Consider the following 72089-nt stretch of genomic DNA (forward strand, 5'->3'; position numbering starts at 1 on the left):
TTAATCTTAATAATTATAAGACTACTTTAGTGTTAGTGTCATAATTTATATTAGTTAACATATTAATAACGATGGTTCACAAGTTCGTGTTCAAATATACCAACATTATCTAATATTCCTATAATGGCTAAAAAAAATAAATCTCCTAAATAAGGTAAGTAATAATGATAGAATCTTTAGTAACGATAATAATAAGGGCTAATACTAATAGTTATATTAACAGGTATTTTACTAACCCAAAAAGAAGGATGATAAATACTTCTCGACGCCCATAGCCATGACTACCAATAATAATAGATACTATGACCATAAATCAATTTAGAACATGGATTCCCTGGTTTTATGTACTTCTTGGATAAGTAGTTCTACATTTTGTCGTGTTTTAGGAAGTCCAATTTAAGTCAGCCCACTATCTGTTAGTTCAATTTATGGGGCTTAGAGGCTAAGTTTCATGGGTTCACTAAAAAGCTATGTGGGTGCTTTCTTCTGGTCTTCTGCTCAAACCTTTTCCAATTGGCATTCTCTTCACCTATGGCAAGCCGAATTATGGTTGGATTTAAGGTATATGGATCATGAAATTTGGCAGATTTGCATGAAATAGAAATAGTGAATTGGGGTGAGTTAAGAACAGAGCCTACTGGATTTTTTTTTGAGGGGTTCGACTTTGCAAGTTGAACTTATTGGGTTCCATCTTCATGGAGGTCAAATTCAGTTTGCTCCATCGTTCGTTTTACAACTTCAGTTTCCAAATAGGTGGAACTTAGTTCTTTTTAGATAGGAATTGACAGAGCTGTGTACAGGGGCTGGATTTACATTTTAAACTCTGGCCAACTGAGTTGCCTCAACCCGAGCCATCCTTCAACTAACAGATGGTGGGTTCGAGTCTGGATCGGCTCGAGTGACCAATGGCTGTAGGTGGAGCGGAGCTCAGCCATGGAACCCGGTCAGTGACACAAGGGTCCCAAACCAGTTTCCACATGGGCGAGTCAAGCCAGCCCTAACTCAGCAACTGTGGGCGAGTGAGGGCCTGACTCGGCAGACACAGGCTGGTGCGAAACCGGACGACCCCATCCCCTCAAATTCACGTTCGTACCTTGCTGGAGTTCCGAAGGACGTCGTTGGATCTTTAGGCGGACCTCAGCGCTTGCTGAGTCAACTCAGCGACCCGCACGGTTGCTGCAATGGGACCCGACAATGATGCTAGCCGTTGGAGCAGCAGCAGCTTGGCCTCTCTCTTTCTCTTTCTTTTTCCTTCTTCCTTCTTTTCTTTTCTTCTTCTCATTTTTCCTTCCTCCTTTTTCTTCTGGAACTGCATAGAGCTTGGACTCGGTCCAGCAGCACCATTTCATGGTCGAAAGATTGTCAGGGAAGAAGGTGCGGCTCTGATGGCGGATCAAAATCCGGCAGGTCTTTCTTCATTCTACCTGTTGTGGACTGATCTAATGGATCCCAGTAACCTTGGAGAATAGAAGAAATGAAGCTCAGATGAGCTTTTCTTGGTGGGTTCTGAGGTAGAAAGTTTTAGATAGCATGCGGCCGTAAGAGATGGAGAAAGAGTTGTTGCTCGATCCGACTCTCCTTCTAGAGAAACCTAGCTATCCTGAGCTGTAGGATTGGAATCAAACGGCCAGGATTTCTTTGGTTTGCAACCGCATAAAGCACAAGTGGTAAGGTGAGGAAACCGGCTGCTGGTTTTTGTTTTTCCACGGAAGGAAAACCTAAAACGCCTGCATCAGATGGATGGCTGTGATAGCACTAGGGTGGACGGTTAAGACGTAGGGAGAGAGGCTCATGCAGATCACCCTGTTAGCAGCAAGAACAGGTTCCATTTTTGGAATGTTTATGTTTGTAGGGACTATTTGCACCGTAAAATGTGTCCACACACATGCACTCCAACCCATGATATAGTTGGGTTTTGGTGGGGCCCAATCCCTGGACACGGTGGACGGTCTGGATCGTCCAGGTGGGTGATCGTGGTGGGCCACGGGGGTCCCAAACGGACGCCCGTCCGTCGGTGGCAAAAACAGGGAGAGAGAGAAAACCCTCCCGTTTTCGGTGAAGCATGGGTCTGCGCAGTCTGACCCGTCTAGAGCGCCTGGTGTATTTCAGGTGCACTGCACTTAGTATGGGGCCCAAAGTGATGTTTGTGACTAATCCACACTGTCCATTCATCTTGGGAGGCCCTACTAACGGCCCTTGCCCGAAGATTGGTCAGATCCAAAGCTTAGGTGGGTCATAAGGGCTGATTCCTAGCTCTAACAGTGGCTCCCTGTTGATCTAACAGCCGGGTCATCTCGAGACTGAACGGCAACTGTTAAAAGGCCCTCATGGGTCATTCCTCCATAGATTACCAACCCATCGACCAATATTAATATTAATTCTATTATTACCGTCTACTAATATCATTATTTTATAAAATTTCATTACTAAAAGTAATAATGTAATTTGTTATATATTATTATTATTATTATTATTATTATTATACATTGTTAACTATATGGATATTAGTGAAAAGAAACAAGGATTAACACACATATTTGTGTATTATTAATATGTTTTAGGTTTTAATTTTTATATAAAATCTTAAATTGCTTGGAATATGCTATCTACCATAGATTTTATTAATTTATGTAGTATCGATTTTTATGATTGAGATTCATATAAACAATGCCACAAGTGCACGATTTTAATGTGGATTGTCATTACATATCAACGTATTATGAAGTTTTAAATATTTATGAAGTGTACAAGTAATATTTCGTAGTGTATGTATTTAGATTGTATTATAGTATTTATTTAAGCAGTTAAAACCATGATGGATGTACTATATATATATATATATATATATATATATATATATATATATATATATATATATATATATATATATATATATATATATATATATGATAAGTATTAAATAGTAAGAAGTTGGATGACCAATTTGCTGATCGGATAAATTCCAGTATTAACCTTAAGCACACCCATTTGCTTCATATGGATGGGAACTGTTCTTCAATGGTTGAATTTTGACTGAAATGCAAGTGAATGTTTGCTTGAGCTAGGTTCGTACTTATACTAGGTAGGGTTATTCGGTAGCACCCGAGTACCGAAAGTGCGAGGCATTACAACCGTTCATCTTCAACTTCGTAAAGGTTCCATATCATGTAAACTGTCAGATCTTGAGGGCTCACACTTCCGCACTTCCTCTCACTTAAGCATAAGGTTTTGCAATCACCAAGTAAAGACAATCCCCACTATATATTAGTCTTTACAATACAAGGCTTTTCAAAAGATACTTATGACATGTATATCACTACAGCTGAAAAGATATAAAATGCACACATGAAGTAAGGTCACCCATGCTACTCTTGCCTTGAAAACATAGAGAAGGAGTTGTATGAGCTATAAGCCTAGTGAGCGACTCCTGTATGTGGGAAGTGTCCAAGCATGCAAGACTACTAAAATATCATAGTATGCAACGAAAGTATGATGAACAATGCAATGCAATATGAAGCCAAGAGGGTAAGATGTAATGCAAGAGATGTGATGGCAAGAAAATAGTGGGTATATGCAAGCATGCAAATCCTCTAATCTAAATCCATGTCTCGGCACAATTATCAACTAGAAATCATAGGGCTAATATCCGAGGGAGCTCGTAGTCTATTGGATAAGGGTCTCACATACCCGCCTCATTAGGGGGGGGGGGGGGGGGTGGTGGTGGGCGCACTTGTATCCGTGTCAATACCCACCTACCACGTCAATAACGGATCCATTTCATAGGCTTATCAAACCCAACCACATTCGTTTCAAATCATCAGCTAAGCATGGTTGAACCTCTTTTCACTCGACCACGCCGGTGAGAGTCGGGCCTAGACACTAGGCAACCCATGGTATCCGCCTGTTTCCGATGATGAGGCTACCACTCAAGGTTTAGAAAATTTCATCCAGGGTCTAGGGCCCAATATAAAAATCTAAAATTTAGATATCTACAATACTAATCGTTGTGGTGGTCACATCAATAAACTACAATCTTGCTATGGTATTCAATCTATCATACGAGGATGCAATGAGACATGTCATGATACTCGGCAAGCACACCATGCAACATAGTCACATATAAAGTAATGCTATACACACAAGCTATAAGCTATGTATGAATAAGAGGTTACCCTAATGCTAATCGGGATCCTCTCTCAATCGCATCCAACCTCGATCTGCAGTCATCATGGACTAAATATATGTACAACACCCTGCACAACGTGTATCATGCACCAACATCCACAGTCCCTCAGACCGGATCACATCTGTACATAGCACATAATGTGTATCACGCACCAATCATCCACGGTCTCTTGGACTGAATATTAAACACATCCTTATGTATTCCAACCATCATCCTCTATAACATGTATATGATCTCTGCATGATCATACTATGCAAACCATGCACTCCACATCCATGACATGCAAATACAACGTGCGTAACATCTTGGAGCCAGCAGAAAACCATCATGGCGCTAACTAAATGAAACAGTGGTTCAATGTGTACACTTTATACATGGTCACGGGGCTATTTGAGTGGTCACACCTTCCACGTCACAAGTGCGTACTAACCACACAATATAACAAATAGAATCAATCTATCACTTGTCACTAATTGCATGGATAGAATCACACATGGTGTCACCACAACAATAATCTATCACTTGTCACTAATCACAAGAATAGAATCACATAAGGTGTCGCCACAACAAGCCATATATCAATCATGTGCAAGGGGTACACACATATGCATAACATGTATGAAATCCCACATATAATAGACCTTAACTACTTGGAGGCTAGGTTGTATCACCAACATATTCATTCGCGGTTAAGGGTTAAGTGGTCCACCTCATTGGTCCCATAATAAATTTGTGTATAAGTGTCGCACCACCACATCATGCTAGGCATGCTTGCTATGATTCCAGGCGGCACATGTGGTGGTCCACTTAGTCCTTAAGTCCACTTAATCACAACCCAAAAATGTGAACATAAGTAGCATTTCTATACAATCTGATCATTTTATCCAACTACACACATGCATAATCATCACCACACTTATCTCATCATATAATCACCGCACATGTGCCGTTGCCACAATCTTAGTTTGATCAAAATCCTACACATTCATCATGTCCAATTATCGTTCCAAGCGAGCTAAGGCCCAGGTCATCGCCTAAGCTGATTACTGGGTCGCTACACCCCATCTCGCTTGTTGGGTAGCCCACTTAAGCACCACAATCAGTCCATTCAAAGGCTCAATCACAATCAATCCATAAGGCCTAATTAAATATGGCCCGACGCACACACATCACATGAAGGCTTGCACATTAGCTAAAGAGCCCAAACAACGGGCCAATACATCTACCTCAATGCAGTCATACATGGTGGGCTTGACGCCTTGTGGGCCCATCATTCCAACACCCTTGTGAACACATTAGTGTGTTCCACAAAATCAGCCCCATACTAGTAACAAGGTGGGCCTAGAAATTAGCCCAATACCTACTGAATTCGGGCTCAAACCAAGCCCAATACAATGGGCGATAAAGTGGGTGGCATGGATATACAAAACATTCATCGAGGTGGCCTGAAGTGGGCCTCACTAACAGGTCAACGTGGATATAAAACGAATACATCAAGGTGGGCCAGCTGATGGGCCTTTAGGATTGCAACTACACATTACAACGGGCCTAAGGAGATTTCAACGATGGTCATTTAGTAGTGCTTTTTGCGGTGTGGTCCATCTGAAATTTAGATATGCTCATTTTTGGGTTCATGCTCTGGCCAAAACGGGTGGCTTGGATTAAACACGTATACATCTAGGTGGGGCCCAACACCAAATCAAATGGCAGATAAGCATTACAGTGAGCTCATGAGATTTTCAACGATGGCATGGTCCAGCTCATAGACCATGCTGCTGGTGCCCAAAGATTCTGTCTGAAAACTGCCGTCTTAGTCAAGTCAGCCACGTGCCTATCTCCAATCACCGGGCATAGACGTATCAATGTTCTCTGACTTTGATTGGTTCGTTCGGACCAGTAGTTTTACTCAATCCAAACTGCGCAGTTGGGCCATACTTGAGGTTGACAGTTAGAATTAAAGGATAAACAACAGTCCATGCATGTTGGTTAACTGATGAGTAGGAGCGTCAGAAATTCATAACGATATCATAACAAACGTCCCAGATCCCTCACTTGGGGGAGCTATTATATACTCTGGCATGTACGATGCTTGATACGCAGGCACCCGGAATTTACATACATGACATACATTGACTTAAACTAAACCGATCAAATTATGGAGCCACTGTAGAAAAGTCATAGTCCCTCTTGTGGGTAAATGTGGTCTGACACCTGTAGGGCCAGCTCGGACTCACGAGCATATACTTCTGACCGAAAGGCTCTTGAACAGTCATCCCGAATCGTTCCGGAAAGAGGACAGACTTTGCAGTCCCGAACCCAGTCGTCGGTATCATCTATTTTCGAGCTTCGATCAAGTTTATTTGTCTGAGCTTTAGCCAGACTTATCGGTACATCCCCAAAAGCCATCCGGACATGTTCAAGCAAGAGATGACCAAAAGACTGATGGACTTGGCAAGATCAAAGGGACGACCTATCAAAAACGGTAAGTATTGCTGAATAAATGAGTCTGCCCCATATGGCCGGAACCTAGATAGATCCATGAACGTGAAGAGTTGACCAGTGACGAAGATTGTAGAAACTCATTTCGAACCGATCATGGATATTTACCTGACCAATTGATGGCTCGGCGCAGCTCAACTTCAACCTAAGTGATCGAGGTTTCAGCTTAGGTTGGTCTCGACCACCCGTTGCATGATTTTAGGGTCAACTACATCAACACTTATCACTTACATAAATCATGTGTAACGGTTGAGCAACATATGCAAAGATTGTGCCTAAGATCGTGAACCGCCTCGAGCCCACTTACATTATAAATAAGGGTTTCATATCTATGAAAAGGTACGCAAAATCTCTCGTCCAAAACCCCTTGACACTACTAAACCAGTTACCCGGTCTGACTTTAGCATTGGAGGGTCTCCTTTGTCTTTTTCTTGTGCAGGTGTTTGAAGATCCAATAACCCAGCAGGGGTAAACTAGATTTCCACATTAGCAATCCTAATATCTGGTTGGTCGAGCAGTCCCAGACCGCATCGGTATACCCTTATTTATTGAAATAGTCTTAGCCTCTTATTTGTGGACGTTTATTAATTGAGCAGTACTAGCCATTTATTGGTGGAAACTTATTTTTTCATGCTACCCGTTTGATAAATGTCCACTGATTCAATAGTCAGATCAACAAATAAGAGTAGGATACATATAAACTTAGATGTATGATTTGGACAGTTGAATTTGAATTGATCGAATATAAAGCAAGCAATTTTTTTACCTTATTTATAAGTACCCGCGTTTCATCCATCACGCTCGCCAGAGTACAAAGTTTTTACTCTTCCTATCGCACATTTTCTTCCACACGTGCGATTTTTTCGGAGATCGCGCACGGAGTCCATGGTCGGATCGCGTTTCATTTCAGCACTTCATTTTTAAATACAGGAAGGAGGAGAAGAAGGAAATCGCTATCTCCGAAAAGCTCGAAAAAGTGAAGAAAAAGATGGAGATTTTCTCCATCTCCTCTCTCCTTCTACTCTTCTTCTTGCCATTTTCCTCTCTTCCCAGCCCTGCAATCGCGAGAGGCGGAGAACGGATCTCCTCTAATCTCTTTTCAGGTCTCCTCTACAATTCCCTTTTTTCTGTGAATTTCGTTTGTATACTGACCGTTGATTTCAAGATGTATCATCTTTCATTGGATCGGATCGGATCGATTTTTCTTTTGAAATCTGTCGATATCTGTGATATTTCCAATCGTATTCCAGTGTGTTAGATGTATTTCTCATTAAATCTGATTTTATTTTATTTTTCCATCAGTCTGACCTTTTTCGCTCCATCAGATGATGTTCACGGTAGGTTCCACCTGATTAGTGGCCCAGATCCTTCAGACCTGTGCCATGTCAGACGTATACCGAATTTTCTGTTCAATTTCTCTGTCGTGGGAATTGCCCCTTGCGTTTCTCAATAACGGAGTGCGTTCGGAGAGGTTGAAGAACACTTCACGACACACACACACACACATGTGCTGAAGCGAGACCACCACTCATCATTTGGGGTGCACCATGAACATTCCCTGTTTTCTGGTTACAAATAGTTGATTAGATGATTATAATTTTCTTGTCGAATTGGTACAGTTTTTCTAAAATCTGATTTGGGTTGTCTACTTTTCTAGTTTCTGTAGGGGTTGTTTGGATGCCTGTAAATGATTTACAGGTGTAAGCCATTTACAGCCTATCCTCTTTGGCTGTAAGCTGTAAACGATTTACGGGTAAATGATTGTCTGTGTTTGGATAGCCTGTAAATTGTTTAAGTCCTATAAATGGAGAGCCAATCTTTGAAAAAATAGCCGTTAGGCTGTAAATGGAGAGTCTTTAAATGAAATCCCACCTTTTTGCCTGTAAATGCGATGGGTTTAAATGCTGTAAATCATTTACAAGCATGATTTACAGGCAAAAAAACGTCATCCAAACTGGCGCAGCCGGCTGATGGGAAGGATCCGCCCAAGCGTAGGCACCTTCAATCTATGCACGAGAACTCAAACAAATAGAGAGAACAATTGTAGAAGTTTGATTCAATTCAAAGGTCCTTCATACTATTCATCTTAGGCCCCTATAGAAGCTTTTGAAGCTTATAACCAATGACTCATTACAAATATGGAAAAGAGATAAGAATGCATTTAAAATGTTTGATAAATGGATAATTCTTAGCTGGCTGATTGATTTTGCTAGCTAATTACCTAAATAGGCTAGCTACCTAAATAAGAGGCTTGGTCTTCCTTATCAATGGGCCGACTGTTGGACTTGGGCTTGATGGGCCTGGCCTTGGTCCATGGGTCGTGGGCCTAGATCAGCCTGCATCACAAACGCAGAGTGTAAATCATTTCCCTATAAATCATTTACAACTCACCCCATTTACATGCATCCAAATGACCCTGTAATGTTTTCGTTGTATTTCCATGTATTGGTGTGTTTCTCACACCGAACCATTGTGATTTATGCCGTTATTATAGAATTTGATGTATTTCTCGTACAATCCGACTGATATGTTTTTGCAAATGGTAGTGTGTGATGCATGATCGACCAGAAAGAATGCCAAAACTGTACAAGTTGGGTCAACCTTTGGTAATCCAGATGTTTCTTCTAATGTCCACTGTTATACTTGGGCCATATAATGCAACTAGAATTGAAACTAAACTAATTGCAAGGCATCCAAAATTATGTACCATAATTTGGAACACATGAATATAAAAGACAAGGGCATTATGATGTGGAATCACTCCAAATGGGGCTTGCAACAGTATATCAACCACTCACACATCACAAACAGTTGTGTCCGGGCACACTGGAAGAAGCCCAATTGCCTATCAATTTGATAATAGATGGAAAGAGAAGGTGGACATGATACACACCTATATCGACATGCCATTGGACAAATGAAAATTTGGCGGATAAGAAAAGATAGCCATTCGAGCACAACATAGGGATGAGGTGATGGTGAAGCTCCTACCCTAACAATTCAGGACATTAAGGTACATAAGTGGTTGGTGCGGAAGTTCTAAGGACCATTTCCTATTACTAAGAGGGTAGACAAGGTATCGTATCAGGTGTAGCTACTCTCTCAACTCAAGTTCATCTGATCTTTCATGCGAGCAACTTCAAGCCTTATGATGGAGATGGGAAAGGCCCAATCTAAGGAATCACCAAATGGCATGTACTACAGTGGTCACTTATTTTGACAAGGAAGCAGATTACATTGTTACAGATTAGACGATACAATGACAAGATTAATGCAACTAGATCAAGGAAAAAAAACTAATTGCAATAAGATTTACCGTACCGGAGGTAGGTTTGAATCACATAAGAGAGAAAAGAATTCAAGATTGTGAGGAAGCTCAACAATCCTCTAGTCTTAAACTAGAGATCACTTCCCCCTCTTCAACAACTACCATAGATAAACAAGAGAATTACTCAGAGAATATCATTCAACCGTCTTATTTCATAGGCCTATAATGAGTGCTTACAATCTTCAATAAAATCTAAAAATAGAATTCTTAGCTAGCTAAGATCTGAAAAATAAGAAACTACCTAAATAAGAATCTCTAAAAATAAGAAAGCACTTAAAAGAAGAATCTCTAAAAATAAGAAAGTACTTTAATTAAGAAAGACTTAAATAAGAAAGTACTTAAATAACAAAAATCTAAGATTACTTCTTGCCTAATATAAAGATATGAAAGAAAAGGAAATTTCTTAATTTAGAGATTTGAAAGAAAAGGAAAGTAGATAAATTTCCTAATGTAGAGATTTTAAAGAAAAGGAAAGTAGAGAAATTTCCTAATGTAGAGATTTGAAAGAAAAGGAAAGAAAAGAGAGGCTAAAAAGGGAAAGAGGGCCTTTTCTTGTACACAGGTGTGGAGCGTGTACGTGTGGAATGTGGGACAATTGCATCAATTCCTCCCGCTTGGAAAAAATCGGCTCCGTCGAGTTAATGGTAATGTATGCATAGAGTTACGGGTTGCGCTAAAAATCATCTGTTAAAATCCACATGTTGTTGGATCTCAGTTTGATCTTCCACTTGACGAGAAACTTCTGATACCCTCATTGGTATGTGGAAACTATCTAATCATCTGACTTATCTTCGATGATTTCTTCGAGTTGACTTGGTACCTTAGGTATCTGGACAGCCTATTCTTTTGTACTCGTGTTTTCATGATTTCCAAGATAAACTATAAGGTCTTCCACATTAAAAATGGGGCTGATCTTCATTTTGGGTTGAGGCTCGATTAGGTTAACATTATCACCTAGCTTCTTTAAAATGCGACAAGGACTTTCCTTTTGGGAATGGGGCTTTGTATAAGAGCTTGCTAGAAACTTCTTAGACTTGAGCCGGACCATGACTCTTATCTCCTTCTTGAAATTGTGCAAAATGTCATCGAACAGCTACATGACCCTTGTAATTTTCATCACCTAAGGTGATCTTTTGCCTAACTTTCTCATGTATCTCCTTATTATGTTGCGCAAAGGTTTTAATGTCTTGGCTTGATTGAGTCACAATATAAAGTGGGATTAAATCGATAGGTTGTCGAGGTTGCATACCCATCACAATTTTGAAAGGAGAGTCTCGTAGTGCGGTTCACAGAACTGTTATAAGCAAATTTAGCTTGTTGGAATACGATGTCCCATGAGCTGGTATGATCGCCATCCAGACATCGAAGTAGATTTCCAAGATTGCAGTTGGTGAATTCAGTTTGCCCATCTGTTTGCGGATGATAAGTACTTGAGAGCTTTAATTTAGCTCCCATCTTAGAGCACAAGGTGCGCCAAAAGTAGCTCATAAGCTTAACATCATGATCAGATACAATTATTTTAGGAACACCATATGGATGAACCACCTCTTTGAAGAAAACATTATCGATGTGCATAGCGTTTGATGTCTTCTTACAAGAAATGAAATGGGCTATCTTCAAGAACTTGTTAACCACAACATAAATAGTCATAGCTATGTTGAGTCTTAGGTAATACTGGAACGAAATTCATGCTAATGTATTTCCAAGTCGGAGCTGGCACAAGTAGTGGGGTATAAAAAGACCAATATTTTGCTTGTTACCTTTACCCAGTTGGTACACCGTACACTCAACATTGTCGAACAATGATTCCGACATCTTTCTTCAAATCCGACTAATAAAAAGGGTCCTCAACCAAGTTGTTGTTTTGTCAAAACAAAAGTGACCATCAATGCCAACTGAATGAAGTTCTCGTATAACATGTCATCGCAAGGAACTTTTGGGAAGACACAACCTGATGTCATAGAATAAGTACCTATCATGCAGGCTGAATCGTGGGTACTTGGTGCCTCAGCCAACAATGAGTGTTGAAAATACCTTCCAAAATCATCATTTGCTGCATAGCCTCTTTTAGTTCCTCAAACCTAACAACAAAAATAGATAAGATAGATGAAAGATGTGATTTTCATTTGAGGGCGTCTGCTACCTTATTATTATTATTATTTATTGCGGCATGATGTTTTAGGTTGAATGTGAACTTATGAATGTAAGAACTCCACTTAGTGTTCCTTGCACTTAACTGCTTTTGAGAATTCAAATAATGTAATGCCTCGTGATTAGAATAGAACACAAACTCACGATGAACGAGGCAATGATGCTAATGTTTCAATGCTTGTACAATAACATAAAACTCCACCTCATATATAAAATACTTATTATGTTCCTCATTGAGTTTTTCATTGAAAAAGGTTGTTGGGTGTCTTTCCTGACCGAGGACACTTCTTATGCCTTTGTGAGATGCAATAGCAACTTCAAACACCTTTTGCAAAATCATAAAGTATAAGAATAAGAGCTTTTATCATTTTCCGCTTTATTTCTTAAATGCTTTTGTTGGTGCATTGGTCCACTCAAATGGGTTGGCCTTCACACATTCAGTAATGGGCACCGTGATGGAACTAAAGTTCTGAATAAACCATTGATAAAACGTCGCCAGTCCGTAAAAATTGCGAACCTCAAGAATGTTCATGGGAGTAAGCTAGTTGACAATGGCCCTCATCTTTTTAGAATTAGCCTTCATGCCTTTTGCTGAAACGACGAGCCCTAAAAAGACTATGCTGGAACTCATGAAGATACACTCAAAATTGCTATAGAATTTCTCATGGTTTAATACTCTCATCACTTAGCAAAGATGGGTCCAAATGATCTTCTTGTGAATGGCTATCGATGAGGATATCGTCGAAGTACATGACGACAAACTTGCCTATGAATGGCCATAGAATTTGTGTCATTATTGCATGAATGTCCTAGGTGCATTTGTTAGGCTGAAAGGCATGACTAGCATTTATACAATCCATCCTTTGTCTTGAAAGTGGTTTTCCATTCATCTCTAAGATGAAGTCTTATTTGGTGGTACCCACTATGCAAATCAATCTTCAAAAAGATAGCATTCGCCATCATGTCTAGCATGCCATCTAAGCATGAATAGGAAAATAGTTGTCAACACACATTTGCCAATTGCTAACTTTCCTTGGTGTCAATAACGTCGGCATGACATATGAGCTGAGGCTATTACGAATGAAACCCTTGGTTAGCAATTCCTCCACTTGTGGACGAAGTTTTGCATGCTCTGTCAGGTTTATTTTGTATGCTGGAAGATTTGGTAATGGTGCTCCAAGCCCCAACTCAATTGTATGCTGAATGTCGTGCATGGGTGGAAGCTCACTTGGTAGTTAATTAGGGACCAAATCTTGAAATTGGGAAAGACTGTCTTGGATCTTAGGTGGTTGAACAATAAAATCACCTGCTAGATTGGTCTTGCATCCTACTAGAGTATATATGATTCCCCGTTCGCTATTTTCCTCCATGAATCGGGCCATACTCAACACTGTGGAAACTGACTTTGCCTCTTCAGGTTCGTCATCCTTCATAGGATTAAGAATAATGAGCTTTCCTTTGTACATAAACTTGTACGTGTTCTTTGTGGCCTTTATGAGTTATCACTGTCATATACCCACATACGTCCTAGTAATATTTGTGTGACATACCTTCATTGAAATGATGTCACACAAAAGTGATTCTTCATAGTGACCTAGGGAGAAGTTCACTAAGAACCTCTTGGTCACGGGGATGAACTTGTCATTCACCCATGCAATTTCGTATGGCTTGGGATGCTTGTGAGGTTTCAGCTTCAACTTGTCACCATACTTTGTGAGGCCACGTTCATACTACTACCTTTGTTAATAATGACCTTTGTTAATAATGACCTTGACACGATACTTGTGTATGGAAGACATTGGTTCTCAACCAGTCTTCTTGGGCCTCCTCTTTTGGTCTCGTCAGAGTCTTTCTGACCACCAATGATAACTTATTTTTATTAAGGCCATCTAGGCCTTCCTCAGGTTCTTGCTCGTCATCTTCTGGATTTCTTTCATGTTCACCTTCCACTTGGTCTATAATGAAGGTTTTTTTTTTTTTTTGGTACCATTCACCCTTGTCCCTCACAAAAATGGAGATTGCAAGAGGGACACAAAATTACGTAATGTCCACGGCCACCACACTTGAAGCAAGTGTTGTTCAACCTCGTCTGAGTTACACATGGTCATATGGACAAGAGTGGGGGTCCGTATGGTTGTACGGTTTGGGTACGGTCTAGGTTTTTAGATGGTTTTGAGATGATGTGATGGGATTTAGGTGGAGACAAAAGGAAAATGAAGGAAGAGAGAGAGAGAGAGAGAGAGAGAGAGAGAGAGAGAGAGGTGAAGAGAATACCTTGAAGGAAGAGAATAAGAGAGAGATAAGTTGGAATCACTCAAATGCTTCACACCAACTCTAATCACAAGAGGTTTACTTTGCTCAAAGCAAAAAAAAAAAAAGAAGAGAATTTTATTTCAATGCATCATATCCCCTAGGGCTTCAAAGGCCCACCCTTAGTAGTCTTTTGTTTTGTTTTTTGTTTTTTTTTTGTTTTTTTTTTGTTTTTTTAATTACAAAAAAACCCTTATTTCAATTAAAACATAAAATGGCCCAAAAGAAATAAAATAAACTAGAAAGAAAAGCTATAAAGTAGAAAGAAAATCTGTCCACTAATGTCCAACATCCAAAACTGTCCACATGTCCACGATGTATTCATCATCCAACGGTCCAAAATGATCCAACGGTCTTCGTGTAAGATCCAACGGTCTGATAAGTGTATCGATTGAATCGAATGGTCTAGATGTGTCCAATAAGCTCTTATATATAGCCCACATGTCCAAAACAATCCACAATGTATCCATCATCCAATATCCAAAATAGTCCACATGTCCACGTTGCATCCATCATGCAACAGTCCAAAGTGATCCAATGGTCTACGTACAAGATCCAATGGTCTGATAAGTGTATCTAATGAATCAAACGGTCTAGATGTGTCCAGTAAGCTCTTATATGTAGTCCACATGCATCTTCCCAGTGTGGGGCTTTCAAAGATGCATAAACATGCATGTGGGGTCCTCCAACATGGCTTCGTACTCGATTTAGACCCCATATAATGATCATTCAACCATAGAGATGTTGGAACTGTGGCCAAAGCTCTCCTCCTTCTCTGGTATACTTTGAATGGTGCTCGGATCTTCTCATCAATTTAAGCCGTGACAACATGCTTTCTTAGGCATCACACCATAGAAGTTTCAATCGCATGGAATTCAAGAAAGAAGACAATCTTTATTTCAATTTCACAAGATCTGTTTTCTACAGAGGGCATATCATCCTTTTTATATTCTAAAGAATAGAGGGAACCATATTGCTGTTGAACTCTTCTAATTGATGCTACGCTTCATCTCTAATTATTTTAATCATACTTGAACTGTATCTAAGCCTGTGCCTTGCTGGAAAATAGGAAAAGCAACTATTAGAGACTTCGAACAGCATTAGAAGTCCGAAAATACCATGCGAAGATTAATGTAGCATTAGCCTAGCATACTAATGCAATGTTACTGTAGCATGCTGTGAAAGAGACGTGCTGGCCTATCTCTGCTGGAGCTTATTGCATCACCATGCTAAAAAATATCGTTCATTGCATTATCATCATTGTCTAAATGGTGGCTACAAATGGATGGCTTAGGCAATAATCTACAGTCAAACAGCAATCTCCATCGTTTGCATTAATAGGATCTTATAGTAAGAGGAATTTTTTGTGCATGCCACATTCTGGATGTGTCCCACCATCGCAGTGTTTGGGTTCATGCAGCGGTAGGCGCACACGTTTGGTTGCTAGTCAAATTAAGAACTGCATCTAATTTGGTCTAGCATTGTCTATCACCACTTTTCACAATTTCACCTGGTTTGACTTTGGCAAGAACCTAATATCTACTGAAAAATTGAAAAAATTAGCATGTAATTAAATCATTAGGCTTGTTGCAGAAATGAATTTCACTTTCATAAGATGCTAGGAATTCATTGAAAAACTTAGCATGTAATTAAAACATTAGGCTTGTTGTGGAAATGAATTTCACTTTCATAAGATGCTAATTCCGACTAACAATTTTTATATGCAGACGAAATGAAATGCATCTCATACCAGAAGTGGAATAGATAGATCATATTCTGGATCAGAGGACATTACTAATTCTGCTACATCTTATGGACTGTGTTCATGCACAACATAATTTCGTTCCTATTCAGTGATTGATTTTTGTTTAAAATGAGCAATCTCACTAAGGTTCAGAAATTGCAGCTCAGTTCTACTCATGGATTTGAATATTCGTATCAGATTGGCCAATATGTTTGCATTTGATCCATATCAGCTGGTTCCCAGACACATACGAGTTTTGAAATGGCCTGGCCCAAATTTTGATATGGCACACTGTATTGTTGCGAGATGATACATCTATAAATACCCCTTCTTTGAGCTTTTTATTATTTAAATTTACCTTATTTTGCCTTCTCTCTTTTGTTTTTTACTTTAGTGCAACCTTTGAGGAAGCTTAGAAACTCATTTTCAACTAGTCCGGCCATATTCTGGAGATCAAAACACAAGATTTGGGTTGGGTGTGATGAATCGAAATGGAGCGGATTGGGGAAAATTAGTCAAAAGGGCAAACCATTACTTTTTATTTCCATTTTTCTTCTTCTTTTGTTGTATTGCGATTTAGTCTCTCTAACCCATCAAATCATACTTGATTTGTGTTTTTTAGGGCCTATTCAGTTGATTTTCCAAAATTTTCACATTTTAACTGTTTTTGCCGATTTTTGAAAAATTACATTTACGCATATTGAACAGATAAATTGCATTTTTTAATAAAGTAAAATTGCATCTATGATATGCTTTTGGGGATGACCCTGTTTGTTGTGGTCTTGGATCAAGTTGGGTTACATGCATATGGTCGTCATCTAAGCCTCATCTCAAGTAAGTGGGTTACATGCATATCATTACTATAATAGTATATTTTTCATTACATTTTATTTACGATATTTGTGATTGTAATCTAATAATGCATATTTTAATTCTGGATAGTCTTTGGTGGTTGCCAACTTTCCATTATGTTCGATTAAAAACTTAAAATATGTAACAAAACCTAGTACAGGGAGAATTGACGATAAACCAATGAATTTCTATTTCTCAAATGCTTTAATACCATGTTACCTAAAAAAAAATGCTTTAACAGCAATTTAGAAGTCAAAGGCTCAAAAAGACAAAAACTCAACTTTCAATAAGTCAGGTCGACAGAAATCCCTCTTAGTCTCTTACCAATGAATGGTGCAATACGCCATCAAATGCATGGCCAAGACTCAGACTTTCTTATCATATATATATATATATATATATATATATATATTTTGGGTGCAATTTTTAGGTTAAAAAAGTAAGACACGGCCCCTGTCCTATCAATTTTGGGTCAGGGTGATGTCTCCCATAACCGATAATCAGAACCTTGGTTCTAATACTTGTCATTTGGATGCCTTTCATATTCAGCAGGTTCTGTGAATTCTAATAATTGGCTTTTCAAGCGTCATTTGTTTGAGGCGAACCATTCTCCAGTTCGGTACGTCTCGGGAGATTTGGTTTGTATTATGCATTTTGACTCTTTCATTTTCTGTCTTGCAAATCGTGGCCAAATAATAATGGATTATGAACATGGTACTTGCTTGTGTTACAGAGGTGATTTTGCTCATGGGTACATGACAAATTCCGAGCTTGAGAAAGCCGTGAAGGAATTTGGTCGAAGATGTAGTAAAATTTCAAGGATCTACAGGTGATTTTTAAGAAGAGTTTGGTGCCTATGTTGTATGTCGTTTGCATGTGCTTTCTAATGTGGATGGAAGAATTGGAGGCTATTTTGGAGATGGCATCATAGTACTACAGCCCTAGTTGCGACATTTATGAATGGGAAATGATCTGGTGCAATTTATTTGAACCCTCGGTCCTTACTCATGCCTTGGTGGTAGACTCACAAGAGTTTCAACACGAGGTCATGGGTTTGAGTACCCATTGTGGTGAAATCCCACTATGCTGTGTGTGCGTGCATGCGTGTGTGGGGTGTGAATGCGTGTGTAAAAGAAAAGAACTTATTTGAACCCTATTATGGTGTAACTCTTATTATTTGAAGACATGGAACCTTGACGATCTTGGCTTTCCATGTAGTGAATCCCACTTTGGATATCCCATGGATAAAAAAAGAGCTCTTAACGGATTCTAATAACCTGATTGGTGGCATGGAAATGGATGATTATACGGAAATCCTATTCTATTTTAACCATCCATTTGCAGGCTTCTGTTCAGAATCTTCAGATGATTAAGATTGTCTTGTTGGCACATTTTTGCAGTAGGCCCTCAACATCCAGATGTGCGGGATGGTCCAGACCAATTGTTGGACCGTCCAGGTGTCAATACATCTTATAGCACTCATGGTGCAAAAAGTATAATTTCCCTTAGGGCCTGTTTGTTTTTCAATTCACAGGGTAAATAAGGACTAAATGGGTAATTATTATTTACCCTTGTATTTACGTTCGGCAGCAACCCCTTGACATTGACTTGATGTTGATAGTGTGCTAAAACCGAGGAAAGGAGGATTTTTCCGCTAAACTCTGTAGGGCCCACTGTTATGTATGTGCTTGATCCGTGCTGTCCATTTGTTTTTCCCTCTCATTTTAGGGCATGAACCCAAAAATGAGGCAGATCCAAAGATCAGGTGGTCCACACCACATGAAACAGGGGGAATTGAATGCTTACTGTTCATTTCTTCTTTGGGGCCACATAAGTTTTGGATCAAGCTTATTTCATCCATGTCTGTGTGACGTTATGAACAGGTTGGATGGTAGGTACACATCCCTGTGGGCCCTAGGCTCATTTTAACCTTCAACGGTAGGCATTCAATTCCTCCTGTTTCACGTGGTGTGGTCACTCCACTTGAGCCTTGTATCTGCCTCTTTTTTTGGCCCATGCCCTAAAATGAGCACGTAGAACATATGGATGGTGTGTATCAGATACATGCATAAAGATGGGCCCCACAATTTACCACCATAATTTCCATCTAATATCAACATCTTTGCACCATAGTTTTTGAGGCCAAATTACGGCCTCAATTCCTCTTCTCCAACCTGCTGTAAAAAGTAATAATTGCTTATTTACAGTTCATTTATGGTGTATTTTGAAAAACAAACAGGCCCTTGTGAAATTATTATTTGCTTCAACATAATGGGAAATTTTCTGTTGATGAATGAATGAGAATTTTATCAGATAGATCAACTTATCTGGAAGATGTTGACTTACCAAATTATAATGGACAAAAGTATCTAACATGATTATTTCACAAGTTGTTTGGGCTTCTTTTTCTTTGCATTTTGGCTGGTTGTGGTAACCACACTGGCTTGTATTTCATTTCTTTCTTCGAGGTATCATTGAAATCAATAACCAGTATATCTGGAGGATGTTGACTTGCCAAATAATAATGGGCAAAAGTATCTAACATGATTATTTTACAAGTTGTTTGGGCTTCTTTTTCTTTGCATTTTGGCTGGTTGCGGTAACCACACTGACTTGTATTTCATTTCTCTCTTTGAGGGATCATTGAAATCAATAACCAGTATTGGAGAGAGCGTGAAAAGAATTCCACTGGTAATTGAAATTATCTACTTCACTACAATTAATAGTTAAAAATGGGATGCACGATCCTAAATGCTTGGCATGTCTCATTTTGATAAAAGATTCCTGGTTTATTGCCTGTAGTGGGTGATTGAAATTTCTGACAAGCCAGGACAGGAAGAAGCTGAACCTTCATTCAAGGTGAATGCTCTGCTGACAAGTCTATTATCTTTATTTCACGATTAGTGTTGTTTTTTCATTACATCTGCTCTTTAAGTGTTAGGTTCATTAACTTTATATTAGTGGGTGTGAAAGAAGGGGAATATGTAATAGCATCTACCTTGGAAAATATCCAAGGATAAACTTGAACAAGGCATTAAATGGTTTGACTTTAAGCTTAAGAATTAAGATTTCACTGTGGAAGTTTTGGGATTTCCTTTCTCCCTCTATAGCGTACTTTACTTTCGAATAAATTTGCAATTGGACAATGCTGTGGGGATCTTTCTGAATGGAGTTTACCTGAACTTCTTTCCTTGTGGATATCATGCATGGTAAGATGTACGGGTGGGTTGAATAAGAAAGATGATTTGCTGGACGTTGATGCAGTTCATTGGAAATATGCATGGAGACGAACCTGTTGGCCGCGAGCTACTCATTCTTCTTGCAAACTGGTTATGCGATAATTATATGAAGGATCCCTTGGTAATATGTTTTTTCTTTTCCTTTTATTTTATTTTACTTTTCATTGGACTTGGCTTCTAATTGCTTTTTTGCTACACTAAATTGTATATAAAGGAACTTTTGTATTATTTGTTTGCTAATCTTCATATAGCACAAACATCTAGGATGTGTGTTCACTGACACATACTTTCAGCTATTTGTTTGTTTGTTTTTTTTTGTTTTTTTCCTTTTCTTTTTTGATAAACGACTTCATTCTAACCAAAAGCAACTCAAGCCCAGATAGGGTGACCAGATACAAAAGAGGACTTGTCAGTGCATATAATGTCATGCAAAAACACTGGGCAAAAACAAAAGGGAGGGAAGATGAAAGGTAAGAGCTGTGAGGAGATGCCATGTGGACAAGTTCCTTATTATCTAATAGCAATGAGATTGAGAGTGCATGGTAGATGTGGCAGAGGAAAATTTGTTTTCTCTCCATTTCATTTTGAAGAGTGTAAAGATATTTGTACAACTATTATCTTTCAAAAAAGTATTTGTACAATTATAATCCCCGTAGAAAGCTCTTTTAATGTTAACACAAGCAGCGCCCCCAAAAAAGAAAAAAAGAAAAAAGAAAAAAAAAAGAAGTCTGCATTTACACCCATCTTGTAAGAGATCACCCTTGCCCTTGCCCTTTAGAGCACAATATATGTCAATTTAGATCAATTGTTGAAAAACATGTTTTAATTTTCTTTTCCAAAATCAACAAGAGCACCACTAACATGAAAGACGTAATAGTCCCCTCTACCTTTTGCCATGATACCCAATTCCAAGTTTGAAAAAGATCCACAATTGTGCTTGGCATCAACGATGCCACCTTAAAGAGGATTAAGAGTCTCCTCCAAACATATGATACTCGCTCATAGTGAATGAGCAAACAATCCATTGATTGTATCGTTTAGGCACATAACACATCCATTCATGATTAACATGCTTCTATTTCATAGATGCTTGATATCGAGGGTCTTATCTTTACCAACTAACCCCTCAAATGCAACCACTCTTGGTGGGCCTGGGTAGTGCTAGATGGGAGGCATTTTCACACCAGGTTTGAGTGGTGTGGCCTGTGGGATGCAGGGGCACATTCGGGGCGGGTGGCCCACATAACCTATGGATTTGGGGCCCACGAGAGGGCATAACCCATGGATTTGGGGCCCACGAGGAGGGTTCGGCCAAGGTCCTAACACATGGATTTGGGGCCTGGGCTATGAGATAAATGGATTAATTCACCATGCTCTATCAGTTCGAGCTTTTAGAGCAAGTGGTAAATTGTCCTGCATCAAATTGGTATCAGAGCAGGAGGTCTCGTGTTCGAAACTCCTCACCGGGGGTGATTAATGCGGGGGCATTTTCACACCGGGTTTGAGTGGGGTGGCATGTGGGATGCAGGGGCACACTCGGAGTGGGTGGCCCTTGCCTAACCTATCACCACTCCTGAGGAAGTGGTAAAATGACTATTGTAAAACTCTTTAGGAGTGAAGCCTCAAGTGCTATCTATGCCTATTGAGCATGGATGGATTTGTGCTTTGGTACCTTGTCTCTGAGATCTTTATGAAAACATGGAGACTAAGTCACATCTTCCTCCACCATGAGAATCGGGCAATATTCATCTTCAAAGCTGCTTGTGTTAACATAAACCATGAGAATCATCCTCCCTTCTGTTTGCCGTACAAGCAATAAGTTGCTTACATAAACTATTGTCCTTGATACCAAATCTTCAAAGCTGCTTTTCAAGCAGACCTTGATTCATGGTTAAGTTCACCTTTAAGATCCTGCATCTTGCTCGCGTCCCTCCAACCCACAAGATGATGGTTCAAGTCTTTCACACCCACACCTTTAAGATCCTGCATCTTGCATGCATCCCTCCAACCCACAGGATGAAACCTCTTTACCCCCTCCATACCCTTCCGAAGAAAATCTCTTTGGTGTCTCTAAAGGCGACGAGTGATGCTTGTTGGGCAATGGAAGAGCAACATGAAATATATTAGCATGTTTGGAAAAATCTTCTTTAAAACATCAAGCAATTGCCAAGGCATAGATGTCTGACTTTCCACGCTGACGTTTCTCTTTCTTCTTTCCCCACCAAAGTGTCCTGCAAACACTTAGCCACTGTTTCCAACAAAACAACAACGAAGGATTCCAACTTTGTAGCCAAACTTCCTCGAGAATTCCTGCACTCGTCCTCTTCCAATTAGACACCAAAAAATCTTTTTTTTTTTTTTTTTGAGAGAGAGAACTGAAACTTATTAGAACACCCGCTACGAGGCAGGAAAAGAACACAACTCAACACACTAACATCCCAAATGGAAAGAAACAGAAGCAGTCATAGCTGCTTAACAAAAGGAGTCCAACCCTTTACAAAGCCTTTAACTATACAAATTACTCCGTCAACCGAGGTCCTTCTGTTTCTGTAACATCGCTCATTTCTTTCCTTCTAGATAGTCTAAAAAATGGCCAAAATGAGAAGCCTCCAAACAAAATTTCCTACTTTCTCCACTCCACAACCATGCCATGCCCAAAGGAGATCTTCCACCGATCTGGAATGACCCAAGCCACTTGAGCCGCAGCTAGAAAATAATCCCCACACTCTTCGGACAAAAGGACAGTGGATAAATAAATGATCGATAGATAAATAATCCCACTCTTTGACCAGATACTTCTTCAAAAGACAGAAACAACTTCCTCAGGTTAGTGAACTGTACTGTATTTCCTCTTTGTTTTATGCAAACTGAAGAGTGTAACTTGGAAAAAATTCCACACTCTCTGCACAAAAGGACAGTGGGTAAATAATCCCACACTCTTTGACCATATACTAATTCAAAAGACATTAACAACTTCCTCAGGTTAGTGACCTGTACTGTAATTTTTCTTTTTTTTATGCAAATTGAAGAGGGCAACTTGAAAGCTAGCATGCTCTTTACCTTTCCTCCCTTTATTTTCTTCTTCTTCTTGTTTTTTTTTTTTTTTTCTTCCTTTTTGTAAGGTATGCTTCATCTCACCTTCAAAATGCATAGACAGGGAAAAGACTAAACTATCCTTTGATCTTAGTTGCATGGACCTTAATGCATGGGCATGAAAAAGGTTAAACTTCCCTTCATAATGCAAAAAAGAAATTTTTTTTTTTTTTAATTTTTAAATTTAAATATTTTATTTCTGTTTTAAATTATAGTTTCTTATTTCTTTGAGCAACTTAATATTTGGGTAAGCTTTATGGTTATTTTATTGTGTGAAACTTATCATATTATGTCTTGGCAAATTCACATGTATCATTTGGATTCTCTTCTCAGTGTTTGTACTATTGAAATCCTTTTTGTGCTTTCTTTTCACGGTCAATTGTTTTGCATTTTTTTTAAAGATAACTTTTGTCATTTGTTACACTTTAGAATCTAATATAGTTTCAACTACTTCAGGCAACATTGATTATTAAAAATGTACACCTTCATATACTACCAACATTGAATCCTGATGGATTTACTCTTAGGAGACGGGGAAATGCAAACAATTTTGATCTAAATCGGGATTTTCCGGACCGGGTGAGTTTGTTATGTGTTTCATTTTCCTTATTTAGTAAATGCATGGTTTTCTTTATATGTATTAGGTCATTAATGATAGTTTCCGGTGTCGCTAGATTCCATTTTGTTTACTTTCTGTGGCTTTTTCTAGAATAGCCTTGACTGGCATATCAGCTGACATGAGAATGCTCATAGTTTTCTCCTATGAATGATGATGTGGATTCACGACAACCTGAAACAAAAGCAATTATGGGTTGGATGAAGGGGAGACATTTCACGGCCTCTGCTAGTTTACATGGGGTAATATTTTTTCCTTCTGTTTTTCATATGTAGTATAAACCTGCATAAAAAACTACTGCCCTTCGATATTAGTACTCATACATGCACATTGTTGCATCTTTCTTATGTTTTAGTGTGTTTGATTTACAAAAAATATTATATTTTTTCCTTCCGTTGTCCTGTATGGTTTGGTATGTGGGCATATATGCCTAGCAAGTTTGAAAATAACTGTGTTATCAATAAACTTGATTGCTCAATAGTGTTAAAAATTAAAAATGTACATTGTGAACGCAAGTATTGTCTCATACCATTTAAGTTTGCACCCATAAGCTCTCTTTCTTCATCTATCATGCTCGCATATCTTTTGCCTCCAAAACTGCCTTTTGTTACTTTCCTCCTAACGCATGGGATGGCACTCTCAGGCGGGTGGAATGTGTATTTAGAGAGATGTGTGTTGGGTACCTAAAATGAGTGACAAACAAGAGGCTGATAGACCAGATGAGCCAGTTGTAAGGAAACATTTTTCCTGGAGAGGTGGTGGTTAGAACGGCAAGGATGGCGTCAAGGTTGATAGTCTGATCTTCAATTCAAATAGGAGATTCCGGTAATGGACCCATTTCTTTCAATGAGATCATAGCTTGTTTCGAATGAAGAGGTTGCTGAATGGGTGTGGCTTGAGGCTATAGGAGTTTTGTGTCTTATCATTAGGCGACAGACACTGTTGGCTCACCATGTAACTTCATAATTCACTGGACCGATGGAGTGGAGGCACTTCGCTTCATTAGAGTAATCTATTGCTGATTGGAATGTGTGACATCTTTGGATGCTTTTGATTGTACGGTATTCCATTGGAGGTGTGGTTGAAGGCGGCCCTGTCGGCGCTGGGCTCACATATTGCTGCTATTTAAGAGATTGGAGATAAAAAAAAAAGGACCTTGAGGAAGGAGTTCATCTCGCATGCATGTATTAAGGTCAGAAAGAGACGAAAGGGAAAAACTGAGCAAGATTGATCTTTAGGTGGGAATTCCTTATTTTTCCAATATCGTGTGTGCCAAAAGTTTGGGATGACAATTGTTTGTTAGGTTCCCAATAGCTCAAAACATTGGGGTGGAAGTAGAGGTTGGTTGTGAAGGAGTATTGTCTTTAGTGCTTCCTCAAGTACCTAATGGTCTCAAGGCAAGGACACATTGAGTCAAGAGGGGTCTCAGCATATAATTTCTCTGGTCCTATGTGGGTGGGCCCCATTGTAATTCAAAGTTGAAAATATAAAATCTCGAGGCAAGGACACATTGAGTGGAGGGTCTCAGCATATTACTTCTTTGGTCTTGAGCCCTATGTGGGTGGGCCCCATTTTAATTCAGTTGAAAATATAAAGTCATGACAGCTGGCTCATTGATGATGGTGTACCTTTTATTGATTGAGGAACACTAAATTCTGCCTCATTGATGGGGAGTGATATGGCGATTGGGCCTGTTGGTTTCCCAATCATGTTCTTCCAAGTGTTTTGGGAGACTCTGAAAGTTGGAGTTTATTTGCAAATTGCACAATGGAGGCAGGATTTTGAAGGAAACGGGCCCCTCCTTGATCATTCCAATTCTCAAGGACGATGTAATCTGTAATGTGCTTGAAAGATTTTAGGCTGAGTATCCTAATTGGAATCCCATACAAGATTCTGACCAAGATTCTCGTGACTAGATTAAGGAAGGTTTTTGGGTGGTTGTTTCTAAATATCAACGGGCATTTTTGTTTGGAAGGCATATCATTGATGGGGCATTGATTGCTTATGAATGAATCATTTCGAGACAAAGAGCCTAAACTAGGCCTCATATGTAAGTTGGATATGGAGAAAGCTTATGACGATGTGGATTGGGATTTCTTGGAGCATGTGCTATACAGATTTGGGATTTGGGTTAAGGTGGCATATTTCTTGTAGTATGTTTATCTAGCATATTATACCATCATTCTTAATGTGTCGCCTAAAGGTTTCTTTAGGGGACAAGACGGATTCAAAAAGGGGATCTTTCCCTCCTCTTGGTTGTTCTGAAAGAAGTCGTAAAGAAGGTTTGTGCAGTTACCCTATGCTTGCGCAACCTTTCGGGTCCATTTTTAGATTGGCTATTAGCTAAGTTATGGGTGTGAATATCACAATATCTAGGTAATTCTTCAGTGATGAAATCCTAAAATTGGAACAAAATGTTAGCTATATTGATTATCAGTATAATTCTATATTATGGTTTTTGCTAATAATGGCTATTAATTCTAATATTAAATATTGAGTACTATAAGCCATTAAACATTTGCAGAGTGTACTCATGTGATAGTGCTATAATTACTCAATATTTATCAATTCGATTATAAGCCTATTTATCAGATTAATACATTTCTTACATATTTATCCTTTCAATAGGGAAACTCGACTATAGTTGATTATAATCAACCTCTACATGTCAATAACAATTATTAAATTTGCATCCACTTGCAGACAGGTGGAGATGCTCAGATAACTTCCTGAGGAAAGCAACATCCTTTTATGCACCACGAAACTCAAGGAAATCTTTACCCTTAATCACTAGAACACTTGTCCCTACTTCAGCCAATCACAGCTAATGCAGACAACACAACCCAGCACAACCAACATAAGAGAGGTTGGTTGAGGTGTAAGAGAATCCCCTCCTTTAAGGTAAACATAATGTAGGTTTGGTGGACTGTGCACTCATGCCTCTATCTAGTGGACTACTTGCTTGCCTCAGTTTCATTAAGAGGTGAGAGCAAGGTGTTTCGTATCCGTTACGATACGGCCGTATTGGTTGATACGTAATGGTAACAGCCGACACCGTTACGCGATATGGGGTTGAAACAGGCACCCCCCTCTTTCTGTGCCCGTAACGGCCGTTACATTACATAATGGCCGTTACGGTACCATAACAATTGTTTCGGGCCTAAAGAAAATAAGAAAAAAAGAAAAAGAAAAAAAAAAGAAAATAGGAAAAAAAAACATACCTTTTTTTTCTTTCTTTCTTTTCTTCTTCTTCTTCTCCTTCTTCTCCTTCTTCTTCTCGGACCGCTGCGGCTGCAGCCATTCTTCTTCTTCTTCTTCTTCTCTCTCTCTCTCTCTCTCTATATCTCTCTCTCTCTCTCTCTCTCTCTCTTCCTTTTCATTTCGGTATCGAAAACGGAATGGACTGACAACCACGCACTTTAAATTTGTTTTTTAACGTGTTCTGCGGTGCACGCTGAATAGTGCACTTACATTGTTTTATTACATGGGCCGGCCTCAATTTATGTGTAGTATATCCATGTCGTCCACTATAATGTTTATTTTCCATCGAACCTGTTGATAAGGTCACATAAACTTTGACCTTGATGAAGGGATAACACAAATAGTAGCTTGATCAAAAAAAAAAAATGTCTTAAGAATTTTTTAATGGTGGGAATTAAATCCTTATTTTGTGGTTCACCTAAGATTTGGATCAACCTCATTTTTTGGACCAAGCCCTAAAATAAGTTGGCAAAAAGGATGGCCCACATGGATATACAACAAATGCATTGAGGTGGGCCCCACTTTTAAAGGAATACTCACTAGTGTTCCACAGAAGATTTAGATCTACCTGAATTTTTGGACCATGCCTTAAAATGAGTTGGCAAAACAGATTGATGGCATTGATATACAAATACATTGAGGTTGCCTGCCTGGCCCACTAGTGGTCCACCTGAGATCTGGATTTACCTTTTTTTTTTTTTTCCAATTGTTTTTTGAAATAAGACCACTTGATATTTTTCATTTTTCACTGTCGAATAAATGTCCACCAATCCATTAGTGGGATAAGTGCCAATAGATTGCATTAATTTGAGGTTAGTTTGGGGCATCAAATGGTCTCTGAACCAGCCCCGATTCGACAACACTATTTACCTCAATTTAATTTTAATTTTTTAAAAAGATTTATGGGAAAAATTATATCAAATTGTTAGGTATATGAATTACATAATCGGATACGAAAGTCCCTAAACTCTATATATTGAAATAAAATGCATGTGAGTCACGAAGTATGCAATGCACTAGTACTATAAATAAAAGGAAAACTTGAAAATATAAGATGTTTTGGTATTACATTCATTATAATAAATTTATATAGATATTATATAGTTAGAAAACTAAATATAAAAGGTTTGCAATTAATTCCAAGTTGTTTGGTTCATAAATTCATCAGACAATCCAATACAACTTCTCACCAAAGAGTGGGGACTGTTACACTACCATAAACATGTTCCAATTTATAAATGAATGCATATTTGGAATGCTTAGAATATTCTGGATTTAATCCATATTTTTTCATATTTTTTTGGGAAAAAAATTGCACCGTTACGGGCTGTTACGCCCCTGTATCGGTATCGGTATCGGTGGGCACTGTTACGCCAAGTGATATCGATACGGAATACCTTGGGTGAGAGAGAAGCGATGAGACATGTACTGCGGGGCCATCTTATGAAAAAAAAAAAGTAATGTAAGGGCCTGTCCACCTGCATTCGACTGAGACCGATTCATTGGCATACTACCTTCACTGTCAGATTGGGGAGGTGAATTGGCTTGGTTTCCTGGCTCAGCTCTCCAACATAATCGGGCTATTAAGTTCCATGTTTCAGCTCTCCGACTTGGTCGTATAACCGTGTTGCTCGATCCTTAATAATAATAATCTGTAATATAACATGCCACTGCCCATCCGCATACAGAAGTTTCAGTGATTGACCCTGATGTAGTTAAAACATGGAACCAATCCCACCTTTTGGAGACACAATGCCAAGACAAAATTACATGCTGAGACTGGTTTTTCCAGCATGAATCGACTAATGTCAATCTTAGCACTTCTAATAGAGGGCTTAGCAATTGCTTCAGATTCCAGCATGACCCCTTCTGATCAATGGCTAGAATCAGTTTCAGTCAGCATCTGGAATCTATGTTGCTCCAAAGTTTGTTTGGCTTTGTTTGAAAGGTGAAACCAACAACTTCTAAGACAATCTGGTTACAAATCTAAAAGTTACGGTTTCTGATGCAAAGACAAAACTGCTTTAGTGTCATCATCAAGTTGAACTGGTTGTCAACGAACATGTTGAAGGAGTATTATTTTACAAAAGAGAAATTGTTGGGTCCTGTTGTCTTCTTCATTTACCAGCTGAGAAGTTGTCAATTTCTATGGTTTGTCATTTTGAGATTGAAGGGTATATAGCAGGGCATTTAAAAACGGTTCCGTATCGGTCTTATCTTTACATGATAGTTGGTTGAAACAGCCTGTTCTGGTAAAAAAAAGGCCATAATTGGCTGTTAGTGGCCGTATCAGCACCTTTACGCTGCATGTATATTGCTGCAGGCTATTACGCATGTATGAGACCTTGATGAGGGCTGTTTTACAATCTTTCATATTTTTTCAGTTTTTGAGTATTATGAGATTGTTACAAACCCATTTTCGATTAGATTTACACCTATTTGCAAGATCAAAATACAAGATTTGAGCTCAAATAGACAAATCAAGGCTTTTGAGCCAATTTCGTGGAAAATTGAAAAATGAGGTAGAAAATCCTCTTCTTCCCCTCCCCCCCCCCCCCCCCCCCACTGTATGTGTTTCAATTTAACATGATATGCCCCAAATTGACCAATCTTGCTAGATTTGTGTTTGATTTGGGCATATCTGCATCATCTTTTTTTTTGTCCTTCAAAATTCCGGTGATTTTCTTTTTTCTTTTATTTTTTATTTTTAATGTTCCATACATTGATGCATGAATAACTTGTTTGTATAGATCTTTAAATTCGTGCACTAAACCAGTACTTTAGTGCTTTTGAGCATTTTTGAACATTTAGGGTCATTTTTGGGTTGATTAGTAATCTGAATTTATCTTTAATTTCTTTCTCAAAATTTTTAAGGGAAATGGTGTATATAGATTAGGAATATTCAATAGTGGGACAGACTGTTCTAGTGTACCCAAAATTGCCTGACACCGTTCATCCGGATTTTATTTTTAACCTTTTTCACAAATTTCTTGAGGGAAATGGTGTATAATGATTAGGGACATGTATTAGTGGGATTAATATTAGATATTTAGAGTATATTAAATATAATTTTTTTAGATTCAGTTGGGTTGCTCGGTATTCCCCTGGGACAGCATTCGTACCAAAAAATGGCCTGTTTCATAGATATTCAAAACTAAGAAAAAAAATACATTTTTGGGATCCTCACAATTTTTAGATTATTATTTTTTATTTTAAAGATTATTCCTTTTAAAAAAATTGGCAGTTATAGGGCTGTATTGGCCAATACGGGGCTGTACCAGCTGATATGGCCAGTATTGTATCAGCCGACACACTGGCCGTTACCGTCACCATATACCTTTGTAAACAGAGAATAACAGAAAAGGAGCAAATAAGATTGCGTAATTTAGAATCCGAGGATTGCAGTTAAAGCAAAGTTGTATCAAATTGAATTCTTATGTTTATGACAATATATTCAATTCCTGACATTGATTATGAAGATACTCCTTTTGAAGATGATCCAATTGATTCACAATAGATCCCAGCAAAGGGTTGTAATAAAGCAGTAATTTAGATTGAGAAGCTCCAAGTAAGTGTTATCTGCATCTCAAAATAAAGAATTTGACTTCTAAGGATGATGATGGTGGCTTTTAAGGATCCAATTCCTTTCAAATTATTCCATTCTGAGAATGCTGCTGTTATCCTGGATAACTAGAATACCCCAGCCAACACCTTTGCATCAACAGCCGACCAACTACAGCTGTGACTATAGGCCTCATCTTACCTACTTCTAGGCTATCCTGTTAAATCTCTGTTCACATGATGTCCAAATTCACTTGTTATTTTTTCGGTCTGATCGTGCTTTGGACTATAGCAACCAACTAGTACTTGCTAAAACTGAATTCGTGGAGGTATATCATACCAAAATTTAAACATTTGGGTCAGTGAACATCTGGCTGTTGAAACCAACTTGATCTTGCATTAATTTTAATAGTTGAATAATTTGGAAACAGATAAATTCCATTTGGAGTGATGCTTTTGCCTATCCCAAGCCCAACTAAAGGATGGTTGATGTCGTCGGATAAACAACTTCCGCCAAGAAATTCTCCTGTCTCATGTTGATTATCATAACAGGGTTCATATGTCAAAAAGCCGCCCCAGAAAAGCTGGGACAACCTATGGCAACAACAACAATGAATATGGAAATAGATCCCTCAACTAAGCTTCCATTGTTGTTTGCAGGGTGCTCTGGTTGCAAATTATCCATGGGATGGAACCGATGATAGAAGGTAATATTATTTGTTGCTCATTCCGAGTCTTTCTTCTAATTTTTGTGTGGTAAGAGTGTTTCTTCTCCATTCTGAACAATTCTTAGAATTTATGCTATTGTCTAGAAGCACGGGAGAGCCCCTCTTGAATGGAAGTTGCATTAGTTCCCTACAACTTTGTTATGTCTTTCTTCTAGTATAGCTATTTACAATTTCTAAGATTGATCTAGACATTCTTTGTACTGACATTCCCACACATAGCCTAGTTGAACTGATTTTTTTTTTTTAAAATAATTAATAATAATTAACTGCTTGATGCCTGTGTTTTCTTATTTGATCGTGTTGGAGTTGCTTCTACAAGCTCTATCATTTAGGTGCATCTTGGTGTCCCCCAGATATGCATTTAGGTTGATACATTGGTGGGTCACTCCCTACTCTTTGGTGCTGTTTTGATGTTGTGCAGAAAACGTATACTGAAGCAGGCAGGTTTCCACTTTTCTATCTTTTTGCCAAAATTGATAGGCCCTTCTCCTGAATTGCATGCACTGTCTGTTTTGGGCAGTAGACAATCCTGCCATGAATGCTTGTTGAGACACCAAAATGTATCCCCAAGTATCCAACAATGAATGTATTTTCGCTATCATTTTTTGGTTTGATAGCTCATTTTACAAATTCTGAATTATCTAACTGATTTTTATAGGCAGTTGAAAATTGCTTTTGTATGGCAATTTCTGCTTCCAAAATGTGTTCTTTCACTCTCATATGCATTACGCCATCTTGACTTGTTTACATCGATTTCTCATGAATCAACACGTATTTGCTACATTTCTGGGACTGCAAGTCATAGATTAATGTGGGTAGCTATTGCCTCATTTCTTACTCAGATACAATCATAGTGCAGACCTATGAGTTTCAGAAGCTGTAAAATGGTAGAGACTTTTTCTGCTAGCCATGCTCATTGTGCTCTCTTTCTACTATGTGTACAAATTTCAGGAAGTGGTACTATGCATGCCCTGATGACAAAACATTCCAATACATGGCAAGTGTGTATAGCCGTTCTCACCATAACATGTCTCTGAGCAAGGAATTTCCTGGAGGGATTACAAATGGAGCGTCTTGGTATGAGTAAAATTCTAAAATTGCATCCCATTAAGTTTTTAAACAGAAAACAGCTCATGATATGGAAATTTGCACAAGGTTTCTTCTCCATTTCTTCCATATAATCAGTTTAAACTTACAAAGTTATCATGCAGACATTTCATATTGATGCTTTGGAAATAATTCTGGAAGAAATTTCTTTCAGGTACCCTATATATGGTGGTATGCAAGATTGGAACTACATACACAAAGGCTGTTTTGAATTGACCTTGGAAGTTAGTGATAACAAATGGCCAAAAGCAAATGAGGTTCAATATTTAACTGAGTTTTTCTTTGGCATGATTCTAGTAATCAATTGGATTTGTTTAGATTTGTAATGTTGGAGAGGCATAGGGCCATTCGGTAGCAGCAAAAGTTTATATCCTGAGCCAGTTTAAAACTTTGTGGTAGGAATGAATAATGCATGGGTGTCAATTTATTCATGTAATTTATAATTTAGTGAAATTTATCCTCATATTAAGAATTTGCAGCAGATACTGATCGATATAAATCTTGGATTTATAAATCTATGAGCTTGATCAATTCAATCAACCTGAACCTTAAGAATATGGGTAATGGATCCTAGCATTCATCTTTATAACAATGTTTTAGAATACCAATGTGATTGAATCTCATATAAAGATATAATAACTACAATAGGTTGCTGCCACCACTATTTTACAGTGCAATGCTCCATCTCATGGAAAATGTCTAAAACAAAGAGGAATGCTCATTCCTCAGGAGATGACGGACTAGCACAACTCTGAAGTAGTCTTAAGAGGAAATCCATTTCATGTATAGGACATTTGCTGGAAGAGATACCATGGTATATGATTGTTTGGACATGGCATAGTTTTGATTGACAAGACGAGGGAGGGTGTAAACACAAAGCTAGATTTAAGGAAGGTTGCTTTAGAATCTAAAGGATTTAAAATTAGTTGGACTAAAACAGAGTATATGGAGTACAATTTTAGTAACAATCAGAGTAAAAATGAGGAATTGGGATTGCGGACCAAGAAGTTTCCCAAAATTACCACTTTCGATATCTTCGGTAATTCACGAGTGAGGAGAGATTGAGAAGGATGTTTCCCATAGAATTCAAGTTGGGTGGAAGAAATGGAGTTGTGCCTCTGAAGTTTTATGTGATTGTCGTGTAGCAAATTGAAAAAGAAATTTTATAGGAGAGCTATATGACCACCCATGCTTTATGGGACCGAATGTTTAGTATTTAGGAACAACATGTTCATAGGATGTGTAGCTCAAATGAGGGTGTTGAGATGGATGAGTGGCAAGAGGAGGATGGCTAGAATTAGAAATTAATGCATTTGAAGGGAACTTAGAGTAGCACCAATAGGTGATAAGATGAGGGAAAGGAGATTTAGATGGTTTAGTCATGCTCAATGGAGACCAAGAACCGCGCCTATTAGAAGGAATAAGATGGTACATGGTGAATGCTTGAAAATGGTAAGGGGAAGGCCCAAAGGGATGTGGATGGAGTAGCAAGAAAACGATTGATGACCTATGGTTTAATTGAAGGTATGACCCTTGATGGGGTGGATTGGCTGAACAAGATAAATTTAGCTGATCCCAATTAATTGGTATAAGGTTAGATGATGAGGATCAGCTAGGAAGAGTGATCCTTTGCCAGGGCAATTTTTGGAATATTCGGTATTTTGCGACAATTTGGCAGAATACATGCACGCACATACCATGCTACATGTGGGATATGTATCTCAATCCAAACTGTCATGATTATATGTATCTTAATCATGATGGCTGTATTTTGGGTTATTTGGTGGGAGAGTCGGAGGTAGATGTATGTAAGAAGGTTAAAATGAATGTAATGGGATGGGCCTCTTGTATCTCAAATTTCAGCCAAAATGATTATTCGTTCATAGAGGGGTTGTAATTGTTCTTGTATTATTGAGCTTTGTGCTCCTACTAATATATATATATTATAGATTCTATTATTCTATAATAGAATAATAGAATGGTCTGCAAAATTATTGTGTGATGCGTCGCAAGGAAGTGGAGTTGATCATATCCAGTGTTTGAGTTGTCCGTATCGCTACAAGTTTCGCCGGTTGTAATTGTTCTTGTATTATTGAGCTTTGTGCTCCTACTAATATATATATATATATATATATATATATATATATATATATATATATTATAGATTCTATTATTCTATAATAGAATAATAGAATGGTCTGCAAAATTATTGTGTGATGCATCGCAAGGAAGTGGAGTTGATCATATCCAGTGTTTGAGTTGTCCGTATCGCTACAAGTTTCGCCGGTTGGAGATAAAGATATAATATCGTTATCGCCAATAATATTGCCGATAATCGGAAATGCAGGGGAAACATGAAAACGCCGGAATCTTTTAGTGAAACTTCAAGAGATGCCTAAATACACATATTTGCATATTTAGGAATTAAAAAAAATTACAAAAAGAATGCATACATAATAAGTTTTCATTTAATGAAAACTTAAAAGCATGCGCTACCGTAAGAAATCACTTCAATAATAACCAAAATTCTACTATCCATCCAAACCATCACGTCCAACCATCTAATCCATTCATCCAACCATCTAATCCATCCATCCCATGTAATCATCCATCCATCTAGCCGTCCATCCAATTTATGCATCCATTCCAAACTTTTGTGGGCCCAAATAAGTTTTTAATGGTGGGCATTCAGTGACCACTATTTCATGTGGGGTGGTCCACTTGAGACATCAGATTGGTGGGCATTCATATAATTGTCTTACATGATGAGAATGGCTTATCAGTTGACATAAGGCATCTACATAGTGGGTCCAATCTGGTGAGTGGCTCGGATCTCACAAAAGGATTCCATGTGTCAGGGCGAGTACTCAGCTATTTAAAAAAAATATATAGAATCATTGATTCATTAAGAATTTTGGATTTAAAGTTGTAAGTTGTGTCTAGTGCATTCAATTTTCAAGATGAAGAATGGCTCAGATTGTTAAAATATCTCTGTATATGGGATAGAAATCCTCAAATAGGCATACAAATTTATCTCTATTAAAAAATCTGGTTGACTAGGCTGTGTCCTTGAAATGAGCATTGTGGCTGCAAGTCTGCGACCACCGTTGGAACCTAATGGTAGGGCCCACCTCAATATATGTATTGTATATCCATGACATCCATCTTTTTTGCCAACCTATTTTAGTGCATGGTGCAAAAATTGAAGCAAATACAAATTTCAGGTAGACCACACCACATGAAAGAGTGGTAATTGAATGGCCACCATCAAAAACCTATTTTGGACCAAATTTTTTTCACTCAAGTTGATATTTGATTTTTTTCCTTTCATCCAAGTCTATGTTACCTTATCAGTAGGTTTGGTGGTCAATAAACACTAGAGTGGACCTTAGGAAGTTATAAATGGTGAGTGTCCAGTGACCATTGTTTCCTGTGGCGTGGTTCGCCTGAAATTTGTATTTGCTTCATTTTTGGGACCATGCCCTGCAATAACTTGGCCAAAATGGACGGCATGGATATACAATTCATACATCAAGGTGGGCCCTATAGTTAGGGTCCCATCCACTTGGATGGTTTCGGAGCGCAGCTCGCAACCTAAGCTGCGCTCCCTTGGACGGGATTGCCTACAAAAGCCTTTTGCAGTGACCTGCTGACGGAAAAATAGGTGAGGCCATGGTGATGAAATTTACTCTATCCATTTGTTTTGCCAGATTATGTTAGTGAATAGGCCTAAAAATGAGACAGATCCAAAACAAAAGTGGGCTACAGACAGGAAACAATGAGAATTAAACCTCCACTATTGAAACAATCGTGGGGCCATAGAGTTTTGGATTAGGTTAATATTTTTGTAATTTCAGTTTATCCCTGATAGGGATGCCCTTATGAACGGTATGGATTGCGTATTAACATCATGGTGGACCTAGGGTGGTTTCAATGGTAAGCATTTCTCTACTCACTGTTTCCTGTCATGCGACCCACTTGAGTTTTGGATTTGCCTCATTTTTACACCCATATCCGAACATCATCTAGCAAAATAGATGGATGGGTAGGGTTCACACAAACATCACGGTGGGCCTAGTAGCTCCTGTGCCAGGAAGTTCCCAAGAAAGCTTCCGCAGACAATCCATCGCTTACTAGAGACGAATTGTGCACCAGGGAGGTGTGCGGGACCCTAACTGTGGGTCCACCTAGATGCATTTCATTGTATATCCATGCCATACATTCATTTTTTCATATCATTTTAGGGCATTAGCCAAAAAATGAGGTAGATCCAAATCTCAGGTGGACCACACCACATGAAACAACGGTCATTAAATGGACACCATTAAAAGCTTCTCTGGGGCCACAAAATTTTCAATCAAGTTGATATTTACGTTTTCCCTTCATCCAAGTCTACATGACCTCATGAATAAGTTGGATGGCAAATAAACATTACAGTAGGCCAAAATAAGTTTTGAATGATAAGCATTCAATCACCACTGTTTCCTTTGGTATGGTCCACCTAAAATGTGGATCCGACTCATTTTTAGGCACATGCCATTAAATGACCTTACAAAATAGATGGACGGCACGGATAAAGCACATAATATTATAGTGTGGCCCATAGAGCATTAAAGGTGAGTCATTCCATAGTCGCAAGTCGTGCCGGCGTTGTCCTGTAAAAAACAAAAGTGGAAGCAATTTGGGGGAAAAAGGGTTCCGAACGCACCATTTCAAAACCCTATACTCCTGCCCAAATCTCGACAAAAAATCCATAAAAAAAACGCTGAAGATTCGTCGAAATCCCTATGGCGTTTGAAATATATTATCCAATCGAAGGAAAAAAAGAGGGGAAATTGGAGGTTTTTTTTTTTTTCGTATCTACGGAATTTGGGCCTACAACTTTCGATGGATTTGTGATTGGCCAACCAAATACCATTTGCGATCAACCAATCCTCTTTTATAGGTACCGGAAATCACATTCTCTCTGATCTTGAAAAAAAATTCGAAATGAAAGCTCTTTTTAATTTTTTTTTTTTTTTAATTTTACAAATTTACACTATCGCCGAAATTCTCGTGGTAAGGTATCTACAACGAATTTATCTCCAACAACCCATTTTATCGCAAAAATCGCCGAAATTTCGGTGACATTTGGAAGAGAAACGAAATTAGTAGGTTTCGAGGTAGCCAGTGTGGCGACACCGAAATTATCGGCGATATTATCGATTTCTCGTCGATAACTTAAACACTGATCATATCTTTACTGACTGCATCACAACATGGAAGATCTGGTCTGGTTCTTTTGGGCCTCTTCAAGATCGACTAGGTCTTGCTTGGATGGGTCAAAACCTTAGGAGCGGGGGACAGGTGACCCTTTTAAGATTAAGGGTTAAATACTTTGGAGGATGCTCCCTCATGCTCCCAGGTCGAGCACTGAAGTCATCTCTGCTAGAATCAAGAGATTGTTGGTCAGTTTGGCAAGTGGTTCTTAAAATTCTTCTCTGTTGCTTTGTTCTTGATCTCCTTTGCAATCGGAATGGGGGCATTCGGAATTATAGGGGCCAACCGTTACAAGAAGAATTTGTTCCTCCCTTTCACCGACCAGATGGTAGGAATTGAATATCAATAGTAGCTCAATTGATAACCCAAATTATTCCAACATTGAGGGGTTCTTAGAGACGAGTAGTCCATCTTGTTCACTTTGTTGGGCCCAACTGGGATAGGGTCATCAAATCAACGTTGAGGCCTTGGCCATTAAAACTGACAAGGGCATCTTTCAAGCCAGGTGGGTCATTCCTTGTTGGTGGAAGGGGACTCCAGGAATGCTATTGCTTGGGCATCTAGAGAATGTCGTCCTCCTTGGAAGCTGTATTTTATTTTGAACAAATTGAAATTGTGATTGTATAACATGGAGATTGTATGTAATCAGATTCCAAGAGTCAAATTGTATGCCTGTGTGCTTATGAGGGAATCCATGGATCTTCTCTTTGTACAAGGAACTCTTTTCTATTGCCTTAATGAATTTTGTCATTTTTCCCCTTTTTGGGTTTTGTAATAAAGTTGTTGTCGCCAATGAAACAACGATGGTTGTGTAATTGTTTGGTCTGCTCAAAGTTAGTCAAAGTAATCAACCGTTTTCGCTAGTTCAAGTGGAGTTGAGTGAAGGGACTATCCCAACGATAGGCCCGAGAGAAATGGTATCATTCGAGTTGGTGTTGTCTTTATAGAAAGCAATTAGTTAAAGAGTCCTGAAGTAGTTGGTTTTATTGGTCAAAGATTGTTTTAGTTTATTTTTAATTCAGATTTCGTTGATTTGAGGAAAGTTTTAGTTGTAGGCAAGTTTTAGACCTAACTCTATTTTTGAGGTGTAATAGGTTTTAGAAAGTCATATGATAGTATGTTGAATTAAGAAAGAATGATTTAGATCTAGAAAGTTGGGCTTTAGAGTTATTTAAGGTGGTTATGATTTTTAACATGATTATTTTGACCTAGTTATTTGATTTTATAGTATGTTGCTCCCATGTCTAGCATGTGTTGCTTATTCATGAAGTCACATGATAGTATGTTGAATTAAGAGTGTTTTAGATCTAGAAAGTTGGGCTATAGAGTTATTTAAGGCGGTTATGAATTTTAACATGATTATTTTGACTGAGTTATTTGATTTTATAGTGTGTTGCTCCCATGTCTAGCATGTGTTACCTTTTTTCCCCTTTAAGCATGTGTTTCTTCTTCATATTATGTGCATAGATCTACTTGTGATTGCCAGTCATAGGGAGATATATGTTTAGCCATGTGGAGTATGGTTCCGTTTATTTTTATGCCATCATATCTAGTCATGTGTAGTGTTTGAAGTATTGGCATCGCTACAAGTTTTGCTAGCCGGGGACATGGAAACAATATTGATATTGTCGATAATATTGCTTATAATCGAAAATGCGGGGAAACATTGGAGAAACATGAGGAAAATGGTGGACTTTTTCAGTGAAATTTCAGGAGATGATAAAATACACATATTTGCATATTTAGAAATTAAAAAATTATAAAAAGAATGCATACATAATAAGTTTCCATTTAATGGGGGCCTAAAAGCATGTGCTGTCATAAGCAAGGTGTTTCATAACGGTATTGGTGACCGTAACGGCCACTATTGTTACTGTTATGATACGGGCCATAACGGCTATTATGGCCCCCGTATCGGTCGTTATGTCTCTCTCTCTCTCTCTCTCTCTCTCTCTCTCTCTCTTTTGAAAAAACTTGTTACAGGACCATTACGGGACCGTTACATGACTGCTACAAGGCCGTTACCACCTTCTTTTCTGTAACAGTCATTATGACCATTTCAACCTCATAATGTGTAACGGTTATGAATGTTACTATTGCATAACGGCCGTTATGTAACTGATTTGGGATACCTTGGTCATAAGAAACCAGTCCAACCATCCGATCCATACCACCTATATCTATCCATCCCATCTATCCATCCAACCTTCCATCCAAATGTCCATCGATATTTCAAAATATCGACAACACACGATATTTCGCCGAGAAATCGTCGGCAATTGAAAAGGAAATGAAAGATTATGGTCTCGAATTCGCCCATGTTGTGATAACAATGATATTGTGATATGCTTGATAATATTGTTGACAATTTGAACATTGCATACAACCTTGCACCCATAAAAAATTTTGAAATGATTTTTTTTTTTTTTTTTTTTAATACATAGATTTTTGGCGATATCGATACAGTAGAGATATTATTGAAATATTGTCGATACACTGGCGATACAAGCGACACCTGGAATTTACTCAGTCGAAAATATTGGAGATATCAATATATTTGCGATACAAGTGATGCCTAGAATTTACACAGTCGAAAATATTGACGATACATTGGCAATATCGATAGATTGGTGATACTTGGCAATACATCATCAATACTTGAAAATTTTGAGACTACTTGTGTTATCAGTATTTCTACTAGTGTGATTGGTATCTCTGAGCTATAGATACGGATAATATCGGGGATACTTTGGACAATGATCATGTGTAGTCAGTCATGTAGAGTACCTTATTGGTTTCCGCCCATTTGGATGGGTGGAAATAGGAAGGTAACTGAGGAAAGGAAATTGATTTCCTCGTATGTGATGGTTTCCTTCATTTGCAAAAGACAAGAGGATTGATGAAATTGATTTCCTTTTCCTCAGACTCTAGATTTCTGCAGAAAAGGGCCATTTCCTTTTAGGGGCTGTTTGGATGAGAGTAAATGGGAGGGATTGGGAGTAGATGAAGGTAAATTGAAGTAAATGACTTCTTTTTTTTTTTTGCGTTTGGATGGAAATAAATGGAGGTAAATGGAATGAAATGGAAGCAAATGCAGCTGCAAATGAAATCCTCCCTCAACAGAGAGAGAGCTTTGAGAGTAAATGGAGGTAAATGCCTTTTTGGGCTCCTTGGAGAGTTGCATGAGTAAACAAAGTTGTTGCTATGCATGCGTCCGTCGTAGACGTGGCACGCTGATGATACTTCGAAACAAGCCAATTATCAGCTACATCTAGTGTTCGAAATATCGGTATCGTGTTACGTATTGCACCCTTGGGATACAGATACGTATCGGTTATCGCATGGGATATATCGGCTGTATTGCGTAATGTATCGGCTGTATGGATGCAAGTATATTCAAAGTCTATTCATATAATTTATAAATGTAAGAAGGCGTGTGGAAACACAAACAATACATTCAAAAGCAAAAGAAGAATCACTATATTAGGTTACATAGATGTTTGATTTTGATTTCTTTCAATTTTCCGCAACTCGGTCCTTCTCCTCTAAATCTTGAAATTGAAGCTCCCAATCCATGATTTTCATGTAGATGTAACAATTTGACATATATATATATATATATATATATATATATATATATATATATATATATATTTTCAAATCTATCTTTTTTATCGAATATTGTAGGGTTAGCCTAACTGGTTAGGTTGGCCGAACCAGACTTCGGGCTGGATCGGCCAATATCATTGATATTTAAAATACTGGCTACATCACTAAAATCACACTAATAGAATGATCCAAACTGTCCAAACGTTGGTCATCCAAATGGATGGTTAAAAAATGTTGACAAGTCGCTTGTTTGTGATCCTTACGTTTGTGGCCCACCTAAGGCTCGGAATTTCCTCCTTTTTGGCTAAAGTATTTATTTCAATGGGCATATTACAATTATTCTATCAAAGCTTATTTCGGATATTAATGCTTGTTTAGAATATTACATATGTTCCTATGAATATATTGAAAAATTCAAATGCATTCCAATTCCTCCCATTTACTCCCATCCAAACATAATATTTTGGATTTCAATGCATTTCATTTACTCCCAATTCATTTACCTCCAAATCCATTTCCCATTTGCCTCCATTTACAAGCCCCCAAACGGGCCCTTATTGTCTCAGACTCGAAGTAAATGAAACCTTTTCCTTTTCCATAGTTTACCTCAGATGACACTCGTAAGCTACTTATTGATCTCCACCAATCCAAACAGGCTTATTAATAAAACACGTTAGTCACATTGACTAACAAGTCATTATGCCTTGAATTTCTCTCTTCTTTCTTTCTCTTTTCTCGTCTCTCTTTCTTTTCCTTCTCTCTGCTTCACACAAACCCTAAATCTTTTTCTATTTATCATCTTCAACTCTAGTATCAACTGTTGGGCTATTTTTGGATGCAAACGCAATCTTTATACTGGATTTTTGCCAATCTTGTGACCTATTGAAGGGACATGGAGCTCTAATTTGATAAGCACCTTCAAATTTATTCAATGGAGTTTTGAGTTTTTCTCAATTTGGTTGCATAAGTTAGTGGAACCTTTCTCCATCGTTTCATATCCTTTCTAATGCAAGTAGGCAAAGAGCAATATCCCAATCATATACATTTACAATGTGTTTTAGTGGAACCTTTAGGAAATTAAATGCTATATGCTTGTTGGGGAGTGTAGAAATCTCTATTGTGTGTGGTATAGTTGGTTTTGGATGTCGTTTGTACTCAGTTGTGCTTATGATCCGCAATACTATCCATGTGATTGAATTATGACATCATTTCGTTCATGTGATAATTCTGGCCATCATAACTCGTCAGTATACATCCTCATTGTAAAACATTTTTCTAGGTAGATCCTACTTAATTAGTTTGAAGTTTCAAAGATTAGAGCAATTGGTTCTACCTTGTAATGATTTTTCTAGTTATGGTAGATGATTTTAATTATTTTACATGTATGAACAGTGACCACGCATGGAAACTTGTGAATCTTAAATTTATTTTCTAATTGTTTTCCTTATACAACTTAATGGTTAGCAACACCCATTTGTTTGATTATCTCTTCTTCTTTCTTGTATTTTGTGAATGTGTAGCTTCCAATCCTCTGGGAATACAATAGAATGAGCATGTTGAACCTTGTTGCAAGCCTTGTGAAGGTATGTTGAATAATTTTGTATTATCTTTCATCTTGCTATATTAATAGTCATACACATCCACAGATGTTATATGCCATTTTAAAGCATTGGGGACGTTACCATTCCCCATATGTGTGGGAGGTGGAATGTTCCAATACAATCTACTGCACCACAGCTTCCTATACGGTGGAGCTATGTGGGCCCACTGTTATGTGTGTGGGGCATCCGATCCACTCATCGGACACCCCACCTCCCCCCATGTTAGGCACAAAGCATGAAAGCCAGCCACTCACATTACTCCAGTGGGCCACACAACAGGGAACAATGAAGAACATTAGGGTGCAGGACACCAACCATAGAAACTTGGAAATTTTTGTGGGCTCCAACGTGTTGTGTATGTGCCATGCAATCCAGTCAGCAGGTGCGCCCTACCAGGATGAAGGGACACCATAAAAATTACCTATTTCCAATTGGTACTGTGTACAATTCTATGGTACTTCCAGTTGAAATCTCAAGTATAAAGGAAAAGGAATGAAAGATCTAGGAAAGAGAGAGAGTGGATTTTAGTTTTTTTGATTTGATTTTATTTTTTTTCAGAATTTTCAGAGTGGTACCTCCTCTGTCTGAGTATCGTCGGAATTTTATAACTCCGTACTACTTTCGTATTGGAGGGGTGCGATACCGATATTGCCGGCCTATATATCAGCCGATATTATCTATATTGCAATCACTAGAAGCAAGTAGTTGTGATTAGAAGCTTGGAGGACTTTTGGAAAAAGACCATGGAGTTAGTTGCCACTAATAAGCCTCTTGTTGGAGTCCTTAAATTGGTAGATGGTGACGTAAAGCCAACAATGGAGTTTTTATGTGATGCAATGGATTCAATGAAATTAACAATGATGGGGAAAAAAAAAAAACAATGCAAGAAACACTAGGTGAATATGGATAAGAGGTGGACTCAATGTTTTAAATATCGACGATATCGGCCTATATATTCACATTACAAGTAATTATTTTTTTTCCTTGTAAAATTTTGATTTAGTTGATTGAGATTTATCATAATTCTACCAACTTATAAATTTTGTAGCTTATTTCTTAAATCCCATTTGTGAGTGATAACAACTTCTCTACCCATCTAGAAGTGCTCAAAGGCCCAAAGAATGCTATTTGTATAATGGAGCTAAGGATTGATGTACAAGTGAGAGTTGTCAAGCAGCTATATATTATTATATATATAAAATAATAACAAATATGTTTATTTACATAACATCATCTTGATTTTAACTTCTTCTTTTTCAAAAGCCTTATTAAAGGATAACAAAATTTTATTGGGAAACTTGCCAATGCAAGAGCTTAGGTAGGAAGAGAATACAAATAAAATGGGCTTCCAAGCCAAAAGCCCACTCTTTGGTGAGTGCTTTGACCCTCCAAATCGAATTCTCCATTGATCCACACTTGTTACGAAAGCACTAGTTGTTGCTCTCTCCCCAAATCACTGAGAGACTCGCCATAAGGACTAAATGATAAATCATTTTGTCTGCTTTCTTGTCACCTCCTGCATGTCAATCTAAGAGGAACTCTGCCATGGATTCTGGCATCACTCAATTATTGTTAAAAAGGATCAAGATGGGAGGCCCAAACTACTCGGGCAAAAGGGCAATGAATGAAGAGGTGGTCCACTGACTCCACATCTCTCATACACATCACTCAAATGTTGGGATAACGGGGGTGCACCATATCTCCGGGAATAGTGAGGGGGTGTCTTTCGCCTTGGGTGAGGACAATGTTCGTAGTATCGGTATCATTACATGTATCAATATCGCAAATATTAATTTTGATAGTCGGAAATGCATCCTTGCCTAGGGGAAACGTTGGGGAAATGTGAGGAAATGGTGGAATTTCTCAATGAAACTTTAGGAGATGTAAAATACATATATTTGCATATTTAAGAATCAAATAATTGCAAAAAAGACATACACAATTAGTTTCTCTTTAATAGGGGTCTAAAAGCATGCGATGTTGACTTGAGGATACATTAGAGAAACATTGGGGAAAATGGTGGAATTTTTAATGATACTTTAGGAGATGATAAAATACACATATTTGCATATTTAAGAATCAAATAATAGCGAAAAAGATTGATATTTGCATATTTAGGAATCAAATAATAAGTTTACCTTTAATGGGGCTTAAAAACATGCGTTGTTGACTCAGGGAAACATTGGGGAGACATGGGGAAAATGGTGGATCCATCTGTCCATGCATGCACATACCAATATACAAATACACATACAGCATCCATCCATCCATCCATCCATGCATGCGTGCATACACACAAACATACAAAAACACAAATATACATATACATCTATCCATCCAACCAACCATCCATCCATGCATGCATACATCCGTCCATCCATGCATGTATGCATTCGTACATACACTCATACAAACATGCATTTTATCATACAACCATGCACCCATAAAAAAATTTATGGAATTTTTTTTATTAAACAGAATTTTGTGATTATCAATACATTGGTGATATCATTGAAACATTGCCGATACATTGGCGATATTATCGAAATATCGCTGATACATTAGTGATACAAGCAACACCTAGAATTTACACAATCGAAAATATTGTTAATACATTGGCAATATTGATACATTAGCGATAATACAAGCAACACCTGGAATTTACACAATTGAAAATATTGGCGATACATTGACGATATCGATACATTGGCAAATACTTAGCGATATATCGCCGATACTACTAGTGTTGTTGATATTGTCAAGCTAGAGATATGGATAATATCAGGGATATTTATCAATAATATCGGGGATACTCTGAACAATAGGTGAGGGGAGGTGCATACCGACCTCGCACCATTTGGAATTTCTTTTTTAACTTTTATCTGATCTACGCATGTAGTCGCTGGACAGATGGGGTTTTCAAACTGTATCAACGATATTATCGTTGATACAGTCAAAACCTGGCATTTATACACGCAATACAGTCCCGATATTTTTGGAGATATATCACTGTATCAATAACACGCAATATTTCGCCGAAACGTCGCTGGTATTTGGAATTTTTGACACTACTGCATATTATAACAATAATATCGATGATATTACCGATAATGTCATCGATAGTTGGTACACTGCGCACAATACAGTCCTAGTAAGGTAATAGTAGCGGTAGTGCTACCATATTGATCTGGTGATGGCGGCGGCAGCATTGGCACTGGTGAGGCTAATTATGATGACGCCAATGAGAATTGAAAGATGAACTTGATCATGGTTGTGGAGGAGATGTCATCTATTTATATCATATAACAGGGTGAGACACATGGTTGGGGATGGAAATATGCAGAGGATAATAGCAAAGCTGAATACCCACACCTAGGTAAACATGGCACTTCACCTATAGGACTGATGCTGCTGGCTAAGTGGATGACATATGAGGTTTATTCTACTCATGGACAGGAGTATGTACCTTAGGTATATGGAGCCTATCCTAAGATCACCAGCCATTTGGGCCCAGTATGGAGGAGCCATATATATGCAACGTCAATAGTATGTAGTGGGAGCCTTTCAAAGTGAGGATGAAAATTACATTGACACATTTTCCAGATCTGGACACGGAAGAAATGCCGTTTGTTCATGGATTTAAATGTCATCCATTATGACTTGGTATCGTCCCAATCATATTAGTTTTGGTCCATAATGAAACGAGTCACCAAACTGATACTGACTGAAAGCGACCCATATGGAGTTGAAACCAACGAGTCATGGCACGTTGTACCAGTTTTGATCCCTAGGAAAGTCGCACTCTGAAACCACTATTCAAATCCCTATTTATCATAGTGATGGGAATGATGATGGGTTTCAACCGTCATGCTAATTGGTTTGTGTCGAGTCTATTGGTGACTATCCAGGCTTGTCAGAGCAACTGACCATTAGCTAGAAGTACATATAACTCAACTCCATGTACGGGCTTCTGTTTTCATGTACTTGGGATTCCTTGTGGCGCCTGGGAGACCGAAGTCAAAATGGTTTAAAGGAGCAGTTGAGAATATCCTTAAAGATTGCAAGATCAAAGTCTGAACTCTTGTCCCAGGCTCGAAGACGGATAGCTCCTTAAGTCCATTGGAATTCCTACCTACCTTGTATCTTGTGGGAAAATCTGTTTGTTTCACCATTTACAATGGTAATTGCTTGTAAATGAGCAATAATTATTTACCAGGGAAAATACATGTAAGAAATGATTTTGACATTGACAGTTTCACTAAAATCGAGGCGGTGAGGAAGAAAATACGTAAAATCAATGGGGCCCACCATGATGTATGTGTCTGATCCAAACTGTTTATCTGTTGTATCAGCTCATTATAGGGCACGAGCCAAAAAATGAGGCAAATCCGAAGCGCATGCAGACCACACTACAGGGGAGTTGAACACCTACCATTGAAAACTTGTTGGGGGCCACAAAAGTTTTGAATCAAGCTGATATTTGTGTTTATGGTTCATTCATGTCTCTTTGACCTTATAAACAGTGTGGATGACATATAAACATCACTGTGGGCCCTACATAAAATTCCGCTTTTAACAGTGGACATTATCATCCCCCTGTTTCCTGCCTTGTGGTCCATTTGAGCTTACAATCTGCCTCATTTTTTTGACTCATGCCCTACATGTCCATAGATCAAACATATAGATAATGGTGGGACCCACAAATTTTAGGGTGCAATGCAATTCTGTTTCTCAAGGCACATTTACCTCGTGAATTTCAACTCTCTCCAAACATAGGTCAAAAGTAATCATTACCCATTTACATTCAATTACTATTGTAAACGGTGAAACAAACAGGCCTTAAAAGCAAGAGTGTAGTGTCAGAAGGAAAAATAGGGAGTTCCTCTATAATAACTGGAATGAGAATTATATCAATGCATCATTAGCTGGAATAAGTCTGCAAACCCATAGCCCAAGGACGGCTTGGTATCCGGACCATTAAAAAAGTTAACATTGCCTTAATGGCCAAACTTGGATGGAGAATCATCTTAGAGAGAGTAGCCTATCAGCTTTGATAATGAAGCATAAGCAGTGTTCAAAGTATCGCTATCGCCACAAGTTTTGCTGGCCAGAGATACGGAAACAATATCGATATTGTCGATAATATCGCTGATAACCGGAAATGTGGGGAAACATGGGAAAATTGGTGGAATTTTCAGCGAAACTTTAGGAGATGTTAAAATGTACATATTTGCATATTTAGAAATTAAAAAATAAAATAAAATTGCAAAAAAAAATGCATACATAACCAGTTTCCATTTAATAGGGCCTTAAAAGTATGTGTTGTTGAAAGAAATTAGTCCAACCATCCCATCCGGCCTATTTAACCATCCAACCTTCCATCCAAACATCCATCGATATTGCAAAATATCAACAACACATGATATTTCACCAAGAAATCATCAACAATTGGAAAGGAAACGAAAGATTGTGGTCTCAATATCGCATATGTTGCGATATCGATAATATCAAGATATTATCAATATTATCAATGACAAATTGAACAGTACAACCACGTGCCCATGAAAAAAAAATTGAAATAAAAAATTTTCTAATAAACAAAATTTTAATGATATCAATAAATTGGCGATACTATTGAAATATCGTCGATACACTTATGATACAAGCATTACCTAAAATTTACATAGTCGAAAATATTGGCGATACATTGGCGATATTGATGCATTGGCAATACAAGTGACACCTAGAATTTACATAGTTGAAAATATTGGCGATTACATTAGCGATATGAATACGCTGGCAATACTTAGCGATACATTGCTAATACTTGGAATTTCTGATACTAACAATGTTACCGGTATCATTGAGCTGGAGATAAAGATAATATCAGAGATATTTTGATAATATCGGAGATAATTCGAACACTGAGCATAAGTACCTAAAGGATAGTGGTCTGAATGAAGTTGGGTCTAGGTCATCGATACAAGCATTATCTAAAATTTACATAGTCGAAAATATTGCGATACATTGGCGATATTGATGCATTGGCAATACAAGCGACACCTAGAATTTACATAGTTGAAAATATTAGCGATTACATTAGTGATATTAATACGCAGGCAATACTTAGCGATACATTGCTAATACTTGGAATTTCAGCATTATCGGTATCACTACCAGTGTTATCGGTATTGCTGAGCTGGAGATAAAGATAATATCAGAGATATTTTGATAATATCGGAGATAATTCGAACACTGAGCATAAGTACCTAAAGGATAGTGGTCTGAATGAAGTTGGGTCTAGGTCATCCAACTCCCTTACATGGAAAAGGATTCTTAAGGTCAATAGCATCATTCCCTGAGGTCTTTTTTGATCAAGTGGGATGTGGAGATTGTACCAAAGTTTGGGTGCATAGATGGGTCCCAAGCCCCCCTTAAAAAAAAAAGAAGGAATATTGGGATGTTAAGGGAATTGAGCTTGACTACCCAGTGGGTGCCTTGATTTATGTCATGAGACTCTCAAAGCTGGAAGACACAGCTCTTTCAACAAATTTGGTCATCTGAGATTGCAAACGGCATCAATGACATCCACCTATCCAATACTAGTAATTTATACAAAATCATGTGGAAGCTGACCAAGAATGGGAACTTCAGTGTCAAATCGGCCTATTGTGTTATTAATGCCCACCTGATGAACCATCAACACAACAATATTCCTTGGTCTAAGCTGTTGGGATGTGACTGCACACTCCCACTCCTGCGAATCTTTCTCTGGGGCAGCCAGAACTACCTATCTCATTGGTGTACCCAACCGTAAAGCAACCATATCTGAAATATTTTTCCTTTGTTTGTTGGTCCATCTGGCTCGCCTTGAATGATCAAGTCTTCAATGGGAAGGAACCATGTTGTAATGACATCCTTCACCAAAATCATATGGCTGCAAATGAGAAGGATACAATCATCAAATGTGTTGCCTCTGCTAGCCCACCCAGACGGGACAACCATGATCCCGACATCTCCACCAGTTGTGCTCCTCCCCTTGTGGATTTACATAAACTTTGACAGTGCTTGGGAATACAAGACAAACGTGGGGAAGGCCTTTGGTATTATCCATGACAGTAGTGGAAAATTCTGTGTTGCTTATTTTTATCCTATTTGTTCCTCCCCCAATGGGGCTGAAGCTGATGACAAGGGGCCTCGAACTTGCTGTTTGAATGGGCTTGAGCAAAACTATTATTGAGGGAGATTCCAGGACTTCTATTGACAGCATTTAGGATTCTATTTTAATTCATTGGGAAGTTGCTAATGCTTTATTGGTTTCAGGGCTCTACTTATGTCAAGGTTTCAAGGAAGTCAACCATGCTGTTGATTGTCTGCGCCGGGAGATTTTTGATGTGGTTCCCCTCCAGTTTTGGATGAGTCACACTAAGCTTCGTTTGTACAAACCAACTTCATAGCTGAATGAGTCCCAATCCAAAACATGTATCTAGAACCCATGGTTCTAGCCCAAACAACCATCCAGTCTGATACAAGTTTCAGGATACGGGAAAATAGTATGGGGTGTTATAATGAAAGATAATATTTGATGCAAAGTAACTATGTATGTTTATGAACATATTTTTGACAGATGTAACATCTAATATCGGATGCAAGTCATATTGATCATTTTGAAAGATTACTGCTCTGGAGTGGAATGCTGCTTAACATTCCAAAAGGACGAGACCTTTGCACCATTCTTAGTCTGGGTTCCAGACAAACATGCTGCAAGGATAAATCCGTGGCAGGATTTAATTAAATATGTTGTATTGAGCATTATGAGCAAATGCAAAAATAGAATAGCAGGAAAAAAGAAAAGGCCAAAAAAAAAAAAAAACTATCACTGGCCATGGTATGCAATTTTCTATTCAAAGAGATGTTTTAAATGCTGCAGGGTATTGATGTACTGTAAATGCTTGCCTGTCTGAATATTTATCTGACTAACAGTAATTTATAGACAGGAGTACATGGGAGGATCGTATCATCAGATAATGGACAACCTTTGCCTGCCTCCATCATGATCAAGGGAATCAATTACACGGTACCCTTCCAGCTAGTCATAGGATTATGATCATGCTCTTCTGCTGGTGGTGGTAGTACATTGATGTTTATTTGGATTACATCATCAGTTATGAAAATCATAAATAGATTTTTTACTACATGTATGTGAGTTCTTTTGTTAATTTTATAGGCTAGCTGACTGGTGGTTCTGGCCCAAACATGGAACTTGAACTTTTAGCATAACACTTATATTGCAAATTTGGGACTAAACTCCAATATGGAAATTGCCACATTTGTTAAATTGTGGCAAGTCATCAACAGCACTCATAGCATATAAGCACACCACATCCAGATTGTAGCCGTCTTTGTCAATGGAAAAAATGCCCAAAAATTGTATTTGGCAGATGATTTTAACCATGTCAGTTTTGTCAGTTGAAGTTGGACTACTTTTCTTTGTAAACCTTCAATCATATTGTCTGATGCCACTCTGACCAGTGTGATTTTTAGTCTATGTTACTATCTACAATGGGCTGATGATTTAGATATCTGGATTGCGTTCATTTTTTCCATATGTTTTGTGGAAGTTGCCACAATTGAACCAATTGTTGTGAACTCGGTAATCTAGCCTGTGAGTTTGGTTTAATCTGGATGAAATTGGCACAATGATAAGTATGGATGATTGTTTATCCTTGTGGAGGCAAAACTCGGTTGAAATTTGAAACCATGCTTGTGTGGCTGCAATACAATATCTTGCATTGATGCAACTCCTTACTTGTGTATTTGTTCTAGCTTCTCCTTACGTATTCTTGTGTTTATTTACAGGTTAAAGCTGGCAGAGTATTTGGCAATTACCACCGGTTGCTTGCTCCAGGCGAAAGCTATGAGGGTATGCATTATTCATTTTTATCTTCCAATTTCCTTTTATTAAATCTCCAACCTCGTCTCACCATTAACTGGCATTATGCTTTGGCGGATTCAAAAATTCTAATACATTAATTATAAGAGGAATTATATGATCCTTGACCTGTGGGTTTACATATCTGATAAGTGAAGCCCATGGTTCAGTAATCCAGGCTGTTGTCTATGGGCACAATGGACTATGGCCTGAAAATCTCCATGTGACAATCCTAACCCTTCAATTTGAGGCTTAGATGGTTAAGAAGAGGATTGAGCAACTGCCCACATTCAACTGAAAAGATCCCAAGACTGGTGGTTAGGATCTTTCAATCTGAGAAGTTGTGGGCAATGGGCCATGCATGGTGGTGCACAATAGCCCATTGGGCTGTGTTACCGAACCATGGGCTGAACTTACCAGAACTGAAAACCCGAATGTACTCTGGACGAATTGAGGATCCAGGGATCCTATAATTCCCCGATGATTGAAGGGATAACTAAGGGTTAATTTGTAAAGCTGTCCCCAAATAGCTGCAAGCAGTGTTCAAAATATCAGAATCGCATTATGTGTCTCACCCTTGGTATATATTGGTTGTATCGCGTAATGCATCGCTGTTGTTGGAAACATGGGGAAACATTGGGAAATTGGTTGAATTTTTTAATGAAACTTCAGTAATTGTTAAAAAAAGACATCAATATACACTTATAAATCAAACATTACAAAAAACAAGTGCACATAATTGGTTTTCTTTGTATGTGGTCCTAATCTATGAGTTGTCGAACTGATTTGATGCAAGTATATTCAAAGTCTATTCATATAATTTATAAATGTAAAAGAAGACGTGGAAACACAAGCAATACATTCAAAAAGTAAAAGAAGAATCACCAGATTAGTGTTTTTTTTTTTTTTTCAATTTTCTGCAACTTGGCCTATCTCCTCCAAATCTCAAAATTGAAGCTCCCAATCTATGATTTTTCATACAAAACATGAAAAATCATAAATTTGCAACAATTTAACACTGATTTAACATGATTTACAAAAAAAAAAAAAAGTATCGAAATCGAAAATGCTCATCAGATCGAACACGTGGGATATATCCCACTACTTGTGTTTTTCGTATCGCACAGGTGAGATGCAAGATATGTCGTGGGATATATCAAGCAATATCGTTGATACTTAAAACACTGGCTGCAAGAAAGCTATGATGATGATGATGATGATGATTAAAGGGCAAAGGTAATGGTGTGTTTCGTGCTATTTATGCAGACTACTTTAACTCATCACATTACCATGTGCAATAGTGTATGTCAATCCAGACTGTTCAAATCATAGAGTTATGGATGGAACATAGCCTGAAACCACACTGATTTGATGAAACTGATCATCTGATTTCATCCATTGGATATTCTGTCCAGTTTATAGCACCTCAAATTTTACCATTAGGACTGCAAATAGTATAATTTTGGCCTTATGTCCATCCACAACAAGCCCACGTTTGTTGTGGTTATGTGCATCTTTACCCTCTTTTGCACTCATGATTTGTGCTCCATAAAGTCCATTGATCCTTTTATTGAGTGCACAAAGTGGTGTGCATTATTGAGCCAGTTTCATGCTGCCATATGTTGAAGGATTCATGACAGATTTAAGTAGTCGAACAAAATTTTCTGAAGTTAAGGTTGGTTATGTTTCCTCCAATATTCCAAAAGAAATGGCTTCTCTCTGTGCCTACCTTGTTTGACCATATTTATGGCTTGGTTTTGACATGCATGTGGCACTCTTCCCTTGAGTTGCCTCAACTATAACAAATAGAAATAACTTGGAAAAATTCCGTCTTATCATTGTCTGTGTTATTTCTTTATTGAAATAATTAAAAATATGGAAAACCCCTATGGAATCAGGAGATGAAAACTGCGAAATCCAACAGTAATTCCATTGATTGGTTATACTTATGAATATTGTTTTCCATGGAAATATTAGAAGGTCAAAGGTCAAGAGTGAGACCTGTCTCTTGTAACCATGGAAATCTACATTCAATAGGCTTTTTTTTTTTTGATGAGGAAAAGGTAAGAAAAAAGGGAATCAATTTCCTTCTCTTTTTGGGTTTCTCAGGGAAATTTGTATTCTTTTCCATGGTGAACCTAAACAAACAGAAGAAAATTTGAAGAAATGGCAAGGCTTATTAACACCACTCACATGCGATCCTGCCCAGTATATAACCCAGCACAACTATTGCATGCGCATCCAAACAATGGGTGAGTAAGCAAAATAGGGTAGTTGCTGGGCAAACTGCAAATGGAATACTGACATGTCATGCTCATGTAGTTGGCTGCACAAATAACAGGGAACCTGCTGATATATGAGTAAGGACATGGTCAGGCCCACAAAAGGAATTTGCAAACAGTTGATTTCTAGGAAGAGGCTACTTGAAGGAGGCACGCAACAGACCACCATCTGACCAAAAGTGGAAAGGATGATCTCAACATGTTTACTAAACACCGTTCAAATGCCAACAAAATCATTCCCAGCACAGCTCTTTGGGCCTAACCACCGTACATTATTCAGAAATGGACATTTCAACAGTTCTCCTGCTTGCAATGCCACGCTAAGCACAATTGGAAAATGCTGTCAGAAGAAAAATTCAAAAATATTGTCAGTCAGAAATCGAGTTCTCAGCTTCTAGTTTTAACCTCTTGTAGGAATATGCATCCAATACCTTTGAGAATTGAACTTGGATTTTGTATAAATATAAATACGTGTCCATATTTTCTAGTGCCCTTGAAAATTAATGTGGATAAATTTCAAGGAAATGTTTGCTACTTGAAATACTAAGAATAATAATAATAATAATAATAAAGTTGCAATGGGCAGAAATTCCACTCACTTCAGATAGTAAACTTAGTTCTTATTCTTTGATTATTTTTTTTGCAAGTTCTGACTTGGATCTATGAAACTCTCATGCAGTTACGGTCACCATGCCTGGTTACAAATCCAAAGCCACACATATCTTGCTGGGAGATGAAGCTGCAAGCCTTGATTTCATTCTAGACCCAGTGAAAGATCCGCCCAAGCAAAAACTCCCTCACGGCTGTGATTGCATCAATGATAACAACAGCAAGCTTGAACTGGTGGAGTTGCTAAATGGGAACCACCTGAAGATAACTCTAGCTGTTGTTGGTATCTTGGGATTCACGTGCCTTGTGTTAAGAAGGAAAATGATATTCAAGTTCCGAAGACAGAAACAGGCAATGGTAGGAAATAAGAGGCAAAATGTAGTTTAAAGGGTGTTCAAGGTTTTTAAGGAAGCTGTCAGTGTATTGTATATTGTCAGTAAAATGGAATTTTTGTTTTCACAGGCGACAGTTTCGTGTTTCTCTTTAATCTTTTCATAGGTTTGAAAAGGAAACCAAAAAAAAAAAAAAAACATTCATCAGTCACAGGCAAGTTATTTAAGTTGTCCTATGGTGCTTTTGTTTGTCTTTTGAGTAGGTGAGACAATGAGCCATGTCTGAGGCTGACCGCTCTGGATCAGGTCACCCCACACCTTTTATTTAGATAAATATTCTCATGCCATGTCTAATGTGATTTTTCACACATCCTTCAAGCATTTCACTTGTTTAAACATTGGAGCCGTGCAGAAGATTGCTTCACCACAAGTACATAGGGTAGAACTCACTTGTACCTAGGGTAAGGCTAACGACTGTTCCTTGAATTCGACACAGTAGCCCAACTGATGAATGGACCATCCTGGCTTTTGTTGCAGGTGAATTCTATGGAGTGGCCCACCTTTTGCATGGCCCAGATTTTATAAACAGTGACCCGGGAAAGAGTGTTTGTTCTCTTCATTAATTTGAGCCTGGAATTAAAGGCTTGGGCAAGGCTCATGTCGGTTGCGAGGATTTGCAACAGGAACTATCAAGTCAGGGATCGGCTAATGTATTAAATTGCAGTTTCAAGATGAAGAGAACAAGAGATGAACGGCCAGGATCTCATACATGCATGCCACAGGTGCCTGTGTATCAGTGCTTGATATAACCAACTTTTAAAAGCAGTGTAGCATTGGGCAGGCAATAAAGAAACGGGCTGTTTGCAAGTTTTCATGATTTCATATGTTCCAAACATCATCCAAGGATTTTGAAAAAGGAGTGTCTTCTGGTATGAGCAAATCTGTATTATACAGGAGAAACAAGCAGAGTTGTGGAACATCCAAGCCGTTAAAAGCATGGGCCACACCATAAAATAAAGCTGGCCCACTTGATAGGCAGGCCATACGGTCAAAATCAACGGATCGCAACATAGAAGTGCGGTCGACCTAACAAGTGGATGATGTTCGTGGTGTGGCAAATCTTTTGAACTGCTCGGACGACCGACATGTGATGCGTTGACGGGAAAGAAGGGAGCTGGATGTGAGGGTTCATGTACAGTGCCTGTCTCTGATCATTTCATATCCTCTTATTTACACTTAAAATATAAATTACTAATCTATCATCATTGACCAATCATAATCCACATAATTGATTATGATCTCTAAATGTGGAATTATAATGATATGTGGCACTCATGTATCATCATTGACCAATCATAATCGACACATTATTGATTAGCATCTCTAAATGCAGAATTATTATGATATGTGGCCATTTGCATTGTATACACCGGATTTCAGATCAGATAAGTGAGGCCAACGGTTCAAAAATCCAGACCGCTTATCTCTTGGGTCCTATAGTATTTCTCTTCTTGACCGTCTATCTGCAGACCAGAGAGAGAGAGAGAGAGAGAGAGAGAGAGAGAGACCCTAACTCTCTCATTTATTTATAAAATTGAATGCTGTGTTTGTGTAGGATCCTCACTCTTGCTCCGGTGTTAGACTCTCAGGAGTTTCAACACCCAGTCAAGGGTTCGAGTATCCGTAGGTGGTGTAATCCCACTGTGGCTTGAGTTTGTGGGGTGTGTGCGTGCGCGCGTGTGTGTATATATATATATATATATATATATATATATATATATATATATAAAACCATTTTTGGGCCCTATGGCCTGATCATATGGGCTTGGCCCAATATATAGTTATTTAACTCCATTCGACTCATCTATTCAACTATATGAGAAGCTTGTTGAATTCTTTCAACACCCTCCCTCGGGGTGAAGAGTATATATTTATCATGATCGGATTGTAATATATGATCATGCCCTTGTGAGATAGTGCTTTAGTAAGATTTGCGAGCTGTGCCTTTGAGCTGACGCGCTTTATGATGATCACCTTGGATATGATCTTCTCACTTTACTATAAAATATTTTGAGCTCTCGAAGAAGGGATTTTACCTACAAAATTTGCAAACGGCATGACCCATTGCTCTGTATTGGACTTTGGCGCTTGATCTAGCCACTACATTTTATTTCTTACTTTTACATGTTACAAGATTTCCTCCAACAAATGTATAGAATTCAATGGTGGATTTTCTATTTGTCACATATCCTGCGTGGTCAGTGTTAGCATATGATTCAACTTGTAGGTGACCATTTGATTGGAAGATACGGCCTTATCTAGGGTGCCTTTCAAAAAACGTAAGATGCGAATAATGGCCTCCCAACATCGAGTGCTTGGTTGATACATAAGATTACTAGCCATTCTTACGACGAAAGAAATGTCTGATTGGGTGACAATGAGGTATATGAGTTTGCCAACTAGTCCTTCGTATTCCTCTTAATCTTCAAGCAAGGAACCTTGTTCATTTGATAATTTTATATATTTCGGTCCATTGGTGTAGCATAAAGCTTGTACCCATTGTTTGAATTATCTTCATCGAAATATCTCTGATATTATTGTTATCTCTAGTGTGGCGATACCGATAACACTGGTAGCAATACCGATAACACTGGTAGTATTAGAAATTCCAGGCATTAGTAATGTATCGCTAAGTATTGCCAATGTATCGATATCGCTAATATTTTCAATTATGTAAATTCCAGGCATCGCTTGTATTTCCAATGTATCGATATTGCCAATATTTTTTTACTATGTAAATTCTAGGTAATGCTTGTATCACAAGTATATCAACGGTATTTCAATAATATCTTCGATGTAAAGACATCACCAAAAGTTTATTTATTTTTAAAAAATTATATTTCAAATTTTTTTATGAAGACATTGGTTTTTGCCATTTTCAATTTGTCATTGCTAACATTGATAATATCTTAGTATTATCGTTATCGTAACATGTGTGACATCAAGAATACAATCTTTCATTTCATTTCCAATTGTCAATGATTTCTTGGAAAAATATCATGAGTTAGCGATACTCTGCAATATCGATGGATGTTTAGATGGAAGGTTGCATGGGATGATCGAATGGTTAGATGGGATGGATGAAATGGTTCGACTATTTCTTACGACGACACATGCTTTTAAACCTTCGTTAAATTGAAACTTATTGTTTATTTATTCTTTTTGAAAATTTTTTATTCCTAAATATGCAAATGTGCGTATTTTAGCATCTCTTGAAGTTTCACTGAAAATTCTATTGGTTTCCCCATGTTTTCCCACATTTCTAGTTATCAACGACATTATCGGCGATATCGATATTGTTTCTGTATCCTCGGCCAGCAAAACTTGTGATGATACTGATACTTCGAACACTACTTATACTCGATTAAGCCAGTTTCTTCCAGAAGATCTAACACCTATTTTCTTTAGGATAAAACAATTATAGAATTCAATCGGTCGCTTCGATTTCGAGGAAATATTTTAGGTTTCCAAGATCCTTGGTGAAACAACTTCTAGATCTAGAGTTTAACTTCTGTAATTATGTTTTCATTGTCACCCGATGTGATGATATTCATCTACATAGACAATTAGAGCTATTATTGTCACTAAGAAGCGACACCACCATTTTAAAATCCGATTCGATAACAACTTTATGGAGCCCTCACTACCAAAAAATCGAGTAAAGGCTATGGAAGTTGAAAGCTTTTAGCTACGGATTAAATCCGTAGCAAAATAGCTACGGATTTAATCCGTAGCTATAGCCTAGGTTCTCTGTAGCTAAAACATACCTTTCAACCTATAACCTATATGGTGCTGAGGGGGATCCATGAGGTCCACTGGAATATATGTATTTGATCTAAGCCGTCCAAAAATTCGGATATATAATGTTGTTGCATAAGCTCAAAAATTATGTGGATTGAATATCTAGGTGGACCACACCATAAGAAATAATATAAATTAAATGTGTACTGTTAATTTGTTGTGTGGTCAGCTTAAAGATTTGATCTAAATGAATTTTTTATCATCCTTAAAATAATAATTTAAATTTATTGGATGGAGTGGATATATAAAATACATCACAGTGGGCCCCACGTAACTAAAATTCTAAAATCGCTCAGGGCCGTCCGTCACGCGCCGGTCGAAAACCCCATCTCCCTCCAAAAACCCAACCCAGCGCCATTATCTCCCGCCTCCAAACCAGAAACCCACTCTCCATCTCCGTCTCCATCTCTCTCTCTCTCTCTCTCTCTCTCTCTCTCTCTCTCTTTCTCTCTCGCACTCAGTCTCTCTCGTTCCCTTGCCCTCTCTTCATCTCCCGATCTCCCTCACCCTCTCTCACTGTCTCAAGGCCGCATTCCGCATCTCCCGAAACCCATTTCGCTGCATGAAGTAGAAGAAGAAGAAGCATCGTACGGTGAGTATATTTCTTTTTCCCTATTTATCTCTTTCTCAAATCTTTCAGAGTTTCAATCCGCATTTCCCTCTCTCTGTTTCTGAAATGTAAGGGCCGTTTGGCCGGTCGGATGGGAAGGGATTGGATGTTATTGGAAGGGATTGGAAGGATTTGCCCCTTCTGTTTCTGAAATCTAAGAGCCGTTTGGCATTTCTGATTGGAAGGGATTGGATGTTATTAGAAGGGATTGGAAGTTAAATTCTGGGATTGGTCGGGCGTGCCAAACAGAGTCGGTGATCAACAGCCAATGCCTGAGACGCGTTTGGCTCGAGGGATTGGAAGGGATGGTAAGGTTTAATCCCAGTATTGGCCGGGTGTGCCAAACAGACTGGATATACCAATCCAGGGATATAGCAATCCCATGTATCTGAAGACAATCCACTGTCAACACCATCAATACCTAGAAATCCAGGCCATCCACCATAATACCTTTCAATCCCTTTCAATCCACCCAGCCAAACGGGGGAACGGACTGGCTACTCCCCCTGACACCAGCCAATGGCTGGTGGTCGGTGCTCTGTGGGCCCCACCATGATGTATGTGTTTCATCCATGCTGTCCATCTATTTTTACAGATAATTGTAATAATTGCTCAGGAGGCATCGCCGGCTACTGAGTCGGCAGCAACGGGGATTGTGCAGTCGGGAGAATTGTGTGTCGGTGTCAGGTATTGCCTTGTGAATTATAATTCTTTGTTTAGGTTTTGCTGGTTAGATTCTGCAGATTGTTATTTACGGTTTTAATTTATATGTTCGGTGATTGGAAGTTGGAATTTGTGAGGAGAAATGCGAAGGAGATTCGCTTGGACGGTGAATTGGGGGGAACATGCTGTTGTTACACAAGGGTGCAAGATCCTGGCCAGTCATCAGGTGGGATGAACATGCCTTGGATTATAAACCTGTGGCTGTGGTCCACTCATTAGGTTGCATGCTAGTTTCTGAGTAAAATGGATGGTGGAAAGAAAGGGCAATGAATGGTCCATAGTTAATGTACACGTATGGTTCGCCTGATGAGTAGACCAGTTTGGTTTTTTGCCCAGGGGATGTTCATGTTGGGCTCTGTCTGATGAATGGTCTGGACCTTTCAAACAGCCTTAGAGGAACGGATGGATGAGCAATTATTAGCAGTGTTGTCAAAATCCTAATATCTACGATTTATGATTTGAGTTGAATTTTAAGTAAGACGATTTGAATCTCACCTTGTATCCCATTTTATATAAATCCTACGATTCTCTGATTTGAATCCTATGATTTATGATTCAAATCCTGATTTACAATTCAAATTATGCTTGGTCTCTTCTATTTAAGCTTCCCTCGGCTTTCATATTATGTTTTTAAATTGGTGGGGGCTTTAAGAATCGTTTAGAAAAGGTAAATTATTTTATTGTGCTCTTTATGAGAGATTAAATGATATATATTTTCTTCAACATTAAATCATGGAGCTGTCTCTCTCTCTCTCTCTCTCTGTCTCTGTCTCTCTCTCTCTCTCTCTCTCTCACTCTTTTTAAGATCTCTTACTTCTTAACTAGTTGAAACACCAAATTAATGTATGACTTATCTGGAATGTTTTCATGGGTGCTTACGATCATGTGGACTTATCTGTATTGTGGAATAGTGGTTAGAAATCAAAATATCTTTTTTTGTTGGTCTACATAATCAAATGCCACTTTTCCAACGTGATTCTAATTCATGAAATGTCACAAGAACATAAATTATAAAAGGATCCTTGTATGTTTTTTAAATGAAATTTCTTGAAAGATAAATAATAATAAAAAAGGAAGATAAGAATCCTTTATACTTGGCGCATATTGATGGCAAAAGGATGATTGATAAGTTTTTAATTTTTTTTGCTTATTTATATTTTTCATTTTTGTAGAAAATCATAAAAATCTTACAATTTACAATATATTTTCGATTCGATATGATTCAACCCCTATTATGATTTGCAATACAATAATGATTTTGACAACATTGATTATTTGTTCCAAACTTCCAACGCAACATGGAATTAGCTCCCCCAATTTCCATTAGAAAGGCCTCCTTGAGATGCACCTCTTTTGGTGAACCCACAAGATTTCGAAAGTTCTCTACTTGCGTTTAAGCCATATCGACTAAAACCCTGCTAGCTAAGTTAGCCTTCAACAGACCATTCTTTCTAGGCCTTGGCAACCTCCGTGCCATACTTGAAAGAAGGGGCCAATCATCTGAGGCATCACCAAAATTTGCTTGAAAAATCGGAGAATCTCCACTATAGGGCCCTCACAAAGTCGTAGTGCATCAATACATGATCTACCTAGTGGAGATTATGAAGGCAAAGGATTCAAATCTTTGTCTTTCTTCTCTTTAGGTGATCTTGCTTGAACACCTTACTTCTCCCGACTAGCCATCGGAAAGCTTGACACACTCATATAAGATCATATCTTCTTTGTTGGAGCTTCGTCCCTATGCTAGAAAGGCCAGAACTATAGTAGAAAGAATTCACAAAGAAGAGCCCCAATCTTTTCGGCTTTTAAATCCACTTGTCCCTCTCACCAATCAATGCTTTCCATTAATAGTGGCTCTAAGAACCCCACAAATTCTTCAATTTTCCCTATGTTGAATCCCTTCAAATTAGTGGAGACCATGCAATTTGATTTCCTTGAGGAATAAACACTCGGATACTGTGACTCCTTTTTCATGTGCACCAAATACAGACTTGGGAAGACAAGGCTGAGTGGTCTAGCAATGCACCAGACATCCTCCCAAAACTGTGCCTGCATTGCATCCCAATTACTGTGAACAATCTCCTTTCTAAAAAGGTTTTTCACTTTAAGTACCACTTTCCAAACGCCCCAATGCTTGTACTGGGATGAAGCTTCAGTAAAACATCTACTAGCACTTTCAATATATTTACATTTATTAGCTTACTTCCAGAGACATTCTTCCTCCACCCTGAACTTCTGTAACCATTTTCCCAAGAGCTCTTTGTTAAAAAATCCAGCAGTTGGGTCTCTTGGGGAGCTCCTGTTTCAAGTTGTGTATAGTTCTCGGTTTTGTTTCTTGAGTTGTTTAGTTGCTCTGCTTAGTTTTGTTTTTCGAGTTGTTTGGTTGGTTCCTTGCTTTTGTTTTCTATTTTGTTTGGCTTTTCTGTATTTGTTTTGTGCTTGTTCTTTTGGGTTACTTTAGAAAAGGGTGCATGCATTTGTTGGTGTAATGTTCTTTTTACCGGCTTGTTGCTTCATGTTATGTTGGGTTAGCTTGGAAAATTACATGATCAAGTTGTATATTTTAACAATTGTGGCCTGTTGGATGTCAGAAGTGATGTCTTGCATCATTTTGCATTGGATTGGATGCTTTGTATCCTAGAAATGAAGTGTCAAAGGGGTTGCGTGGGTGATGCCCGCATCAATTGATGGTCTGCTATGTTCTTGGCATGAGGATCTGGGAGGAGTGATTGGGAGAAAGAAGTGGAGAATCCTTCTCCTGGCTGTTCTTTAGACTATGTAGGCAGAAATGAAAAATCATTTTCCAGAATCCGAGTGTCTCTTCAGCTGGGGTGTTTAGCAGGGTTTTATTATTCTTTAGAGATTCGGTGCCTTTAGCTCTTAGGACCTTTTGGGTTTGGGTTTCCTCCGTCTTGGGACTGGTATTGTTGTATTTTATTTTATGCTTTTTTTTTTTTTTTTCCTTTTTGCTATTTCCTGCTTGCTGGTTTGCAGCTATGCCTATTGCTTCATCTTTCAAAAAAGAAAAAAGAAAAAAAAAAGGAAAAAAGAAATGAAGTGTCAAAGGTATGCAAACTTCACAAAATTTTCATTAAGCATTTTGTAAGAAAATCTTTTTGTTAACTAAGCAGTTGGTTGGAAGGAGGAAGAAAGGATATGGTCCAAAGAGGTACAAAACAGAAATTTTTTTCTCAAGGAGTAACAGGATATTGTGAGACTAGAAGACATGTTTTGGAGGTGAAATTCCTGTGCTATGCAGCTCAAGGAGGGGTGATGAGGACACTAGCTTCCTGTCACCATGTTGTAAATGCTATTGAGGGTGAATTTAATAAAGAAGATAAAGAATGGGGGATGCACTAAAGGAGTGCTTTCTTAGTGAGTGCTTTGAGTTCTTAGGGGTGTGTCGGTGTGGAATTAATTGTTTGGTAGTTCAAGGCATAACAAACAAAGATATGTGAAGTAATGTTGATGGTGTTGATTGATGTGTTTTTCTTTACGAGTATAGATGAAAAGAGGATCTGGAAGTTCACAATTCTCAGCTAGATCATTCTTCCATGCTTTGAAATCTAGGGCCTGTTTGGGTTGTGGGAAAAGAAAAGAAAACTCGAGGGTTTTCCATTATTTGGACCTTTTTTGTTGTTTGGATAGCAAAGGAAATGGTGAGATTGGAAGCGATTGCTAGCCTTTCCATAGTCAAATTTTCATGCACAATATAGAACGTGAAAATTGTGAGAGGAATGTGAGATTTCCACTTTCTATCGAAACAAGATCCTCAAAAAATAGAATCCATGGGAATCCATGTTTAAATAATGCTCATAGAGTCTATGATTGGATAATCACTGTACTTTTCTCATCTTTTCCCAGTCCAAACAGGCTCCTAGTGATGAATTTTCCCATTCGTATAAGGGAATTGAGTGTGCCTAGGTTGGAGGCACTTGCCCGGAAAGAAACAACCAATAAAATTCTCACCCTAAATCTCCTGTAACGTGGCATCATTTACTTGAAACTTGCATCATGTTCCATAGGAAACTATGGTGATTGAATGCCCACCATTAGGGCCTGTTTGGTTGGGCAGATTGGATGGATTTGGATGGTATTAGAGTAGATTGTACGAATTTCAAGGTAATGATAGTTGCGTCAATAGATTGGTGCAAGATCTATGGGATTGCTATTTCTGGTCTGTTTGGGACGCCTGGCCAATCCCGGGATTAAACTTTCCAATCCCTTTTAATCCCTTGAACCAAACACGTCCCAAGCAATTTTAAAGGGATTAGGGTGGATTGGATGGGATTTAAAGGTAATGATGGTGATGTCAGTGGATTGTCTTAAGATCCATGGGATTGCTATATCATGAGATCAGGATCCTGCGTCTGTTTGGATTTCTATGTTTTTTATTTTTTTTTTAATTTTTTTATTTACAATGTCTTTTATGTTACTGGCATAGGCATTTATATATATATATTGAGAAATATGATTGAAGTGTTGGACTAGCATGTGCATTTACACCATTTTTTTAAATGTTGGTGACTCATCCACCACATGTGTCATAAAACATGTTAATTCACTGCATTGCATTCATCAGGAATCAAGCTTGGGGGTAAACATTTTTGGCTTTTATTCAAAAACTCAGGCTGTTTTAACTCCTAGTCTGGCCACTTATAAAATTATACCTAAAAATTGTAAATATACATCATATGGTCCACTTCAGTCTCGGAATAATACAATTTTTGGGTAGTTTTTTTCATCATGATGAGCCAATACTATATGAATGGATTGGATGCACAGGAAACAGTGGTAATTCACCATTAAAACTTAATGTGGGTTGAAGAAATTTTGGATAGAGCTGATATTTGTGTGGTTTCTTCATCCTAGGTCTTTGTAAGCATTCCATTGCCCTTGTGTGGTGAAGTCTTTGACTGGTACGATCCATCATTTAGCTTGATATATTAGAATTGCATGCGAGACTTTTCATCTATGCAAGTGGTTTAATATTATACTTATTAATTGCATTATTAATTTTTTGTAAAAATACAATGATGGCAAACTCCTTAATACATTGTATTTGGTAGATAATATCTGTATGGGTTCAATCATCTGATAGCACTTTCTTCATTTTCAACTTTTAAGGAGGATGGTGCATTAGGTTAATTTCCAACTTTAATTTTTGGTAAGGTGCAGGTTGAAAATGGACCCATTGGTTAATCGAGATTTGGCTGTAATGAATAGGGAGTGGATGACACTAAGTTTCCCTGACCCATGTTTTCTTTCTGGAATCAGAAGTTTTTCAAAGTTTGCACAAGAAAACCTTCCTGGTAGAGAATTTGTTCCTTGTCCATGCACCACTTGCAGATGTGCACGTTTTTCGGTTTCTTATGATGATATGGAAATACATCTAATGAAAAATGGATTCGACCCAAGCTATAGGGTTTGGAACATGCATGGGGAACATGTATCACCTAAGTGTACTGTACGTGAATCAAGTTCCCAACAATATCATAGTGTCTCGAACTTAAATGAGGTTCACAACGCAATCGTTCAAGAACTTGGTGGTAATAACCTAGATGAAGTTGTACAGGATGAACCCAACGTGACCCCTATAGTTGAAGGCGTCTTCGGAGAAAATGAAACTAATGAGTTTGAAGCAAATCTACGAGACGCAATGACTGAGCTATACCCTGGGGCCCAAGATTTCACCGTGCTGACTTTCATTGTACAGCTTTTCAAATTAAAGGTGAATCATTGATGGAGTGAAAAAAGCTTTACAGAGCTCCTTCAACTACTAAAGAAGGTGTTACCTTCCGGTAACAAGGCCCCAACTAATACCTACCAAGCGAAGAAGATCATTATAAAGTTGGGTCTTGATTATGTGAAAATCCATGCTTGTCCAAATGACTGCATCTTATACTGGAGAGAGAACGAGATGAAAACCATTTGTCCAAATTGTAAAACTTCTAGGTACAAGACTGAAATGGGTTCTGAGAAAAAAGGATCTACAATACCTAAGAAGGTGTTAAGGTATTTTCCATTAACACCAAGGCTACAAAGAATGTTCAGTGTGCCATGGTTGGCGAAAGAAATGTCTTGACACTCAACCAGAAAATTTCAGCATGAAAAGATGGAGCATCCGGCTGATTCTATTGCATGGAAGAATCTTGATGACAAGTATACAGATTTTTCAGTTGAGCCTCGCAATGTTCGATTGGGTTTGGCTACAGATGCGTTTAACCCGTTCGGCACTTTCAGTATGTCGCATAGTTCATGGCCCGTTATGTGTGTGACGTACAACCTTCCACCAAAGCTTTGCATGAAACCTCAGTTTACTATGTTGACTTTGCTCATTGAGGGACCGCGATAACCAGGAAAGGATATTAATGTTTATTTACAACCATTGATTGATGAACTGCAAAAGTTATGGCGAGAAGGGGTCACGACGTTCGATGCATACCATGAAAATAAATTCAACATGCGTGCTATTCTGCTTTGGACAATTCATGACTTTCCAGCATATGGTAACGTTTCTGGTTGTAGGACAAAGGGTAAGTATGGTTGTCCTGTATGTGGTCCTAACACAGATTCTTTGCGACTCCAATATGGAAAGAAACATGTTTATATGGGCTACAGACGATGGTTGCCAATGTCAGAATAGGCTAGGAAGGACACAAGTGCTGGCACGTTCAACAAGAAGGTGGAGATACGACGTCAACCGATCCGTCTGGATGAGATTGAGGTTGAAAGACAAACCGCGAACTTGAATATGCAGTGGGGGAAGACTAGAAAGAGTAATATAAGGGGTATTGATGGAGGCCGACAAGAGCTAGCGGATGATGTTGAATCACCGTGGTTCTTCAAACGGTTTATATTATTTGATCTGGAGTATTGGAAAGATATTCCCTTGCGTCACAACCTTGATGTCATGCATATTGAGAAAAATATATGTGAAATCCTTGTTGCCTTGATGTTGAACACGCCTGGCAAAACCAAGGATGATGCTAATGCACGCAGGGACCTGAAACAATTGGGAATTAAGAAGCGTCTATGGTTGAAAAAGAACAATGGCAAGGTGATTCAGAAACAAAGTCCTTTCTATCTAAGAAAAGAAGAGAAAAAACTTTTCATCCAGACTTTGCATGAGCTGCGTGTTCCGATCGGTTTTAGTACGAATTGGAGGACCATCGTAAAGGAAGATTGCATGGATTTAAAGGGAATGAAGTCTCATTCTTACCATGTGTTGATGCAACATCTGCTCCCAGTTCTCATCCAGCATGCATTCAGGGATAGAAAGGTCATTCGTCCTATAATTACAAGCTTTTGCACCTTTAATGCCTTGTGCTCGACAACCGTAGACCTTCAAACACTCCTTAGTCTCGAGAGAGGCATGGCTAGGACGTTATGTCAGCTTGAGACTATATGCCCGCCATCGATATTTGTCATTATGATGCATTTGTCGATCCATTTGGCTTACGAGGCTCGCATATGTGGTCCTGTATACTATCGATGGATGTATCCAGGTGAAGAAAAAATTGGATGGTATGACCCAAGATATAGTTGAGATGAAGAAAACATTGGTTGATATGCAGAAAGATAGACAGTATACTCAAAATCTCTCATCACCAACAATCGCTAAATTTACTCAGGCGTCGTCGGTATGCAAGTATAAATTTTTTACTATAATGAGCTTACAATTATATTATAAACGCTAACAATACCAATGCCATTTTATGTGTAAATGTAGCCAGATATTATATATATCGGTAAGAGATGCGACTTGCTTGGTTTTGGAAAACGTGGTGTAGTTGCTCGTGGTGAAGTACACGAAGTTAATCCAAATGCAACTGTCCATTGCGAGCCGTTGGAGGATGGAGCTTTTGTTGTTGTCCTGACTGAGGTTATACAACCTCACGCTCCTTTGTGGAAAGAAGATGGGTTCACATCTACACTTGGAGAGGCCGGTCCAGGATCATTTGTGCAATGGGGGAAAGAGGCTTTGAGAATTCGATAATTTGAACAAATTTGGTACTGTATAATTGAACATGTGTTGTGTGCATTTTGAACTCAATTTAAACTTGTTGTGTGCATTTTGAACTAATTTTGAACTTGTTGTGTGCATTTTGAACTAATTTGGCACTTATTTTTTTATTTCTTTTAATATCAAATGAATTTTGTACTCTATTTTTGAACGTATTTATAGTCTTAGGCTCCATTTGGTCATCACATTAGTATTTATAAAAATATTTTTTTTTGAAAACCAAATGGAGCCTAAGCTCTTTCCGGGTAAAGGAGGAGGGAGAAGGGCTTTAGAATGAATCGTCAACTATGAAGGAGATCTTGAAAATGCAGTGAGTATCTCTGGTTTTATAGTTTTACTTGTACATTCCTATAATGATTACTCAAGCATGGCGGTTATGCGCATTCTTTCAGGTGGATGTTGCATGTGAGAGGGTTGGAGCTGCATATTTCAGATTCAAGCATCTGGTACGTCTCTTGTCAAGAATGCACATGTGTAGTTCATTAAACAGTACATTATGTGATATCATGTGCATGATATCTATGTTGTAATTTCCCTCATGTATTTTGCTTAAAATCCATGTTTATGTATGATTCTCATGCATTGACATGGATTTGAGCTAAAAAAGATCGAAATAGAAAATTTGAGAAAACAGGGGAGATTTTCTTTTATAAAGTAAGTATTTGGGACCAAGTGGTTACGTATTTGCTCCATTAAATTTGCTCGAAATTAATGGAGCAGACCCGGATGTGCGTCGGAGCTATCCGGATGAGCGGGGGTCCCTGGAAGGTGGGAACCGCTGTTATGACCATGATGAAGCTGTCCATTTCCTATGGACAGCGTTGGAGGGGCCTGTCCATTTAGATAGGCCGTGTTTATGTATTTGATCGAAATTAATGGAGCAGTCCCGGATGTGCGTCGGAGCTATTCGGAAGAGCGGGGTTCCCTGGAAAGAGGGAACCGCTATTATGACCATGATGAAGCTGTCCATTTTTTATGGACAGCATTGGAAGGGGCCTGACATTTGCGTCGGATGGCCTTGTTTATATCTGTATTTGCTTTGCAGGGACCATACCCTTAACCTTTCTCAATTCCCTAAACTTAAACCTACACCTAATCCTAATCGTAACTCCCTAACCTAAACCTATCTTTAAACTTGAAAACCCAAACATAAACCCGACCCCGAACCCAAACCCGATATCCTAAACCTAAACCTTAACCTATTCTCAATTCCCTAAACCAATGTCTTATAACCTAAACCTAAACCTTAACTTAGACCTATAACCTATATCTTAAACCAAAACCCATGACCTAAAATCTTAACCTATAATCTAAACCAAAACCTATACTTAAACCTATAACCTAAACCTGAACATATAACCTTAACCTAAAACCTAAAACCTAAACCTAAACCTATAACCCAAATATATTCTCAATTCCCTAAACTTAAACCTACACCTAATCCTAATCGTAACTCCCTAACCTAAACCTATCTTTAAACTTGAAAACCCAAACATAAACCCGACCCCGAACCCAAACCCGATATCCTAAACCTAAACCTTAACCTATTCTCAATTCCCTAAACCTATGTCTTATAACCTAAACCTAAACCTAAACCTAAACCTTAACTTAGACCTATAACCTATATCCTAAACCAAAACCCATGACCTAAAATCTTAACCTATAACCTAAACCAAAACCTATACTTAAACCTATAACCTAAACCTGAACATATAACCTTAACCTAAAACCAAAAACCTAAACCTAAACCTAAACCAATAACCCAAATGTATTCTCAATTCCCTAAACTTAAACCTACACCTAATCCTAATCGTAACTCCCTAACCTAAACCTATCTTTAAACTTGAAAACCCAAACATAAACCGGACCCCGAACCCAAACCCGATTTCCTAAACCTAAACCTTAACCTATTCTCAATTCCCTAAACCTATGTCTTATAACCTAAACCTAAACTTAAACCTAAACCTTAACTTATACCTATAACCTATATCCTAAACCAAAACCCATGACCTAAAATCTTAATCTATAACCTAAACCTCAACCTTAACTTAAACCTTTAACCTAAACCTGAACATATAACCTTAACCTAAAACCTAAAACCTAAACCTAAACCTATAACCTAAATGTATTCTCAATTCCCTAAACCTCAACCTACACCTAATCCTAATCGTAACTCCCTAGCCTAAACCTATCTTTAGACTTGAAAACCCAAACATAAACCCGACCCCTAACCCAAACCCGATTTCCTAAACCTAAACCTTAACCTATTCTCAATTCCCTAAACCTATGTCTTATAACCTAAACCTAAACCTAAACCTAAACCTTAACTTATACCTATAACCTATATCCTAAACCAAAATCCATGACCTAAAATCTTAACCTATAACCTAAACCTCAACCTTAACTTAAACCTATAACCTAAACCTGAACATATAACCTTAACCTAAAACCTAAAACCTAAACCTAAACCTATAACCTAAATGTATTCTCAATTCCCTAAACCTCAACCTACACCTAATCCTAATCGTAACTCCCTAGCCTAAACCTATCTTTAAACTTGAAAACCCAAACATAAACCCGACCCCTAACCCAAACCCGATTTCCTAAACCTAAACCTTAACCTATTCTCAATTCCCTAAACCTATGTCTTATAACCTAAACCTAAACCTAAACCTAAACCTTAACTTATACCTATAACCTATATCCTAAACCAAAATCCATGACCTAAAATCTTAACCTATAACCTAAACCTCAACCTTAACTTAAACCTATAACCTAAACCTGAACATATAACCTTAACCTAAAACCTAAAACCTAAACCTAAACCTATAACCTAAATGTATTCTCAATTCCCTAAACTTAAACCTACACCTAATCCTAATCGTAACTCCCTAACCTAAACCTATCTTTAAACTTGAAAACCCAAACATAAACCCGACCCCGAACCCAAAACCGGTTTCCTAAACCTAAACCAAGACCTATAACCAAAACCTATAACCAAAACCTAAACCGACACCTAAACCTAAACCTAAACCTAAACCCTAACCGAAACCTATAACCAAAACCCAAACCGACACCTAAACCTAAACCTAAACCTAAACCTATAACCTAACCTCAACCTAGACCTAAACTTAAACCTATAGCCTAAACTCAAATCCCTAAACTTTAACCTAGACCTAGACCTAGACCTAAACCTAAACCTAAACCTATAGCCCAAACTCAATTCCCTAAACCTTAACCTAGACCTAGACCTAAACCTAAACCTATAGCCTAAACTCAATTCCCTAAACCTCAACCTAAACCTAAACCTAAACCTATAACCTAAACTCAATTCCCTAAACCTCAACTTAGACCTAATCCTAAACCTATAACCAAAACCCAAACCGACACCTAAACCTAAACCTAAACCTAAACATATAACCTAACCTCAACCTAGACCTAAGCTTAAACCTATAGCCTAAACTCAAATCCCTAAACCTTAACCTAGACCTAGACTTAAACTTAAACCTATAGCCTAAACTCAATTCCCTAAACCTCAACCTAAACCTAAACTTAAACCTATAGCCTAAA

The 72089-nt window shown here is 38.2% G+C and overlaps 1 protein-coding gene across 3 annotated transcripts; it reads left to right on the plus strand.

Moving 5' to 3' along the window:
• Positions 1-7510: 7510 nt before the first annotated feature.
• Positions 7511-55426, plus strand: LOC131254295 (carboxypeptidase SOL1). 3 transcript variants are annotated; one of them, XM_058255288.1, is made up of 15 exons: positions 7515-7788; positions 17623-17689; positions 17804-17899; positions 19731-19761; positions 19873-19929; positions 20335-20430; positions 23859-23981; positions 24156-24260; positions 31501-31547; positions 32520-32645; positions 32830-32932; positions 43064-43126; positions 51138-51221; positions 52004-52067; positions 55038-55426. In XM_058255288.1, the coding sequence occupies exons 1-15, from the start codon at positions 7674-7676 to the stop codon at positions 55352-55354; spliced, it is 1494 nt and encodes a 497-aa protein (XP_058111271.1). In that variant the 5' UTR covers positions 7515-7673; the 3' UTR covers positions 55355-55426. The 3 variants fall into 3 exon arrangements, with proteins under 3 accessions (XP_058111276.1, XP_058111281.1, XP_058111271.1); XM_058255293.1 differs by lacking the exon at positions 51138-51221 and having other exon boundaries at positions 7511-7788; XM_058255298.1 differs by lacking the exon at positions 20335-20430 and having other exon boundaries at positions 7514-7788.
• The last annotated feature ends 16663 nt before the right edge of the window (positions 55427-72089 follow it).

Source organism: Magnolia sinica, chromosome 1, assembly GCF_029962835.1.
Source record: "Magnolia sinica isolate HGM2019 chromosome 1, MsV1, whole genome shotgun sequence".
Taxonomy (NCBI): Eukaryota; Viridiplantae; Streptophyta; class Magnoliopsida; order Magnoliales; family Magnoliaceae; genus Magnolia; species Magnolia sinica.

Coding starts and splice junctions, on each gene's coding strand:
- LOC131254295 (XM_058255288.1), top strand. CDS start 7,674: ATGGAGATTTTCTCCATCTCCTCTCTCCTTCTACTCTTCTTCTTGCCA. Junction 7,789..17,622: donor CTCCTCTAATCTCTTTTCAG/GTCTCCTCTACA, acceptor CATATTCAGCAG/GTTCTGTGAATTCTAATAAT. Junction 43,127..51,137: donor TTGTTGCAAGCCTTGTGAAG/GTATGTTGAATA, acceptor AGTAATTTATAG/ACAGGAGTACATGGGAGGAT.